This window comes from Amphiura filiformis, chromosome 14, assembly GCF_039555335.1.
Source record: "Amphiura filiformis chromosome 14, Afil_fr2py, whole genome shotgun sequence".
NCBI lineage: Eukaryota > Metazoa > Echinodermata > Ophiuroidea > Amphilepidida > Amphiuridae > Amphiura > Amphiura filiformis.
In genome coordinates, this window is record NC_092641.1 from 49430444 (window position 1) to 49502532 (window position 72089).

General features: G+C 36.1%; 5 protein-coding genes across 5 annotated transcripts in view; 3 read left to right on the forward strand and 2 right to left on the reverse strand.

The window, feature by feature from the left end:
* LOC140169066 (GTPase IMAP family member 7-like) overlaps window positions 1–437 on the reverse strand; it is a 5321-nt gene extending 4884 nt beyond the window's left edge. Inside the window, exon 1 of the mRNA XM_072192345.1 lies at window positions 341–437. Coding sequence (XP_072048446.1) covers window positions 341–371 — 31 coding nt within the window. The 5' untranslated portion in view covers window positions 372–437. The remainder of the gene's footprint in view (window positions 1–340) is intronic.
* Window positions 438–8214: 7777 nt separating this feature from the next.
* On the reverse strand, window positions 8215–13257 carry LOC140169468 (uncharacterized). Its single transcript, XM_072192729.1, has 2 exons — window positions 13201–13257; window positions 8215–9192 (listed from the first exon to the last, which is right to left on the reverse strand). Exons 1-2 carry the CDS (start codon window positions 13255–13257, stop codon window positions 8215–8217), a joined length of 1035 nt encoding a protein of 344 aa, XP_072048830.1.
* Window positions 13258–33302: 20045 nt separating this feature from the next.
* LOC140169469 (uncharacterized) lies at window positions 33303–34205 on the forward strand. Its single transcript, XM_072192730.1, has one exon. It carries the CDS (start codon window positions 33303–33305, stop codon window positions 34203–34205), a length of 903 nt encoding a protein of 300 aa, XP_072048831.1.
* A 13597-nt stretch (window positions 34206–47802) lies between these two features.
* Window positions 47803–48693, forward strand: LOC140169471 (uncharacterized). The gene has a single exon (XM_072192731.1). The coding sequence runs from the start codon at window positions 47803–47805 to the stop codon at window positions 48691–48693; it is 891 nt and encodes a 296-aa protein (XP_072048832.1).
* A 20231-nt stretch (window positions 48694–68924) lies between these two features.
* On the forward strand, window positions 68925–69842 carry LOC140169472 (uncharacterized). The gene has a single exon (XM_072192732.1). The coding sequence runs from the start codon at window positions 68925–68927 to the stop codon at window positions 69840–69842; it is 918 nt and encodes a 305-aa protein (XP_072048833.1).
* The last annotated feature ends 2247 nt before the right edge of the window (window positions 69843–72089 follow it).

The following is a 72089-nucleotide window of genomic DNA, read 5'->3' on the forward strand; positions in this document are numbered from 1 at the left end:
AGTTGGGAAAGATCTTTCATTGGCGAACTATATTACGCTGAAAAGGTAAAATGTTGACCCCAAAAATTGCTCACAGGCGAAGTTGAAGCTTTTCAAAATAAAAAATCTTACACTAGAAGACCAAATTTCACGCCTAAATTCAACACCAGGATTATTAAAAGTATATGTTATCAGGCATTATGGTTTTCTTCTGATATTTGTTTCAATTCAAGCGAAATCAAAACACATTTGGTACATTTAACTGCATTATTATTTTATGCAATCAAATTGTAATAGCTTTCCGCTGGTTACAAAATATTGTAAAGTTTTCAGTAACTAAAAGAAATAGATGAATACTCACCGCTGCGATTCCGGCTGAAATTTTCGGTCATTTTGGACTTGTGTCGATGTTCTTTAGGATACAGGTGTTTCTGCCTCGGGTTTTGTACCACAAATACGAAAACATTACCGAATAAGATAAAATAATTATATCGATTGTCTTTACCACGCCTCCCCCAAATCACGCCACACATACGTGTACAACACATACAGGCTGTATCAAAATGTTTGGTACCCTACCGTTTCCAGTGATTATGGACAAGATTATCCAATCAAACTACAACATAGGAGCTACCTTATTTATAGATAAATGTTATAAAAAAAAAAGGTCATTTAACTACATCCAGGGCATTTCAATAGGGTCCAGTGTTGTATATATTGAAGAAGCAGGCTTATCAATAAATACCAAAAACTTAGGGGTTCCAAACATTTTGATACAGCCTGTACATTGTGTTTTTATGTTCTGCTTGTGTGAAATATTGATATCGATTACAGTTGTCATCAATAAAAATACGAAAAAACATTACCAAATAAGGTAGCATAAATCTGTCGAGCCTCAGCATGATTTTAGGTGTTATATCACGCCACACACATAAAGAGCATGCATTGTGTGTTTATTGATAATACCACATTGAAGTTCTGTTTGTAAAAAAATCAATATAATAAGCAGTAGTTATTTAACAAGTAAAATAATACTCTATACATTAATTACTAAACGAAATAAGTCAAGTTATATTAACAAAGACTAAAAATTACATTCCTAAAATGAAAAGTAAAAAAGGGCAAAAGAAAAAAATAATATTGACAAGACCATTGATAGGGACGGGAATTATTTTTAATAGATTAAGGCGAGTCGCATGGGAGGAAATATTGAGAACAATGAAAGTGACACACAGGAGGAATGACAACACACTACACAATGGGATACAGAATCGCACTATTTACAGTGGCGTGCGCAAGGAGGGGGGAGGGGGGGGCAGGGGGCATGCCCCCCGCCCTCTTGTTGGTTATTCGGGGGATTCGGCGAAAAAAACGTTAAAAACGTCCAAATTCCATACGTCCATTCGGGGAACTGAACAACCTGGCCCCACCACTTTCAATGTGCTGCGCACGCCACTGACTATTTAGGTATGTTTTCTGTTTTGTAATTTAAAATATTCACGCCAATACTATGTAGCAATCCCTCTCGCGTGGGAGAGTGATGTGAACATGTGTCTAGATGGTCAAACCTGTTAATTGGTTTAATCGGAGCTAGTAGTTTAAAAATGGAAAATTGCCAGAATTGAAAAAGTAAATGTGAACACTGATTATAATCAATGAGTTTACATACTTTCCATTTAATATGCTGACCAATTGTAGTCACATCAAAAAATGTCGAGAGTGGGCTACAGTTCTTTCAGACTCACTCAGTATACACCATCTTTCAACAGCCAATGCTAACAATTTGGCCTTTTATTCTACCAATCCAATTTACTTTTATCAGAAATTTTGTTTTTGGCGATCGGTTAAGGGATCTGGAATGAGTGTTTTGAGCGTTTCCACAGTATTTTTGTGGGACATGAGAGCACATCAGACATATCAAATTGCATTCTGAATACGAAGAATGTCTTTCTGATATCAAATAATTTTCATTTTTGAAATTTACGATATGATACAAATTTTATGACAAATTATTAAAATTTGATATTTTTCAAATTTTTGATATATAACAGTCCTCGACGCATATTTTATAAATCTAATGATATATTTTTTAAAGTGTATGTAGCTGGGAGGAAAAGCCGATGATCAATTGAAAATTTTGACCTTTCATATTGAAGATATGGATTTTTTCCCAAAAATACCAAATTTTGTTGGTGTTTGGGGGAAAAAATCCCTATCTTCAATACGAAAGGTCAAAATTTTCAATTGATCGTTGGCTTTTCATCCCACCTACATACACTTTAAGTACATATTATCAGATTTATAAACTTTACTTCGATTACTGTTAAATATCAAAACTATCAATTTTAATCATTTGCCATAAAATGTGTATTACATTGCGAATTTCAAAAAATCAAAATTATTTGATGTCAGAAAGACATTCCTCGTAGTCAGAATGCAATTCGATATGTCTGATGTGCTCTAATGTCCCACAATAAATACTGCCCAAAGGTTCATACCCCACCCCTTAAGACGGATTTATTTATTTATTTATTTATTTATTTATTTTTTATTTTTATTTTTTTGCTGTTACGCGTGAAACATGCCTGAATGTTTCCGTCTACAAGCCAAGCCTAGGTATAGAAACACTACAGTAAAATGGGGCCTTAAGGTTTTCTATGGAGAAATTGGACACAGATCATGCAAATTGTACACAAAAATTGCATGTGGCGAGCTACCACTTCAATCCCTCTATCTTCGCAAAAAACTCTGGAAGCAAAGAGCGATTTTAGAAAATAAGTAGTCTTTGGAAATCCATGTAGTTTTAAAATCTGCAATTCTTTACGAACAGCATCTAGCCGTTACAGCTCACCGGTGACCTGTCAATCAATTATTTGGAAGCATAAGCATGACATCCGCGTAGGCACATTACACTTTTACATTTTGTGTAGTTGGGGCGATTTCTGGAAATTGCTTTGGTGAGCTCGAGTTGGTGGTGTGGACAATTGCCTGGCTTGAAATTTGCGTGCGAAAAGGTTTTCAAAAGAAACGCCAAATTAAAAAAATAAATAAATAAAATAATATGCAAACAAATATGTAACGTATATCCATGGAAGTGTCGATGTCAGTAACCATTATGAACGACATCAAAATTCAAAAAGGTATTGTTGACTACAATAAGTTATAGGACGCTGGTTGTATGTGTGTACATTATGCTTAATTATTCTTTTTGTACTTATTCCCCAGTGACCCCAGCGATAAATAAGGGATGTGGTTCCTCTAGTTGTTTTAACATATATAATTCAAGACTTCTCTCTAAAGCACATTTTAGCCAAATGTAGACTTCCTTATTACTAATAGTAGGCATCCATGTTTTGGTTATTACAATCTGGAAAACACATGATAAGGTTCAGACATGTGTACTACAACAGTTTTATCATTCAGATGATTAAATAGTGTGACGTAAGCTATATGACATTCGTGGATGTTTACTTGGCTCAAAATTCCTTGAACATCCATTTATTTCAAGAAGGCCGTTATTTACTTCTTGACGGTTCTTGCGCCCGGACTCTTGCGTAAGTGACAGAGGCGAAATTATGGCGTTTACTGAAATATGGAAATGTTCTGTGAGTTCACCTCAAATAATGCGTTTCTATTAATACTATACTACGACGTTCTTGTACTTTATAGCCAAAAGGGGGCTTCTCCTTGTTTGATAGTAAAACGTGAAAAACAGCAAGTGTTACTTAACATTACTGATCGCCTTGCACTTCATGATGAGGTAAGCAAACAAACCTCTCTGGAGGGGTTGGTATAGGTATAATGGTGATTTTGTTCTTGTATTCTGTGAAGATATTGCGTTAACATTTCAAAATGTGATTTTCTTTTGGGAAAGAATGCGCGCAAATTGGATTTTTGAAATTTTTTTTTTGAAAGCAAAAAGTCAATCGTTGACCTATATTTCTGTACATTACAATGTAAAATACAACTTATGTATATCTGTACTATTTTCCATAACATGTGAATTCTGAAACCTGAGAAAATATGAAACACTTCTACTGTTGTTATGTCATGAATTTATTATAACAAGAACATGGAATATAGATTATTGACATGAATCACTTGATACATTTATTCCCTTACATTTCAGAAGGCTCTATGGGCCCTAACATCTGCTCTCGTATATTGCTAAATTTTCACTCAATGGAATAAAAGGACACCATTTAAAAAAAAATATGAATCTACTTATTAGGATGCAGAAGTTTTGATCTAGGCAACCGCATTTCCCTGTGGAATGTTTGAGAAAAGAAAAATCTTCTACATTGGGAGTAGCCTCCTTTTGTTCAAATCCTCGGGCATATATTATTTCATTAATTAAACATTTCTTTTAAACAAGTCTAATTGAAATACTTAGGGGCTCTGAAATAATTATGCACCATGGGGGAGGGTAAAATTCAAGCCAAAAGGGGGACATTTTTGGCAAGCCTTACTATATGGGATGTTTCAAGAGTTATAAAGGTCTGCTCTTTTCATCAGCCAGATGATGCCCTGATCTGCTTGACTTATTACTATAGCACCCTGTTTGTTGGTATTGATAGAGGTATCAGGAAATGCCCTGATCTGCTTGAGTTGTTGCTATTGACACTTATTTCCCGTTGGTGTTGATTAAAGTACTCTCATCTCCAGATATCAATACATCATAAAGGTAGCTCATACTGCAGTTACTGTTCATTTTCATATACACAATACACAGTGCTCTCACCATTGAAGTGTGACCTCTACAAAGAGTGTATGTTAGAGGTATAGGGCATTTCCTAGTTAAACGTCACTGTGTGAAAAATAACCGGCCAATATTTGTTGTACTCTATGAAATTCTAGGAAATATAGTTTTGTAACATGTCCTAAATTTTTAGCTAATTTAGATATTTGGAAATATTCGCACTTTGGTGTTTTAGTAAGTAGGGCACGGCATGGCCTGCAAAATTCCCTGTGTAAATCGAATGCAACTTTTAGTGACTATCACTCACTTGTAGACCGCTCTATTTTTTGTACTTGCTGTCAATCAAGAATAATGTATACATTACATGTAGGATAAAAACTGAGTATGTGAGGCATCTGCAAATGTTCGCACTCCCTGATACTTCCCTGATATGTAAATGACAGATAACAGCATAAACAACTCCCATATCTGTCCATAACTTTGGTCAGTGCAGCGAGGCAGGGGATTTCAAGTGGGTGATTATAGATTGACAAGTGCCATACTTGGGGCATAAGTGCACTCCACCATTCAATGTGGAGGACAGACTAGACTTTATCGATTGATTTTGCTGGAGTAGTTTCCTGTTAACCAGGTTTAAGTACTGCTAAGGTCGAATCATGTTTGCTGTGCAGTATAACTGCACTATGTGAATTTGAATGTGCCACTTCCTTGCATAGATTTGGTACTCCGCCCCCGGATTCAAATGTATCATCCTTGACCAATCATTGACAGGGACAAATATGACAAATGTACAAGTTTGATCAAGGAATCCATCTGGATCAGGAGGCGGACGCCCAATATATGAATAGAATTGATGGCATTAAGCTGTCTTTATGATGTGTTGATATCTGGATATGAGAGTGATACTTCAATCATTACCAACAGGAAAATAGTGTCGTTAGCAACCACTCAAGTATATACAAGCTATGGTTTTGACATGTATGTAACTGATTTTTTTTTCCATTTAGACGAGAAAATTGACATTTAAGTTAAAATATGTCACTCACAATTTTTCTGCCTGTTACACATAGGCATATTGATCTTTTCCAGATAAAATGACAGTGTCATCCTTGTATATCAATAGCATGGGAGATACTAGCGTTCTGAGCGATTCTCACCAATTTTGATGCATGTAAATTAGTTTAGCCTTCCGTTGGCTCAAATATCGACAGTTGAGGTCAAAACTTACCCAGGATTGGGAAAACCGATTGTTGGTTTTTAAATGGGCAATATTTAAAAATATTGCCCATTGATATAGACCGTTGATGTTGAGCATTATCTACATCTAACATTGAGCATTATCTACAGTTTGACAGTTTGACGAATTAAACTTATACAATCATTATATTTAATGATATAAATCACTGCGAGGTATCAGGAAATCAAGTTGAGAGGAAATCTGAAATCTTTTTATGCGATATGGCCTGCAGGTGGTGTTTTAATTGAGTGGTTATTAATTAATCATCTCAATATCGCTATTATTCCGTCAAATGGATTTGTTTTCTATCAATATTTATGTCCATTTGTCAGCCTATACAGAATGCTCCAAACTGCATGGAAATTGAACTATAATAGTTGTTATAATTGTTACTAACCGTCTACTGGCGATTTGTACCGAATCACTACGCAAAAGGTAATTAGTTCCAGTTAAAGGAGGATTTCGTGATCCTAGCATCCTCTTTTTATGACATTTTTAGTAGATATCCACGAAAAAAGCTTATTTCCAAAATTTCAGTTGATTCCGATTTTGCGTTTGCGAGTTATGCATGATTATGTGTATTACACTGCTCCATAGACAATGTGTTGTAATTTCGTTCTGGTGCACCAGAACGAAATTCAAATTTGGCGATATTTTTGCTAAACGAATTAATCTGCAAGAAATATTTGGTACATAAACATTATGTAGCCAGAGGTATCCAGTGGTTCTAAAAATCTCAACTTTTTTGGGGAAAAGTGGGGGGATGAGGCTGTGGATCACGAAATGCCCCTTTAAAAGTATGTTCTTCGCGAGGTTGGCATGTTCTGATTAAAATTGAAGATGCTAGCTTATTAATCACTAAAATCGATATGGAATTTTTTCAAATCAATTCCACACAAAAAGCAGACCCTTTCCGAATTACTGCAAACAAACCAAGTTAAATGCTGATTTTGTTGTAGAAATAGCGGCGTTTTTCAATATTTTTAGATAAAAAACTAAACTTGGTATCCAAAATTGAAGCTTTAATGAAACTTCACTCCTTAATTAATACAGGGATGACGTAAAAAGGGAAAAATATCATCACGCGGGTAGAAAAGGAGAAGTTATACACCTTTAACGGGACTGGAACTGGCAGATGAGTAACGTAATTGTGTGTGGCGCCATCTATGTTTACTCTTCGTAACATACTTATGAAAGATTATAGCAGAGGGCAGAAAGCTGATGCTTAAAATAATATTGGTGAACTCGCAGAGGTGTGTCAAACGTTGACAAACATTTTAGCGATCACAACGTTTGCCAAACGTTTACGAAAATCTTTAACAAACGTTTAGCTCCTTGTCCGTTTATTTATTTATTATTATTTATTATTATAAACCGTTTGACTATAAATGTTTGGCAAACATTGTGATCGGCAATTGTTTGACAAACGTTTTATTAGAGATGTATATTAAATAAATTAAATATATGTTTGGCAAACAATTAATAAATACATTTTGTTAATGATTTGTAAAAATATTGTTTAATAGTAACTTTTTAAAACATTTATCTTACGTTTTGTCAAGAAATTCATTAAATTGATGTTTGTAAATTTTTTGATCAGAAATTTTTAAAAAATCGTATTTTTCAAAACTGTTGGCAAACATTTGTAAAACAAATAAAAGATGATTAAAATAACACGATCGACAAACATTTTGCTCATTTTGACAAAAGTTTTCCAAAAAACGTTAAATTAGTGTGTGGCTCCTTATCCGTTTATACCGTTTGACTATAAACGTTTGCACAAACGTTTGGCGAAAACAGCTGTGATATAAATATTTATGAGAATTAAATTATAGTACCAGCATGGGTCCTACTTGACCGAGATAACAGTTTTACACGCTCGAAAACTTGGGCTGGTTACTTTGTACCCTTGCCTGTAACTTTTCAGATTTTCTAGCCCGACTGGTGCAGTAACCTTTTACGGCATTTTCGAACATTGGACGGCCATCGGGGTGGTGTGGTGCTGACGGCATGTTGAAGAAGCCTACCGTGTACTACGCAAGCATAGCGTATGCAATTAGCAAAGCGTACAGTACGTGTCCCGTGCGACGCGATATGTTCTTCCAGGGTCCGCGATAACAGGGTAATGGTGGCTGGCATATCAAATGATGCAGCCCGCTCAGTGTTATTCCCCAGGTCAACTTATTCCCTGATCTAACTAAAGACTCTTCAGAACCCGACAACGTAAAACCGTTAGCAATGCATGATTATTTGATAATTTGTTAATGTCTACATAATTGGTTATTTCTCAGTCATCGAGTTATGGGCGAATTGTACGCATGTTGTACATCATCTCATAATAGGGGAGACAAATATCGGCGCATTCGAGTACATCGTCATCTAATTCATCCCTATCAGGCAGCTTCTTACACGGAAAGAATTGAGTACTTTCCAAAACCGTCTTGTAGAATCCCCATTCTCCATGCTGTAAACCACCACCGAGATATTGCATAGAGAATTTCCAGTCTTTCAGCAGATCAGTCCCAGGCTTCCAATGCAGCATATCATCCGTGTAAGGAACACCTATTGCCTTGCAATATTGTGGTAGGATTGATTCTGGGTGATTCTGTAGATCATCCGCGTCAATGATTATTGGATCAAACTTTGCCGATTGGTTGGGTTGAGATCCTGCCATTGCTGAAGTGGGCACCGCTAACTCTGGATTGTTCATAAGATACTCCAGTAGATCATGTAGTTCCTTATAGTTAAAATAGTTATTATTATACATTTTAACTGCGGTCTTTACATCACAGTCGGCGGGAATAAAAGCACTGAAATTCTTCTTCCATGACGACCACATTCGATAGGGATGACGAATAAGAAACGTGTGACAAAATCCTGGTGGAATAAGGTCGAAATTCTCACAAAGAGAGAAAGCACTCTCTTTGCAGATCAAGTACTTCTTTCCTGGATAACTGTTCTGTAATTGAGCTTTTGCCCAGCTGTAGGAATATTTCGTAGCATCATAAACGTCTGTGAATTCGGAAACGATGCCGCCCTGTGTATCTAAGCTGTGACCTTCATCAAACTCTTGGATACCCTTTGGAAATTTAGCTTCTGGACCATGTAAGAAGCTTGCAGTGAAGAGTCCGTTGGCTATCTTTACATCCGGTACTTGACTCAAGCATTTTAAAAATGCGGTACCTAAAGATCTCGGATTCGTCCAGAGGAAAATTCGTTTCAATGGTTCTTGCAAAGGATGATTCGAATCCATTGTCTCTGTGGAGTTTCTAGCACTCTGTAAATTTGAAAAACAGTAAAGAAATGTTTCATAATCATCATGGTAATATAACAAAAGATAGTAGAGATACTAATCTAACGACGTTTTGATGATATACACTATTAATTTGTAGTGACCTCTGACGTCACCGTGGACGAATTCAATTCACAATCATGAAGTATGGGGTTGAACCCCTAAATGATTTATTTTCCAAACTCAACCACCCAAAAAAATCAACCCCTCCTAAAGTCAACCCCTCCCAACGCAAAAAAAACTACCCCATAGTAATATTAAAAGTAGTATTATGATAGAAATTATCAAGGAGACTCTTAGGCACAGCATCTTTTTTCATCCTAGAGCGCTATCGGTGCCCGAAGAGGTACCGATAGCACTTTTATCATACCCTGAACATTTGTATAGTGCATTTGTTTTTGATTTAAATGAAAAACAATAACACTATGCAACTTTTAATTATTATGCTTGATACAATTTATTATATCTCCAGGGAGTGATGTAAGAGTCATCGGTACCTAACCGGGCACCGATAGCTCTATAGGACTAAATTGGATATGGTGCCTTAGCTGACATAAAAAAAGTATCGAGGGCAGAGTTTAATTACCTTTCCATCGGCATGGTTCAAGGTATCCAAACAACCCCGAAATGGGGGAACGAAAATATGGTTTAGCGGCTAAACCCTGGTTTTGCTGGCCATTCCTAGGAATGTCCCAAACCCTAGAATCGCTATTCGTTTTAAGTTGTACAGAAGCAAATCCCTAGATTGGTTGCCGAATCAATACACTTTAAGGGCCCATTCAGTGATACCAGCACATACAAGTGTAAATAATAAAAAATTGTTTAAAAATTGCTTAGAAGTGAAGGAAATGTCATTTACATTTTCATTTGATATTTTTGAAATGAAAAAATTGGCAAGAAAACAGCAGTATTGACGAAGCTGAAGCCCCATTCAAATACATGTAGCTAATTTTTTTGTTTTTCTTTGTTTTTCCTTAAATGTTAACATAGGATATGTCCACCCATAGTGGGTAGGAGAACATGAAAACTAATATGAGATACTGTATTAGGATCACATATTAAGTATCATGTGAGAGTATACTCTTGTACTCCAGAAGACAGGATCACATATTAAATATTTGACACCATAGAATATAAAAACTAGTAATTTGATAAGTTAAAATAAGATTTTTAACGGAATAAATCTAAATAATGTGATTATGCAGTTTATTCCGTTAAATATTTACCCCATAATTTCCCTCATTCTTCAGGCCCTGCCCTCTATCGGGTGCTAATTTAAAGTTTAAGCTTGATTGCTATTGTTTCTTTGTAGGCCTGCGGCGCAACCTTGAACAATATTGTCTCTTTGTAAGCCTTGAACAATATTGTCCTTGAGATAACCACCAGCAGGCTATGTTAGCACATCTATATATGACAATGACAAAGGTACCAAAATCTGAAATTTGATGATTTTAACGATGGTCCAGTTGAGCAAATTACTGAATGGGCCTTTAAGACAGGCTACGATCATTCATGGAAATGTGAGATTTAAAATACTGTAAATTTTAATGCTGAGATGGTTACGTAGACAAATGGTAGATATTGACGTGCTTACCTTATAAATTAATTGTATCCGTTTCTTACACCTTATTGATGTACTGCAGTGACTAGGTAGCAATTTTCTGCAGTCCAAAGATGACCGTGATCATTGAGTAACACGAGTTGATAGCAATAGGGAGTAAAGTTTGACCAGTGCCCTTGGTGTTTTATCAGTCTGTCAATATACCATGTATACTAGTACACTCACATGACTGCATATATTTGAACACCTCAAAAAAAGAAAATCGCCACTTGTTAGAGTGGTCATCATTTTGATCACACTTTATTCAAGCAGTACAATTAATTGCGGAGAATATTGTTAACTGCAGTTGTAATTACAGGGCCGTCGCTAGAGGTGGGGGTATGGGGTAAGACCCCCCTTCTTAATGTTGTCGGCAAAAGTGATTTTTGTCGGCAAATTACCAGAATCATAACTCAAGAACCACAAGATCTACAAAAGTATATCTGTGATATTTGAATCCTTCGACATGATCAATGCAAATTTTGCCAAAGCTCAATACCATTCGCAAGTGATTTGAACTACCAAATCGCAACAGTTTGAAATACAGGTTGTCCCAGAATGATTTATACCGGGAAAGTTGTATTTTTTAGGTATGAAGGGCATTACTATTGGTAGTATTGTTTTAAATTCTAAAATTTACATATATTTAGCTTTCTTAGGAATTTTAGATATTGGAAATTGGACGTTTCTAATATAAGTTACAGGATATTGCGTAAAAATGGTGAAATTTTGACAAAATTACCTTGTTTGAAAACCTGTACTAACCGTTCAGCACAAAATTATTTGGAAAATGTTATGCAGTATATTTGTTGTGTCCTGTTCTTACTTCTACTAAATAGTCGATATCTATCAATTATTTATGATGTTACGGAGCAATCCTTGTATGGAATAAAGGATTTGTTACGCTTGAGTGACCTTAAACTATTCTTTCTTTGGCGGCAGTTTTGAAGACAATTATTGAGGTGTGTTAGTTTCATCATTTGCAATGCCGACAGAGATGGATCGTATAGAGAAGGTTCGTCATTAGTGTCACAGCATGTATTTATGTCCACAGTACATTGACAAACCCACAGCAACATAACGGAGAAGATTAACATTTATTGCAGAGGATCCTTGAGGAAGTTATATCCTCTGTAATAATGACATTTTTGGGTAAAAATTGTGGTAAAAATCAAATAAAAAGTACGTTTTTTAACCTAAATATCTGAAGTCATATTGAAATGTTTCACTTAATCCCAAATCAAAAATTATTCAGCGTTACATCTGTGCCAAATTTGGTGTATTTCCTATAAAAGAATGTAGGATTTCTCCAATATTGCACAGTGCGGCTGGACGATGGTAATAAAGGATCCATGTGTTATGAAGCCTTTGCGCTGTAAATTACACACATGCAGTTTTGTCCATTTTCAGTAATAGCAACGTCACGCCAAAACGAATCAAGCTTTTTCCATGAAAGTCACAGAATAAGTATGACACATATGTGTCATTGTATTGCCATTATCAAAATTAGATACACTGTTGACTATATTTTTGATATTTTGTTCAAACACGGTATAAATCATTCTGGGAAACCCTGTAGTTGCTAACCTGTAATACATAGTGCAGGTATGTCCACGGCAAATTCACCGTGACCTTTCCATTCATTCATAAAAGGTTTATTAAGAAATTGTCATCACAGTATAAAAACCGAATTGCAACAATTTTACATACAAATTCAACAACATAATAATAATCATATACACGATACGAGAAAATTACAAAAATATCAAAACCGCATTGACCAGTACATAGGCCCCATACCCTCATACAGACCCAATCACACACCCCAGCACCCCTACGCACATCCCACCCACACCCCCCACGCACACCCACCACACATCCCACACACCCACCCCTACTCACCCACCTCATCACACACACAAACAAATCACACACTGAACACACCCTTAAACGCCCACACTCACCCCAACACTACCCACACGCACCCCACACACACACCCCTACACTTGAATCCAAGCCAACATAATAAATAGAATCCTGCAACTACATAAAAAAGGATATTGCACTTGATATAATAATATAAACAGCATGAAATGCGCTAGAACATAGCAATTTAAAAACACTCCTAAAATCAGGCAAGCTAATGTCATATGACAAAATTGCACAAACAGAGGACTTTATGGCACCTTTTTGTTCCACAAATCATTCATATACAAGATAGGGCTCTTTCTACAACGATCAGTTCTACACCTGGGTATGGTCAGTTTGTTGGAATTCCTCAAATTTCTTCGATGAACATTGCCTCGGGAAGGAGGGACCCAACTACTGAACTGCTCAGAGTTCATGAGTGACTTAAAGAAATTCAAACATAATTTATCTCTTCTGACACATACATTATTGATACCCCAGATCTCAAGAGCTTCGTTATAAGTTGTGTACTGCTTCCCCATGATGATCTTCCACGCTCTTCTCTGAATTCCTTTCAAATCGTGAAACCAGGGTGCCAAACGGGAGCAGTCAAATTTGTTGTTTAATGATCGACGGTTACAAAGTAGAACTTTGGGAAGTGCCCAAGATTTTGACTCGTGTACAATAGGCACTTTCCTTAAATTAGCATGGCAAACTCCACCGTCCTTGATTTGATTTACAGCAGGTATACGCTTAGTAATATGCGTTTTAATGTGTCTCTGTTTATTCTTGCCAGCGCGACAGCCACGGCGTGTAACTTTGGCTATCTTACAGTCTTTCAATATTTCCCAAACATTATGATCAACACCATTATTCAGGCATTGACTACCGATATTCAAAAGTGCCTCTCTTGAGTAGGTGTACGACATGCTTTCAGGTGCTTGATTAATGATGCATAGAATTCGAGGTCAACCGATGTAATGGTTGATAACAGTACAGTGTATTGCAAACAGCGTAACAATGTACATAGGCCAGCTATGTGCGACATCAAAATTGTTCATAAATTCAAGTAGACAGCTGTATAATTGCACTAAAATAGTTCAAACTTTGGCACGGGTACTCACGAATACAGGTTACAGTCACAAAATGTCAAAACAAGGTACTTGAACCAAAATATAGATAAAAAATAGCGGAGACGATGTGTCAGTGGAGCAGCCATGCAGGGCACCATCAATCATATCAGCCATAAACCCGCTTAAACCCGCTTAGTGAAGATTAAACCGATGTATGCAATACTAAACCATCAAAGTAATCGATTGTCAAATGCAAATTTATTACCACGTGATAATATTAATCCAATGAGCGATCGAACTACAGGCGACTAATCCAATCGATAATGACGCTATTGACATGTACGTGCGGAGCTCCACTGACCGAGTTTTGGGTATTTTTCACTGGTTTGCTGTCATTTACTCATCAAGGCGGTCCCCGTTATTATAAGGACTATGTTAATGATTTAAAAATTGACATGTAGAGAATAAACCATACTTGATTGACAGAAAATACTAAATTTGTACCTATTACGGTTTCGTGACACCCCTCTTACAAATCCGACCAAGCCAGGGCGGCCCAGTGAAGCAAAATGTGCATTGGAATAACACGGGAGTTTGGATAAAGATGTAGGATTTTTCTTTCCCATACAAATGTATGGTCCCCCGTTATTAAAGCTTGCACCGGGTTAAAAAATCAGATATTTTGTAAAGAATAAGTAATTGAAACATAGAGCAAGTACTAAAATCATAGCTTTTATACTTTTTGATATATGACGCTTACTAGTTCATCTCCTATATCTACAACACAGCGCTACCAGTAGGGGTCAATTGCCTAATGTGAGTGCCCCTGTATTGTGTGCATACATGTAGGCAACAATAACTGCATGATGAAGAGTACTAAAATGAGGGTACGGAAAAAATGGTACACCCCTAATACTTTGTTGGTATAATTCAGGCCCAAAATCAAGTTCAAGCTCAATCAGTGAATAAATAACCACTTGAAGGCACTATCACCGAAGACACGTTCCAATCCAATCATTACAGGTATGTGCAACAATTTCTTGTTTTTATGAAATTTTAGTGAATCATGAGTCACCACAAACAAAACACTTTTTTAACCTTAATGCTGCATAATAATGAGTTGGGGACAGGTAAATGGCGAGTTAGATGAAAAGCGAGTTAGAATGGCGAGTTCAATGAGTTACCCCCTGCAGAAAATAAAAAGTGAACCTTGCCGAGAATACGAAAAGTCCCGCCGGCGAGTTATACAACAAGTCCCATCGGCGAGTTACGGCAAGTCCTATCAGCGAGTTAAGATACAATCTGATTAGTCCAAAATATCAAATGTTTAGTTTGTTCTCACCATCTTGAACCGCAACTGGTGAGACAAGTCAGGTGAAATCCATTTTGTTATCATCATGATTTATTTATTAGCCTTGTTAAAGTACAGGAGGGAGTGAACCTAGTCTGTTGAAATTTACCCAAGTACAAGCCTAGCTATTGTTTCTGCCCTTTTTCAAAAAGGCTCATTATCACGGGTAAATTATGCTGGGTATTTTTGTTGTCCGATGGATTTCCACTGAAATAGCCCATTGTCGGGCTGGTGTAAAAGTGCATCCCTGGTTGACCATTGATCATTCATGTTATTTAGAATAATAATACAGACCAGATAATGCAGATTTCAAATATACAATTCCGTGATATGATAGAGACAATTAGAAAAAACACATCTAGCTCATTTGATCCCATCTCGATGTCAGTCAGTGTGTCAGATGCAGTATAAGTAGTGAAAGCACAAAGGCGTGGCGAAGCCAACAATTGACCTCTGTATTAAAGTTTAAGGGTATACGATGTATTGTTGGTCGAAGCAGCAAAAAAAACGTAGTTCACAGCATCTTGCGAATGGTAGTGAGCTTTAGCAAAAATTGCATTGCTCAATTCATAGCGAGCGTGTAGAAGAATTCAAATATTACATATATACTTTTGTAGGTCCTGTGGTTCTTAAGTTATGTTGTAAAGGGGGCTGAAACAACAACACTTTTGTAAAACGTACATAACTCATTAACAACAATAAATTAAGCAAGTTTTCAAAGTATATGATTTGTAGAATGAACTTTTGAAAAAGAACAAAGTGTTATTTTCCAATAATATATTGATTCAGATAATGAAAAAAAAAAAATTGGGGGGGAGCATATGATTATTACTCAATCAAGACTTGCACTTATAAAATCATTTGGTAATTAATTGACTGACCAGTGTATTTCATAGATAGTACAGCTGGGAACCATTTTCCTGTTAGAAGCATGAGAGTTTCAACACATGAAGCACACCGTCCAATGCTGGGACTTACTAGTATCAGGTGGTGCTACCTCCATGTAAGGAGTCACGAAATTATATATATATATATCTATCACAAAATTATATATGTAAGGAGTCACGAAATTATATATATATATATAGTACAGTATAGTATAGTATATTATAGTATATTATAGTATAGTATAGTATGGTATAGTATAGTATAGTATAGTATAGTATAGTATAGTAGTATAGTATGTTTTGTGCTGTGACAGTGTGTCAGCTGTGACAGCTCGTTTGATGCATTCCCTATATACTATGTCTATGTATGTGTTATATTATATATATGTATATGTATATATATATATATAGTATGTTTTGTGCTGTGACAGTGTGTCAGCTGTGACAGCTCGTTTGATGCATTCCCTATATACTATGTCTATGTATGTGTTATATTATATATGTATATATGTATATATATATAGTATGTTTTGTGCTGTGACAGTGTGTCAGCTGTGACAGCTCGTTTGATGCATTCCCTACATACTATGTCTATGTATGTGTTATATTATATATGTATATATATATATATATATATAGTATGTTTTGTGCTGTGACAGTGTGTCAGCTGTGACAGCTCGTTTGATGCATTCCCTATATACTATGTCTATGTATGTGTTATATTATATATGTATATATTAGTATGTATATAGCATGTTTTGTGCTGTGACAGTGTGTCAGCTGTGACAGCTCATTTGATGTATTCCTTATATACTATGTCTATGTATGTGTTATGTTATATATGTATATATTAGTAAATATATAGTATGTTTTGTGCTGTGACAGTGTGTCAGCTGTGACAGCTAGTTTGATACATTCCCTATATACTATGTTTATGTATGTGTTATGTTATATATGTATATATGTATATATGTTTTGTACTGTGACAATGTGTCAGCTGTGACAGCTCGTTTGATGCATTCCCTATATACTATGTCTATGTATGTGTTATGTTATATATGTATATATTAGTAAATATATAGTATGTTTTGTGCTGTGACAGTGTGTCAGCTGTGACAGCTAGTTTGATACATTCCCTATATACTATGTCTATGTATGTGTTATGTTATATATGTTATATATGTTATATATGTGTATTATATAGTATGTTTTTGTGCTGTGACAGTGTGTCAACTGTGACAGCTCGTTTGATGCATTCCCTATATACTATGTCTATGTATGCGTTATGTTATATATGTATATATTAGTAAATATATAGTATGTTTTGTGCTGTGACAGTGTGTCAGCTGTGACAGCTAGTTTGATGCATTCCTATATACTATGTCTATGTATGTGTTATGTTATATATGTTATATATGTGTATTATATAGTATGTTTTTGTGCTGTGACAGTGTGTCAACTGTGACAGCTCGTTTGATGCATTCCCTATATACTATGTCTATGTATGTGTTATGTTATATATGTATATATGTGTATTATATATAGTATGTTTTCGTGCTGTGACAGTGTGTCAGCTGTGACAGCTCGTTTGATGCATTTTATACTATGTCTATGTATGTGTTATGTTATATATGTATATATTAGTAAATATATAGTATGTTTTGTGCTGTGACAGTGTGTCAGCTGTGACAGCTAGTTTGATGCATTCCCTATATACTATGTCTATGTATGTGTTATGTTATATATGTATATATTAGTAAATATATAGTATGTTTTGTGCTGTGACAGTGTGTCAGCTGTGACAGCTAGTTTGATACATTCCCTATATACTATGTTTATGTATGTGTTATGTTATATATGTATATATGTATATATGTTTTGTACTGTGACAATGTGTCAGCTGTGACAGCTCGTTTGATGCATTCCCTATATACTATGTCTATGTATGTGTTATGTTATATATGTATATATTAGTAAATATATAGTATGTTTTGTGCTGTGACAGTGTGTCAGCTGTGACAGCTACTATATACTATGTCTATGTATGTGTTATGTTATATATGTTATATATGTGTATTATATAGTATGTTTTTGTGCTGTGACAGTGTGTCAACTGTGACAGCTCGTTTGATGCATTCCTATATACTATGTCTATGTATGTGTTATGTTATATATGTATATATTAGTAAATATATAGTATGTTTTGTGCTGTGACAGTGTGTCAGCTGTGACAGCTAGTTTGATGCATTCCCTATAATACTATGTCTATGTATGTGTTATGTTATATATGTTATATATGTGTATTATATAGTATGTTTTTGTGCTGTGACAGTGTGTCAACTGTGACAGCTCGTTTGATGCATTCCCTATATACTATGTCTATGTATGTGTTATGTTATATATGTATATATGTGTATTATATATAGTATGTTTTCGTGCTGTGACAGTGTGTCAGCTGTGACAGCTCGTTTGATGCATTCCCTATATACTATGTCTATGTATGTGTTATGTTATATATGTATATATTAGTAAATATATAGTATGTTTTGTGCTGTGACAGTGTGTCAGCTGTGACATCTAGTTTGATGCATTCCCTATATACTATGTCTATGTATGTGTTATGTTATATATGTTATATATGTGTATTATATAGTATGTTTTTGTGCTGTGACAGTGTGTCAACTGTGACAGCTCGTTTGATGCATTCCTATATACTATGTCTATGTATGTGTTATGTTATATATGTATATATTAGTAAATATATAGTATGTTTTGTGCTGTGACAGTGTGTCAGCTATGACAGCTAGTTTGATGCATTCCCTATATACTATGTCTATGTATGTGTTATGTTATATATGTTATATATGTGTATTATATAGTATGTTTTTGTGCTGTGACAGTGTGTCAACTGTGACAGCTCGTTTGATGCATTCCCTATATACTATGTCTATGTCTGTGTTATGTTATATATGTTATATATGTGTATTATATAGTATGTTTTTGTGCTGTGACAGTGTGTCAGCTGTGACAGCTACTTTGATGCATTCCCTATATACTATGTCTATGTATGTGTTATGTTATATATGTATATATGTGTATACATATAGTATGTTTTCGTGCTGTGACAGTGTGTCAGCTGTGACAGCTCGTTTGATGCATTCCCTATATACTATGTCTATGTATGTGTTATGTTATATATGTTATATATGTTATATATGTGTATTATATAGTATGTTTTTGTGCTGTGACAGTGTGTCAGCTGTGACAGCTCGTTTGATGCATTCCTATATACTATGTCTATGTATGTGTTATGTTATATATGTTATATATGTGTATTATATAGTATGTTTTTGTGCTGTGACAGTGTGTCAACTGTGACAGCTCGTTTGATGCATTCCCTATATACTATGTCCATGTATGTGTTATGTTATATATGTTTTATATGTTATATATGTGTATTATATAGTATGTTTTTGTGCTGTGACAGTGTGTCAGCTGTGACAGCTCGTTTGATGCATTCCTATATACTATGTCTATGTATGTGTTATGTTATATATGTTATATATGTGTATTATATAGTATGTTTTTGTGCTGTGACAGTGTGTCAACTGTGACAGCTCGTTTGATGCATTCCTATATACTATGTCCATGTATATGTTATGTTATATATGTATATATGTGTATATATATAGTATGTATTTGTGCTGTGACAGTGTGTCAGCTGTGACAGCTCGTTTGATGCATTCCCTATATACTATGTCTATGTATGTGTTATGTTATTATGTTATATATGTGTATTATATAGTATGTTTTTGTGCTGTGACAGTGTGTCAACTGTGACAGCTCGTTTGATGCATTCCCTATATACTATGTCTATGTATGTGTTATGTTATATATGTTATATATGTGTATTATGTAGTATGTTTTTGTGCTGTGACAGCGTGTCAACTGTGACAGCTCGTTTGATGCATTCCCTATATACTATGTCTATGTATATGTTATGTTATATATGTATATATGTGTATATATATAGTATGTATTTGTGCTGTGACAGTGTGTCAGCTGTGACAGCTCGTTTGATGCATTCCCTATATACTATGTCTATGTATGTGTTATATTATATATGTATATATGTGTATTATATAGTATGTTTTTGTGCTGTGACAGTGTGTCAACTGTGAGAGCTCGTTTGATGCATTCCCTATATACTATGTCTATGTATGTGTTATGTTATATATATCTATGAATATTCTCAATCCTCCAGGTAGTTGAATAAAGTTAGATTAGGTTATAAATCTTTGCAACTGGACTTACTGTTTTTGTTGACTACAGTATCACGTCATATCTCTGACGCTTCATCAGGCCTAGTGATGTGAATTGGCTCTGTGTTACAAACTTGAACGTGGACCAAATCTGTTCACTTTTGGAACTGTGTCTCAATACTACGTACTTTGTGTATGAAGGGAAGTATTACAAACAAAATCATGGATGCGCGATGGGGTCACCCGTTTCTCCAATCGTCGCGAACTTGTACATGGAACGCTTCGAACAATCTGCGCTAGCCTCGTACAGTGGTACGGTACCGTCCCATTGGTTCCGTTACGTCGATGACACCCTCGTGAAGATCAAAAAGAGCGAACTTGAACCATTTTTTGATCACATTAACTCAGTGGACACAAATATCAAGTTCACCCAAGAGGGCACGGATGACAACAAGTTGCCTTTTTGGACTGTTTGGTTAAAATTCAGGGTGACGGCACTCTTTCAACATCAGTATACCGTAAAGCCACACATACGGACCAGTATCTACTGTTTGACTCCCATCATCCGCTCATCCATAAACTCGGTGTGATTAAAACACTCTATCACCGTGCTGAAACCATCCCTTCGACGGAGGAAGCTAAATCGGTTGAACGTGAACACCTCAAGTCAGCCCTAGGTACCTGCGGATACAAGGATTGGACTTTTCAAAAAGCCTTGAAACCGCGGAAGGATCCATCTCCACCTACACAAGCTTCCACCACCTCGTCGAGCACTCGTAATTCGTCGGCTGTATTCCATAGTGGCGTATAGTGATTTTTGGTCATTTTTTGAAAATTGGCACATATGTTTTTAATGATGTTCTCTTTCATTTTTCTAAGTCTCATCAGTCATAATTAGCTAAGTAATTAGTAATTAATTAATTAAATGTGGCGTATAGTTACAAAGTGACAGTTTTTGTATTCCATAGTGGCGTATCGACCATACGCCACTTTTATACACATTTTATAATTATGAAATATCGGCAAAAATGAAAAACATCGTATGTCATAGTGGCGTACGCGTATCGGACCTATACGCCACTATGGAATGAATACGAACGACGAAAAGTAACGCCATAGGGATTACACGGCGACCGAGGTGGCGTACGGTTAACGTAAGGTTAGGGTATTGCGTTTTGTTCGTTTTCCATAGTGACGTATAGTTTTATTGTCAGTTTGCCAGCAATAGTATGTATTTATTTCTTTTGAAAAATATATAACAATAAAATCTATTTAGTTTACTACAGAAATTTCACATCATTTAGAAAATATAATGAATGTCTGATTTACACAACTCGATTTTAAATTGGCATTTCTTCAAACCCGATTTTCTCGAAAAGGTGTTTATTCGCGGCGCCCCACTATACGCCACTATGGAATACGGACGACGAATTGTGGCATCACTATTCCGTACGTCTCAGATGTCTCTGAGAAATTAAAGAGGATTTTTGGACAACATCAGATCCCTGTCTCACTAAAACCGTGCAACACACTGAGACAGAAGTTAGTCCACCCTAAAGACAAGGTTCCTCAGCGTAAACAGAGTAATATCGTGTATGCCATCAATTGCCAGGATACGGACTGTGATGACTATTATATAGGAGAGACTAAACAACCGCTCCATAAACGGATGTACCAACATCGTCGCCCCAGCTCAACAGGGTTAAACGATTCATCCGTTTATACGCACCTCAAAGCAGCTAAGCATACTTTTGAGGATAAAGACGTTATTGTGCTCGACAAAGAACATAGGTGGTTCGAAAGAGGGGTAAAGGAAGCAATATATGTTCGCAGGGAGGAACCAACTTTGAATCGCGGAGGGGGACTACGACACAACCTGTCTCACAGCTACGAACCAACGATCAGGAAAATTCCTCGGCGACTCCAGTGTGACGTCACTCCTACCACCGTGACGTCACAGGTCAATAACACAGAGCCAATTCACATCACTAGGCCTGATGAAGCGTCAGAGATATGACGTGATACTGTAGTCAACAAAAACAGTAAGTCCAGTTGCAAAGATTTATAACCTAATCTAACGTTATGTTATATATGTTATATTTGTGTATTAAATAGTATGTTTTTGTGCTGTGACAGTGTGTCAACTGTGACAGCTCGTTTGATGCATTCCCTATATAGAGGCCTTGCATGTGACGTATCATCCCGTAAATATGGCGGACTACTCAAATGCATTCAACAAAAGCATGATTGCAATCTACCGTGACAGTTCGTCTCGCTCATATAACCCTGCACTACGATCGAATAGGTTGATGACAACATTTGATTGAATGGACTGCACTCCGCCATAACTACGGTGAAGGACACCAGTTCAAATCCTTTGTTTGGAGCCAATCGATAAAAGAATGCAGGGCCTCTATACTATGTCTATGTATATGTTATGTTATATGTATATATGTGTAACATAACATATACATAGACATAGTACATAGGGAATGCATCAAACGAGCTGTCACAGTTGACACACTGTCACAGCACAAAAACATACTGTATAATAAACATATATAACATATATAACATAACACATACATAGACATAGTATATACTGGAATGCATCAAACGAGCTGTCACAGCTGACACACTGTCACAGCACAAAAACATACTATATAATACACATATATAACATATATAACATAACACATACATAGACAATGTATATAGGGAATGCATCAAACAAGCTGTCACAGCTGACACACTGTCACAGCACAAAAACAAACTATATATATATATATATGTATACAAATATATACATATATAACATAACACATACATAGACATAGTATATAGGGAATGCATCAAACGAGCTGTCACAGCTGACACACTGTCACAGCACAAAAACATACTATATATATACACATATATACATGTATAATATAATACATACATAGACATAGTATATAGGGAATGCATCAAATGAGCTGTCACAGCTGACACACTGTCACAGCACAAAAACATACTATATAAATACACATATACATATATAACATAACATAACATATACATAGACATAGTATATAGCTAATGCATCAAACGAGCTGTCACAGTTGACACACTGTCACAGCACAAAAACTTACTATATAATACACATATAGAACATATATAACATAACACATACATAGACATAGTATATAGGGAATGCATCAAACGAGCTGTCACAGCTGACACACTGTCACAGCACGAAAACATACTATATATTATACACATATATACATATATAACATAACACATACATAGACATAGTATATAGGAATGCATCAAAGTAGCTGTCACAGCTGACACACTGTCACAGCACAAAAACATACTATATAATACACATATATAACATATATAACATAACATAGACATAGACATAGTATATAGGGAATGCATCAAACGAGCTGTCACAGCTGACACACTGTCACAGCACAAAAACATACTATATAATACACATATATAACATATAACATAATATAACATAACACATACATAGACATAGTATATAGGGAATGCATCAAACGAGCTGTCACAGTTGACACACTGTCACAGCACAAAAACATACTATATAATACACATATATAACATATATAACATAACACATACATAGACATAGTATATAGGAATGCATCAAACGAGCTGTCACAGCTGACACACTGTCACAGCACAAATACATACTATATATATACAAATATATACATATATAACATAACACATACATAGACATAGTATATAGGGAATGCATCAAACGAGCTGTCACAGCTGACACACTGTCACAGCACAAAAACATACTATATATATACAAATATATACATATATAACATAACACATACATAGACATAGTATATAGGGAATGCATCAAACGAGCTGTCACAGCTGACACACTGTCACAGCACAAAAACATACTATATATATACACATATATACATGTACAATATAATACATACATAGACATAGTATATAGGGAATGCATCAAACGAGCTGTCACAGCTGACACACTGTCACAGCACGAAAACATACTATATATTATATTAAAAAATACACATAACACATACATAGACATAGTATATAGGGAATGCATCAAACGAGCTGTCACAGCTGACACACTGTCACAGCACAAAAACATACTATATATACACATATATACATATAATAACATAACAGACATAGACATAGTATATAGGGAATGCATCAAACGAGCTGTCACAGTTGACACACTGTCACAGCACAAAAACATACTATATAATACACATATATAACATAACACATACATAGACATAGTATATAGGGAATGCATCAAACGAGCTGACACACTGTCACAGCACAAAAACATACTATATATATACACATATATACATATATAACATATACATAGACATAGTATATAGGGAATGCATCAAACGAGCTGTCACAGTTGACACACTGTCACAGCACAAAAACATACTATATAATACACATATATAACATATATAATATAACACATACATAGACATAGTATATAGGGAATGCATCAAACGAGCTGTCACAGCTGACACACTGTCACAGCACAAAAACATACTATATAATACACATATATAGCATATATAACATAACAAATACATAGACATAGTATATAGCTAATGCATCAAACGAGCTGTCACAGTTGACACACTGTCACAGCACAAAAACTTACTATATAATACACATATAGAACATATATAACATAACACATACATAGACATAGTATATAGGGAATGCATCAAACGAGCTGTCACAGCTGACACTGTCACAGCACGAAAACATACTATATATTATACACATATATACATATATAACATAACACATACATAGACATAGTATATAGGGAATGCATCAAAGTAGCTGTCACAGCTGACACACTGTCACAGCACAAAAACATACTATATAATACACATATATAACATATATAACATAACATATACATAGACATAGTATATAGGGAATGCATCAAACGAGCTGTCACAGCTGACACACTGTCACAGCACAAAAAACATACTATATATATACACATATATACACATATAACATAACACATACATAGACATAGTATATAGGGAATGCATCAAACGAGCTGTCACAGCTGACACACTGTCACAGCACAAAAACATACTATATAATACACATATATAACATATATAACATAACACATACATAGAGATAGTATATAGGGAATGCATCAAACGAGCTGTCACAGTTGACACACTGTCACAGCACAAAAACATACTATATAATACACATATATAACATATATAACATAACACATACATAGACATAGTATATAGGGAATGCATCAAACGAGCTGTCACAGCTGACACACTGTCACAGCACAAATACATACTATATATATACAAATATATACATATATAACATAACACATACATAGACATAGTATATAGGGAATGCATCAAACGAGCTGTCACAGCTGACACACTGTCACAGCACAAAAACATACTATATATATACACATATATACATGTACAATATAATACATACATAGACATAGTATATAGGGAATGCATCAAACGAGCTGTCACAGCTGACACACTGTCACAGCACAAAAACATACTATATAATACACATATATAACATATATAACATAACACATACATAGACATAGTATATAGGGAATGCATCAAACGAGCTGTCACAGCTGACACACTGTCACAGCACGAAAACATACTATATATTATATTAAAAAAATACACATAACACATACATAGACATAGTATATAGGGAATGCATCAAACGAGCTGTCACAGCTGACACACTGTCACAGCACAAAAACATACTATATATACACATATATACATATAATAACATAACAGACATAGACATAGTATATAGGAATGCATCAAACGAGCTGTCACAGTTGACACACTGTCACAGCACAAAAACATACTATATAATACACATATATAACATAACACATACATAGACATAGTATATAGGGAATGCATCAAACGAGCTGTCACAGCTGACACACTGTCACAGCACAAAAACATACTATATATATACACATATATATATATATATATAACATATACATAGACATAGTATATAGGGAATGCATCAAACGAGCTGTCACAGTTGACACACTGTCACAGCACAAAAACATACTATATATATACACATATAACATAACACATACATAGACATAGTGTATAGGGAATGCATCAAACGAGCTGTCACAGCTGACACACTGTCACAGCACAAAAACATACTATATATATACACATATATACATGTATAATATAATACATACATAGACATAGTATATAAGGGATGCATCAAATAAACACACTACACTACACATAATATATCTAGCTTATATTAATATTCATGATACCTTACTTGGAGGTTGTACCCATATAAGGGTAAAAAGTTGAAAATGCTCCGATCTTGTCGAAAGACATACCAAATTACACATCTGATTACTAGGGTTAAAACAATACAATAATTTATGTTTGTGACCTATCGTTAGAGATTTATCATACAAAAACATCATCTATCCATATTAATGATTGGTCGTATTTAGCACAGACTATATATTCGTTATCAATTTGTAAGCGCTCTTTAGCAAAGTTATAGTTCATTGAATTTATAACCGTATTATAAAACAGGCGAAAATAGTACCTTTTGCACAGGATTTACAATTTAAAGAGAATTGCCCATTGCTCATTCTAATGAGGCTAGTATATGAACAATATAAGTGTGCTCTTTCATTTAAGGTGGTACTACACCCCTGGCCAATTTTGTGCCTATTTTTGCATTATTCTCAAAAATTATAGCGAATTGGTGACAAGTAATATATGTATATTATAGAGGCAAGGACTACAACTACTGCATTGAAAATATTTTTTCAGCACCGACAACAGTTGTGGAGTTACAGTCAAAAATGAGGGAAAACCAATATTTGATCAATAAATCAATAACTACTTGTCTTGAGTCACTGAAATTTCAGTGTAGTAACTGGATTCCTTGCCCCTATAATATACATAACTTTTGTTACCAGTGTTTTAATAGTTTTTGAGAAAAATGCAAAAATAGTCACACATTTATCAAGGGGTGTAGTACCCCCTTAATGACATCAAATTTGAAAATTATTGTAAGGAACACTCGAGGTTTTGACTTTTAAAACCTACATTTTGGTCAAAAATTGTCCTGGGATAGGTGGTTTTCAACAGATTTACCACATTCGCCTTGCTATAAACATTGCATTGCGTTATATTTTGACCTAATGAGAAAAAGTGTTTTGTTTTAGGGGGAAGTGTTAGCTTTCGTTCGATATAAAAAGAAATCTGATAAGATGAAAGGAACACTTGAGGTTTTGACAAAAAACAATCACAGAGGCCCATTTTCCAGCTAGAAACTCACATAGCTCTTACGATACTATGCACACAACAGTGCAGTGTATAATCAATGACCGTGTAGAGACAATTCACTGCTTGCTTGGAAGCTCTGACGAAAATGTGTGCTCGTGTGTATCGAGGTGGAAACTGAGCATAGATGGTTTATAAGAGACTCGTTTTTGTATAAACCCTTTCTATATGTGTTTCGTGCTCATTGCGATCACACGAGTAATTTGGTATATATCTGTCAACAAGATCCAAGCATTTAAATTTGTAACCAATGTATGACCTTTAGTGGTCACCAGGGGTAAAATCTAAAATGGCTCTACATCTTAAAGTAACATTGAATAGTGTACCTCATATTGTGGAATTATCATTTGTCTAACAGGAACTACACAATGTTTTAGGTTAGCAGCTGTACTAAGAATCCTAAACGCCGAAGTCCAGTGACGAGGGCAAAGGTTTTTTTTTTATTGAATAACCATCTACTATACTAAAATAACCAGCGAAGTCTGTCTGTCTGTCTGTCTGGTTGTCCGGCTATGCGTTTCGCCGCGCTTCGATGCATCGATCCGATATTTCGGATATGGATATGTATCGGGAAAAGCATGTTGACCGGGTGGTTTTGAAGGTTACCGGAGGTCAAGGTCAAAGGTCAAAATTTCAAACTTTGTCCGATCGGTCCCAAACTTGGTGGGTGGAATCCTTGATACGAGGGGAATGTATGCGCGAAATAAAATCCGAGGTCAACCGAGGTCAAAGGTCATTACGGAGGGTTCAAATTTCAAACTTTGTCCGATCGGGCTCAAACTTGGTGGGTGGAATCCTTGATACCAGGGGAATATATGCGCGAAATAAAATGCGAGATCAACCGAGGTCAAAGGTCATTACGGAGGGTTCAAATTTCAAACTTTGTCCAATCGGGCTCAAACTTGGTGGGTGGAATCCTTGATACCAGGGGAGTATATGCGCGAAATAAAATAAGAGGTCAACCGAGGTCAAAGGTCATCACGGAGGGTTCAAATTTCAAACTTTGTCCGGTCGGGCTCAAACTTGGTAGGTGGAATCCTTGATACCAGGGGAATATATGCGCGAAATAAAATGCGAGGTCAACCGAGGTCAAAGGTCATTATAGACTATGCCATAGTCGAATTTTATTAAAAATATGTTATTATTAGTCATGATGAACCCATTTCGTTGAACTCAAAATTATACTGATGTTTATTAAAATTAAAGTATTCAATAGTAAAATGGTCATAAAGAGTTAAAAATATCAGACGATTAGTGACAATAAAAGTAATTGAATGCAACATTATCTTGCATAATTATAACGGCTCGCTTTAATACTGAACAATTCTGATTTTGGAATCTACCAGTTTATTGATAGCGAACCCCGAAATTTCGACTATGAACTTTGAATTGTAAGCAGAACTTTACCCCCTGGACTTTGCTCTCTAAAAACACACTGTCAAGCATACTTGTGTTTCTAACAGACGTGGGTGACTTGACCGTAGACCATCTAGGCGCCAAGGATACCTGGGAATTATCAAGGTTTTCGTTGCTGTTTCGTAAGGTAGTGTATTTATAAGTATATTATAATTGCATTAAGCGGCCCATACACGATCAATTTGATTGATCAATGTCAAAGACACTAGATACAAAAGTAGATTTAAACCAACTATTGTGCACTGTTCACACGAACACAATAGTACTTTTATTGTCCAACCGTCAATAAAATCAAGCTACAGTAATGCGGTCCATACAGGATCAATTTTTTGATCAATATCAAAGACCCTGGATACAAGAGTGGATTCAAAATCTACCATTGTACACGCACAATGGTAGATTTAGTATCCACTCCTTTATTAAGGGGACAAATATGTCAAAATTAAAACAAACAGCCAATACCTGTATTCATTAGCTCTGGTGTTTTTACCTTATTGGTTGAAATTGGTTGAGAATTAAAGAAACGTTGATCTAAATCCTAATGAAGAAAACGAAATCAAAAGTTGCACTTTTGTGTTCTAATCAATGAATCAATAAAAGCACGACGCTATAGTTTTAACGTGCTAATCAATGGAAGCAGTGCGCTAGTTCTCTTGTTAAATTGGAATCTCGTTTTTGGATCCTCGTGTCTTTATTTCTTGAACAATTTCAACAAAATGAGGTCATAAATTCGAGCTAAAAGATGCAGCTGTTGGCTTCTGGTTCTATTTATGACATACACTACGCAAAAAAAAGTTTCTTTATGGTAAGGAAATTTACCCACTATTAAAATCTAGCGACTAATTGTGTACATTTGCTAAATAATCGCATGCGGGTGGGTGGTTGTCCTGCGCATTTTGACACCTCAATCACTACCCTACGACACTCCTGAGAAACGATATGAATGTTTAAGTAACACGAGGTCGAAAAATAAAACTTGCAAAAAGGCATATTCAAGTTTTCAGCATAAAAGAAAACAAAAAGCAACAAGCATGCAGATAACATTTTTTGTTTACTTGCTGAGCACATTTCAGGCATCATACTGCCGCTCCCAACTTCACTTTAGATTAATCTCGTTTTCTTTCAGTACTTTGTGTGTCCATTGTTGGTTTCCCTTACAGCAGCCACGTGGCGTCTCATGCTCCTAATGAGGCGTCGAATGTTACCTTGCTCAATCCCATTCCACTCGTTGATAACGATGCGACGCAATTTCACCAGAGTTGTATCTGCCATTATCTTCTTGTTGATCTTCTAGCTGATCCCAAAGGTTCTCCAAGGGATTAAGATCAAAGCTTCTGGAGGGCCACTAAAGTGTCTCAATTCCTTCTGTTTTGGTAGCATATTGAACATACAGTATCTTCCAAACTGCTGTAATTATGACCTGTTTTGAATCCCTTTTCCAAACCCATCTCTCAAAACATAAATGTCTTAGTACCCATTCACATTTGTCTTTGATCATTCATCTGCACAATAAGTAAAGGATTATCCAACATGCATCAATGAAAATGCTTTTTAATTCAAATTGAAAAGGCGGGAATAATGAAACTGTCTTGGATCAGTGAATCAGCTCTAAAACCATTGAATAGGCATCTTCTTTGCAATTTGTATAATGTCGACCTCTTGGTACTTAAACATTCATATCTTTTCTCAGGAGTCTCGTAGGGTAGTGATTGAGGTGTCAAAGTGCGCAGGACAATCATCCGCATGTGATTATTTAGCAAACGTACAAAATTAGTTGCTAGATTTTAATTGTGGGTAAATTTCCTAACAATAATGAAACGTTTTTTGCGTAGTTTATTTGTCTTTGTTTAAGATATACAGGGGGTGAACATAACTGGTACCTTAATTTTTTGGCTTACTGTAGATTAGATCGTTTCAATAATATTGAAGAGAAATATTATTTTGTATCCAGTCCTTTTTTTTGGTATTGATCAATCAAATTGATGGTGTATAGGCCGCATTAGAATTGAAAAAAAAAGTGTGATAGAAGTTATAGAATGCGCTTTAGGCCCATGAAAGTCAATTCCGAGTTTGTCGTCACTTTTTTTTCCACGTTGGTGAGGTGACTTTTTCATTATTTCATAAGATTTAATTATTGACCTAAAATACGTGTTGATTTAAAGCAAAATGGAAATAAATGCGACAAAGAAATTTTCACGAAAGGTAGGGACTAGAAAAGTTAGAAAAGAGCCTGTTTTTGCTTCCAAGTTATGAATTTATATGTTTTACAAACAAAATATATGTTTCCAATTGCTAAAACAGGTGAAAACAGTGATACTTTTGAAAATAATGAATTGTTTTGGCATTTTTAAAAATTTGACGCGGCTATTTTTGGTTTCCAAAAAGTGACGCGGGCGGGGGACGATAAACTCGGAATCGACTTTCACGAGACTTATAAGCATGTCATTCATTTATTCATTAATACATTCATTGATTCATTTTGATTTATTGATTGATTTGATGATTGACTGATTGATTGATTGATTGATTGATTGATTCATTCATTCATTCATTCATTCATTCATTCATTCATTCATTCATTCGTTCATTCATTCATTCATTCATTCATTCATCGTACCACCAAGTACCATATGCTGTAAAAAAAATTTAAATGCAAGGACCTACTTGGGTGCCGCAAAGTTTCTTAAGGGGGTACTACACCCCTCGATAAATTTGTGTATATTTTCGCATTTTTCTCAAAAACTAATAAAACAGGGATAACAAAAGTTATGTATATTATAGGGGCAAGGAATCCACTTACTACACTGGAATTTCAGTGACCCAAGACGAGCGGTTCGTTATTTATGATAAGAAATAAGGTTACTTTAACGCTACAAACAACAAACAATTAGGACATTTCAATACAGACGATCAAACTAATCATTTTCGTTCACAATAATTATTGTAAATTGCGCAGAAAAACTTGATTTTTGCGAAATGGAAATAAATGCGACAAAGAAATTTTCACGAAAGGTAGGGACTAGAAAAGTTAGAAAAGAGCCTGGTTTTGCTTCCAAGTTATGAATTTATATGTTTTACAAACAAAATATATGTTTCCAATTGCTAAGTCCGTTCAGTATAAGATGGCACATGACCTTTGGAAAGTACACAGGGTCCCCAGGGGAGAAAAAGGCCAGATGACATACAAAACTTTTGGAAAATGTGTGGTAGCTTTAGTGAATGTTGCCACAACCTTAAAATATCCTTTTGTGATATATAATTATAGTTATTTATGCGGAAAAAGAACAGGCTCATGTGCCATCTTATACTGGATAGTTATAAAACAGGTGAAAACAGTGATACTTTTGAAAATAATGAATTGATTTGATGACTGATTGATTGATTGATTGATTGATTGATTGATTGATTCATTCATTCATTCATTCATTCATTCATTCATTCATTCATTCATTCATTCGTTCGTTCATTCATTCATTCATTCATTCATTCATTCATTCATTCATTCATCGTACCACCAAGTACCATATGCTGTAAAACAAATTTTAAATGCAAGGACCTACTTGGGTGCCGCAAAGTTTCTTAACAAACTCCGTAACTGAATGTGCGTATGCACTAGTGTGATCTCAGATAGCCCAATATTCAGTAATAAAACATGGCAGATACGTGAAATTAAGCAACACTGGTAAATGTACAAGACAGATTAGCAAATGGTACATTACTTTAACGCTACAAACAACAAACAATTAGGACATTTCAATACAGACGATCAAAATAATCATTTTCGGTCACAATAATTATTGTAAATTGCGCAGAAAAACTTGATTTTTGCGGAGCAAATTAAATTGCTAGGAGGAAGGCAAATTTTCGCCGCGCGTCGCGAGATTTCGCGCAACGAAAACCGTTGGCCCTGCCCATAAGGACCCAAACATCAAACAACAACAAACAAGTATATAAATGGATTGATCTTTTTCGGCAATCAGGCAAATATAAATGCACCTTCCTGTCACGGTAAATGGCTAACTATTTCTATATTTCGTGATTTTTAGTACAATAATGACTGGGGAATTTTAATACGGGATATTGATGGAAAATGATGAATGGGATTTATTTTTAAGGAGAAAACTTTTTTCTCTTACAGTTTCAACTAAGGCTAAGACCACTTGACCACAATATGGAGTATTCAAACCATTCCGAGCTAAAGCGCATCTATTTGTGGGCCAACAATCGGTCTCTTTCAACGGTATTTCTAAAGTGCCTTAGTAACGTTCCAGATTGCCAAATCGTCAATGGTATTTTCACTTCATGTTTCTTTTTTGGCGAAGACCCAACATCGGAACAACCTTTAAGCTCTAAGGAAAAGTGTAAGAGTGAAGCCAGTACCTACGACTTCTCAGATTTTCCATATGTCTACGAAGGATCTACTTCCACTTATTCCTGGGCAAAAAGTCAACTTGAAGGCGAATATCCGGAAAAAAAGTATCTAGTTTGTAAAGATCTTCCGTTTGCTCTGAGCGGTAACCATAGTTTCCTCCCAGAAGGATTCCGCCACACTTTCCTAATTCGTCATCCGTTCCGGATGTTTCAGTCTTGGAAAAACTCTCCTATAAACAGACACTACCCAATATCGAATCTCTATGATATAATAAACACCTACTACAAGAAGCAGTTTAATTATAAAGAGCAGTATGATATTTTGACATACCTACAAGATCACGTGGAATTGGGAGATCAAAATCCTGTCATAATTGACGCAGATGACCTTCAAAACCACCCTGCATCAGTCCTCTCTCAGTATTGTGAAGCGGTTGGCCTTCCCTATACAGATGATCTTCTTCAATGGAGACCAGGTAATGATGTGGTCAAAAATTGGAAGACATCACAGCAGTTGGTTGCTGGCGGGCTTTATGGTGAAGAGGGGAAGGGATACTGGCATTCAGCCATTGAAAGTTCGCAGTTCCTGCCAGCAAGGAAACTACCAGAAAGGTCTGAACTAAGCGATGATGTTTTAGCATGTGCCGATATGAGTATGTCGTACTACGAAGAATTGTACAGAATGCGCACCATTCGTCCATGAGCGATACATAAGTATATTCTTATGTCATTTGGCGCTTATTAATATGTTTATTAAACAATTAAACAACTATTATCATTGATTCTTTCAAATTTATACAAAACATTTAACGAAGAGTGTGGTACTGTGGTTGGGGGCAATCGTCTCTGTTGCATGATGTCCCGAGTTTATGGTGATGATTTGACAAAAGTATTGGCTTTGCCAAAAAGACGTCTGAATTTAATTTAATTGGCAAAATGGCTCAGGCTTACACTCTTCCCATAGAGGATCCATGAGAGTGCATCATCCTAACTCAGATAAACTTTGGCTGAAGTCATGATATTGATTCATATATAGCTGAACAAGGGACCGTTCACAAACACTTGTTAGGGGGTCTGTTGCAAAAAGAGGGGGCCTGAAAAGTTTGGACCCTCCTAAGGGCGGCCCTGAAAAAAATAACCCCAAATTTTCCTGGGAAAATTGAGTTTATATGCTTTTCTATGGGGTTGACCCATAATTTTCATGTCAAAAAGGGGGAGGGGGGCTGAAATGTTTGAGGTCTCAAAGGGGGCCCCGAAACAAATTTCGCGATGAATTATTTTTGCATCAGGCCCCTTCCCCTAACAAGAGTTTGTGAACGGTCCCCAACGGTTCATGTACTTTACCGTTTGGTGTGTTTCTTTCATAACTTTTTCATTGAGTGAACCCGACTCGTTAACTGGTTATTCATATTGTATCGGTCAATTAAAATATGTATCTAAAGTTACTGTCTCTCATTGTCTTACGCCCTGCCATGGTGTAGCATGTCATTTCTTCATAATTTAATATAATAGTTGGCCGCTAAGACACAATGAGAGAGTATGCAATCAAGAACTGGTTGAGATTACCAGTGTACCAACTGTGAATTCGGGTAGTCCGGTGGTATAACCGATATTCGTGAGGTCCGGGGTTTAAACCCCACTGAGTCCTGATTTTCTCTGCTCTTCAATTTATTATTGGTCAGTTTGCTAGATCTTAGTAAAGTCATTTAAAGTTACATTTGTTGCAACTACGATACTGATGGATTTAAGCAATTAAACAATGAAGGATACCAATAAGAGTAACAGAGTGTAATGACTATTACTATTATCTTAACATTTTGCCTGGGCCTCGGAAAATCCACCAGGGATAGGTTTCTGATTCTGAGAGCGAAATATTAAGAATTTTCACATCACCCAAAAAACAAAAAAAACAAAAAACAAAAAAAACGCTACAAAACAACTAACCCAGCAAACACAAAACATTTTAAACGGGTTATACGCGTACGCGAGTTTTGGTTTAGGAAACATTAACTTTTAATGTCGGATTTTATAGAGGTCATAAAAATGTTTAAAAACGTTTTGTACCAACACACTGCAACAACATGACAACATTTTGTCAAAATGTTATTGTAAAATATTTGTTGCCAAATATTTCGTCAGCACATAAAGAACAGGTTGAATATGTTCCAGTCAGTTTAAAATAATGTTTTTGAATTTTATGAAAAAGTTTTCAACCCTTTTATATTCTTTATATAACACGACATTTAAAATGTTTTTGGAATAATGTCGAAAACGTTTTGTGTTTCCTGGAAATGGTGGCCATTTACTCTATTAACCCTAACACCCTAGCTGTTTTTTGGCGGGGGAGGAGGAAAGAGGAAGGAGAGAAGAAGAAGAGAAAACTTTTTTCTCGGGTGCGGTTTTGAACCAGCGGTCCCTCGGTTGCCAGACACGTGCACGAACCGACCTTGCCACGGGGGTGTAGCTTTACTGGCCAAACTGTCCGTGACCATATGACTGTTCGCATGATGACGCAATCGTATCACGTTGGATACCTGCCCGTGCATATGTTTTGTGAACTGAGGTTTTTTGATGTTTGGTACGGTTAGTGTTGAAGGGATCAGATGAAGGGCTGTACCTGTGGGACTTGATGACTTTGTCGTAACTCGCCTTTAGCTTACTTCGTGGGGGTAGGTGGACAAAAACATAATATCTGTGAGGGTAACTCGCCTTTACTTCAACTCGTCTTTTTTTTAACTCGCCTAGTTACCACTATCTGAAATGCCTTAAAAGTAGCGAGACAATACATGTAGATCTACGTCACTGAAAATACTGGAATATTTTATTTACGTCATCCCGAACACAAGATATCTTGTTCAGGCAAAGGTTGTTTGTTTTGGGCTAAATGTAGACCTGTATTTACCTTCTCTATTTTGCTAGTCTAAAATATTAACAAAGCATTTAAACTGATTATAGTATTCTGTAACCATTGATTGATTCCATGTTTTTTATAATTATATTAATATATAAATAAATACCTGGGATAAAATTTTCGTTTGTATTTGTTTGTATTTTTTCACTGTTTCATACCTGCCAACATTGTAAAAATAAAAATCTGTACAGGGTGCGCGCGACCCGGCGCGCGAAGCACGAGCTCACCCTGTGAGGTTGGTGTCTAATTAGAGTGAAGCGAGAAGTGAAACAAAACTTTGGAAAAAAGAAGTTATAGACCCTAAATTACTTGTTATTCAAGGTTGGAATTTTTTTTTTTTTTTTTTTTTGAATTGAATTGAATTTGTTTTGAATTTAAAAAAAATTCTAATTTTTTTTTTTAATTTCTAATTTTTAAAAAAAAAATTTCAAAGTTTTTGGCAACTTTAGAGAACCACGGACCTATTCTAAGTGCTAAGATCATTAACAGGTAATTTGAAAAAAAATTGAGAAAAAAAATACGAAAAAATTAGTTTGTTATCCCTAACCCTAACCGCCTAGGGGCTTTTCGGAGAGGGGAAGGGAAAGAAGGAAGGAATAAAGAGAGAAAAGAAGGAAAGAAGTTGTTTGCTCTGGGTGGGATTCGAACCCGAGACCCCTCGCATGCCAAGCACACGGTCGGCGACACCTTGCCACGGGTCTTGGGCTTCGCTGGCCAGCGAAACCGTGCCTATATATCACTTATGGCGATTGCGTCATCACACCACGTGGGATGCATGCACGAACAGCGCATATGTCAAGTAGTATTTTGTAGTATACGGTACGGTTAGGGTTAATATGTAAACCATTAACTAGTGTTTACCTCTTCATGTATCACATATTATAGATGCATTGGTTTTCCATTGCATTTATAATGTGCTAAATGAAGAGGTAAATATTGGTTAATGGTTTGCATATTAAAAATAACAAACTGTAATTTGTTCGTAATTTTTTCCAATTTTTTTAAAAATTAACTGTGAATGATCCTTATGATCCTAGCACTTCAGAATAGGTTCAGTGGTGTTCCAAAGTCGCCAAAAACTTTCAACAAAAAAATCTAAAAAAAAAAAAAAATTGTGACCTTTGACCTCAAAAATCGGAACGAATCCGATTAAATCGGAACGGTTGGCAGGCATGCTGTTTTATGGACTGTTACCCCATTTTTAAAGGTTTGACATACAAAGCACCCTCTTGGTGTCAAATCTCTCACCGCTTTTGACTGGTTTGAATCGCTGTCCGCACACCTCCTTTAATTGGGATATTCCAGTTGATATCCTTACACCCCTATGGAAGACATGATCTATGCGACCCATACACGATCAAAATATTAATCAATATATGCAGGAGTTACTCCACTCTCTTATCTATGGTCTTTGATATTGATCAATAAGATTAAACGTATATGGGCCGCATTAATATGGATATATATTTCAATTAGGTAACCCCGTTTGAAATTTACACTCCCTATGTGGGCGATTAAGGTCATGGTTCTAGGCCTATATGTATTTTATCTAGAATAGCCCATTGTCGGGCTGGTGTAAAAGGGGGACAAATGGATATAGGTGTAGTGCTGGCAGTTTCGCACTAATGGGCATTCGGTGAGAGCAAAATGTAAAAAATAAGGGGTCAATGGGTGAGAGCATGATTTTGGGCATTCGGTGAGAGCAAAATATAAAAATATGGGGTTATTGGGTTAGAACGTGACCTTTTTTTTCAATGGAATCTTTGGGTGAGAACCGAAACAGCGCCACAGAAACCTCGAAAATCGAATTTCTAGTTCTAAATGGCTTCAAATTTCTCTGTTTTTTTTTTCAAAATAAGTAACAAAATCAGTGATAAATGAAAGTTGCTGTTCAAATTGAACTTGTAAGGTCAAATGGAAAAATAGGGGGTCTTCGGGTGACAGAGCATGTGTTCGTAAAAAAAATATGGGGCCTTTGGGTGACAGAAATGCTGAAAAAGGGGGTCTTAACCCCGGGGGGGGCACTCAACTTAAATTTTGGTAGGGGTGTGCGGCGGAGCGCCGAACTTTGGGAACTAAGAACTGATTTTCGGGCAAAATAGGGGCTTGAAGAACTGAAATTAGGGCCAAATTATAGGCTGTTGAGCTAAAATTTCTAAATTATTTCCAAATTTGAGCTTAAAGAGCTACAATTGTCAAGAGTTTGAGGCTCAAAGAACTGGAGCAGATCCAAATGTGGGGCTTAAGCCTGAAAAAGGGACCCTTGAGCGCCGCACATACCCGTACCACCTTAACATGTGAGTGCCCCCGGGGTCTTAACAGCCCTACATACGCGTCACCTCCAAAGTTGGAGTGCCCCCCCGTGTAAAAGTGCATTCCTGGTTGACCTTTGATCATTAATATTATTTAGAATAATAATACAGATCAGATAATGCAGATTTCAAATATACAATTCCGTGATATGATAAAGACAATTAGAAAAAGGCCACGTCTAGCTGATCCCATCTTGATGTCAGTGTGTCAGACGCAGTACGATTAGTGAAAGCACAAAGGCGTGGCGAAGCAACAATCGACCTCTGTTTTAAAGTTTAAACTGCAATGATAGCCTGAATAATTACATTTCAAGCCAAGGATACCTGGGAATTACCAGGGTTGGTTTTTCGTTGCTGTTTCGTAAGGTAGTGTATTTATAAGTATATTATAATTTCATTAAGTGGCCCATACATGATCAATTTGATTGATCAATATCAAAAACACTAGATACAAAAATAGATATAAAATATATTATTGTGCACTTTTTACACGAACATAATAGTGATTTTATTGTCCAACCGTCAAAAAAATCAAACTAGATTAAGCGACCCATAAACGATCAAAATATTGATCAATATTCAGGACCCTAGATGCAGGAGTGGATACAAAATCTACCATTGTGCGTGTTTCAATGGTAGATTTTTTATCCACTCTTGTATCTAGGGTCTTTGATATTGGTCAATAAGATTGAACGTGTATGGGCATTAGATCGTTTCAATAATATTGAAGAGAAATATTATTTTGTATCCAGTCGTGCATCTAGGGTTTTAATATTACAAGAAAAATGATAAAAATATTACAAGAAAAATGATAAAAGTGATAGAAGTGTTGAATAAAGTGTTTTCTTGTAATATTAAAACCTGTTTTTAAAGCAAAGGAATATTCCATGTCTTTTATTTACTGTTCATTTGAATATGGTTATTGAACGTTGCGCTGTAATAAATGGCCACATGAAATTGGATAACATGATATGGATGGAAATATGTGTTTATTTAATCGTCAATTGTCAAAGTTTATTTAAAAAGTGGCAACCAACTTATGCTAGTTAAATTCATGCAGGGAGTAAAGAATAAACAGGCTCCAACTTCACTCAAACTTACGTATTCAGCATCCGAACTGTAGACTAAACTCCTAATTCATGTCAGGAATTCCAAGTCTCTAAATTAGAGTTCATAGCATTGAGTTATTGATTGATTGGATGATAAAACATGGCAGATACGCGAAATTAAGCAAAACTGGTACATAGTGTACAAGTCAGACCGATTAGCAAATGGTACATTAATCTGACGCTACAAACAACAAACAAGGTGGACATATCATTTTCGCTCACAGTTCATAGTAAATAGCACAGAAAAACTTGCTCGGAGGAAGGCAAATTTCCGCCGCGCGTCGCGATATTTCGCGCAACGAAAATCGTTGGCCCTGCCCAGAAGAACCCTCAAGTAAAATATCATACTCATGCCTAAGTATAAAAGCACATACAAGCGAATAAAAGAAACTAACATCAAACAACAACAAAAAAGTAAATGGATTGATCTTTTTCGGCAAACAGGCAAATATAAATGCACCTTTCTGTCAGGGTAAACAGTAGACTTCGGTTGTATATATAAATGCGCTTTTATAAATGCGCACGTGACCAGATGGCCAGCGCCATATTTGCATTACATCACTGTCAATCACTGAAATGGCGACCATTGAAGGAGTGGCTACAGTTGTGACCTTGTTTCGTGACTAGCACTGGCAAGGAACATTGGCTGGAGGTTCGATGCTATAAATTTGCAAGGATAAATCATGGATATCAAAGGATCATGATTATTGCACAGCACACCCCATGTACAAACATAACTAATGTTTATTTATTTTTATTTTTATTTTATTTTTATTTTTTTATTTATGCGACGAAAAACGAAAACCCTGTTCTATTTTGAACAAATTGGGAAACAAATTTTTCCTGTACAAATGAATGCCGACCCCAAATTTCGGAAATTTCAGGACAATTTTTTTTTGTATTTTCTCAAATTGAAATTTATTTACAGATTTTTGTGATTTTTTGGGTTATTTAAAATTAAAATACCAACCGACCGACTGACCCTACTTGAAAGGTCCGTTCGCCCTAAGAACAGGGTTTCTCTCTTCTCGCCTTACTTATAATTTTATAAATATTATTTGTCCCCCCCTTTCCCCAAAACCACCCCCCCCCCTTTTACACTCATAAATTAATTGTTTTTTTTGCTAACTTTCCCCTTCCGTGTAAAGTAAAACTTTATAAGCCGGTTGAATCAAACTGAACAAAATTGACGTATACAATTACAATATAACATGACAATAATGTGTATGACGAGATCTAACTTACTAGCTGAATAAACCTCAAACCATGCATAACATACGTGATTGTACGTCATATTGTCATATAACGTATGAGCGTGATGTATAACATACGAGTCTTCCTCAACATCTTCCAGCCGGGATGATTAGATCATGTACAGTCATCTACGTGTTTATACTCTAAATTGTACGTCAAAGGGTGACAAAGGGCGTACAGATTACCGATTTAGCATGGGGACACAAAAGGTGCTTAAAAACACATTTTGAATTTGTTTTTTGTCCATTTGCGAGCGAATGAGTAAGTTAGAATTGAGGAGGTCGGGCGGGGACATCTAGCATATTGGTTTGAGAGGGTCATTATACCGAAAAGGGCTAAAGTTATAGTTTCCTCAATTTACGTTATAATTAGAGTTAAAATTAGGGTCAGAGTTATGTTAATTGGCGGCGCTACGGGGGGGGGGGGATACTTATCTTGACTCCCAAATAAATAAATCCATGACCCCTTCCTTCCGAAGAAAATGACAGCCACCTACGTTCCCTACGTGCAAACATTATCAAATAACATCATCGGCAGCTACCCAGTTCTGACCTTAATGCCAGTAAGAATCACATTTCGTCATCAATATGGCCAATTGCCACGCCCATTTAGCACGGAAATAATGAAATATAACTTTTAAATCAGCTATATCTAGCTTTTCCGTCATAAATTTTTTTTTTACCGTAATGGAAAATCCAAATAAAGAGTTTATGTTTCGGGTCAAATTATTTTGCCCTTTGCAATCAATGCCACTATTTTGCAAAGCCAATTTTCCTTGTAACCTGTTATTTTCGCCTATACTTTTGCGTGTGGAATTTGTGCACATCCGGGTATCTTACATCGTTGAACACGGTATGGCGACTTGTAGATGTCACGTGCGCATTTATAAATGCGCATTTATATATATACCCGAAGTCCACTGGTAAATGGCTAACTATTTCTATATTTTGTGATTTTTAGTACATTAATGACTGAGGAATTTTTATACGGGAAATTGATTGTAAATTACGAATGAATGGGATTTATTTTTAAGGAGAAAACTTTTTTCTCTTACAGTTTCAACTGAAGCTAAGACCACTTGACCATAATATGGAGTATTCAAACCATTCCGAGCTAAAGCGCATCTATTTATGGGCCAACAATCGGTCTCTAGCAACTGTATTTCTAAAGTGCCTTAGTAACGTTCCAGATTGCCAAATCGTCAATGGTATTTTCACATCATGTTTCTTTTTTGGCGAAGACCCAACATCGGAACAACCTTTAAGCTCTAAGGAAAAGTATACGAGTCAAGCCAGTACCTACGACTTCTCAGATTTTCCATTTGTCTACGAAGGATCTACTTCCACTTATTCCTGGGCGAAAAGTCAACTTGAAGGCGAATATCCAGGAAAAAAGTATCTAGTTTGTAAAGATCTTCTGTTTGCTCTGAGCGGTAACCATAGTTTCATCCCAGAAGGGTTCCGCCACACTTTCCTAATTCGTCATCCGTACCGGATGTTTCAATCTTGGAAAAACTCTTCAATGGTCGGATACTTACCAATATCGAATCTCTACGATATAATAAACACCTACTACAAGAAGCAGTTTAATTATAAAGAGCAGTATGATATTTTGACATACCTACAAGATCACGTGGAATTGGGAGATCAAAATCCTGTCATTATTGACGCAGATGATCTTCGAAACCACCCTGCATCAGTCCTCTCTCAGTATTGTGAAGCGGTTGGCCTTCCCTATACAGATGATCTTCTGCAATGGAGACCAGGTATTGACGCGGTTAAGAACTGGAAAGCATCGCAGCAGTTGGTTGCTGGTGGGCTGTATGGTGGAGATGGGTCGGGATTCTGGCATTCGGCAATCGAAAGTTCGCAATTCCTTCCAGCAAAGAAATTACCAGAGAGGTCTGAACTTAGCGATGATGTTTTAGCATGTGCCGATATGAGTATGTCGTACTACGAAGAATTGTACAGAATGCGCACCATTCGTCCATGAGCGATACACAAGTAGATTCTTATGTCATTTGGCGCTTATTAATATCTTTATTATACAATTAAACAACTATAACTATTGATTCTTTCAAAATTATACAAAACATTTAACGAAGAGTGTGGTACAGTGGTTGGGGGTAATCGTCTCTGTTGCATGAGGTCCCGGGTTTAATCCCCGGTGGTGGTGATTTGCGGAAGTATTGGCTTTGCAAAGAAACACGTCTGAATTTAATTATCAACATGGCTCAGGCTTACACTCTTTCCATAGAGGAACAACAAGTCAGATAAACATTGGATTTTGAATCCTATCATTTGGTGTGTTTCTTTCATAGCCTTTTCATTGAGTGAATCCGACTTAAAACATTTGACTCGCAACTGACTATTCACATTGTATTGGTAAATTAAAATATGTATCTAAAGTTACTGTCCCGCGTTGTCTTGCGCCCTGCCAGGGTGAAGAGTGTCTTTTCGTCATACTTTAATCTATAGTTGGCCGCTATGACATAATGAGAGAGTATGCAAGCATGAACTGCTTAAGATTACCAATATACCAACTGTGAATTCAGGTAGTCCGGTGGTATAACCGATAATCGTGAGGTCCGGGGTACAAACCCCGCTGAGTCCTGATTTTCTCTGCTCTCTCAATTAATTATAGGTCAGTTTGCCCTAGCTTCTTAAAGTCATTAAAAGTTACATTTGTTGCAACTACAATACTGGTGGATTTAAGCAATTACCCAATGAAGGATATCAATAAGAGTAACAGAGGGTAATGACTATTATCTTAACATTTTGCCTGGGCCTCGGAAAATCCACCAGAGATAGGTTTCTGATTCTGAGAGCGAAATATTAAGAATTTTTACATCACCAAAAAAAACGCTACAATACAACTAACCCAGTTAACACAAAACGTTTTAAACGCGTTATACTTTGAGTTTTGGTTCAGGGAAAATTTTTAATAACATTAAATATCGGATTTTATAGAGGTCATAAAAACGTTTAAAAACGTTTTGTACCAACACACTACAACAACATGACAAAATGTTGTCAAAATGTTATTGTAAAATATTTGTTGCCAAATATTTCGTCAACACATAAAGAACAGGTTGAATATGTTCCAGTCAGTTTCAAATAATGTTTTTGAATTCTATGAAAACGTTTTAAACCCTTCTATATTCTTTATATAACACGACATTTAAAAGTTTTTGGGTAACCTTTTCTAACGTTTTGCGAATAATGTCAATAATAGAGATATTTGGCTTCACAACACCGTTTTCCCCAATGAAATCGAACATTCCTAAGCGAAGATATTGAGTTCGTAAGTTATGGTATTATAAAATTGGAAATTGAGATACATGATGCAGTCATGTCTACAGTAGAATTCATCTCGACCTTTGCAGGACTTAACCCCATTAAAAGCTATTAAACCAAGATAACACTCATTGAAACAGCTCAACTGATTAAATCGGATCTTCTCTGGCTGTGCACATGTGACTGTTTTCATGTGCGATGTCGCAATAAAGTTTGCGTATTATAGCTTCAGTTGGGTAACCGATTATAAAGGAAACGAAAGGAAACAATGGTATGTGTACTTTTGTTCACGAAATGAGACAATGGCGTGCTTTTTGTAAACCAGCATTCTTGAAAATGAGCAACATAATGATTGTTGACTTAACACGGTTTGGAAATAATTTCTTCATATTTTTGGTGTTATCTGTCGTTTACATATCCTTCCTAAAACACAAAAGTACGACCCTCTCCAAACACCTAAATTAGCTAAAAATTTAGGACATGTTACAAAACTATATTGTCTAGAATTTTAGAAGAGTACTTTTAATATTGGCCGGTTATTTTTCACACAGCGACGTTAACTAGGCAATGTACTATTACCTATAACATTAACTAAAACACCAAAGTACGAATATTTCCAAACATCTAAATTAGGTAAAAATTTAGGACATGTTACAAAACTATATTTTCTAGAACTTTAGAAGAGTACTTTTAATATTGGCCGGTTATTTTTCACACAGCGACGTTAACTAGTCATATCCCCATACTTTTAACGTAGGGCTATTTGTAGAGGTCACGCGTCAATGGGAAAGAGCACTGTGTATTGTGTATAGGAAAACGGACAGTAACTGCAGTATGATGGGCCTTTAAAAATATTTATTTATTATATATAACAGGAATTACCTGGAAAAATGTCTCAAAAAATACCAGATGCCAGATATATTCAGGTCTGAAAGTATCAGCCAATGTTTTTAACATTAATAACATCACAAATTCGCAACAAACCAAATCACCCCCGGGCAGATTGTTGGCTACTTCTCCTTTTACGATCCTGCCCAAAAGTGTCTACTTTTGACATGACACGTCACATATAGATGCGAAATAAAATGACAAACTTAAAAGCAAATGGGCCTATTGGTGATTGTTTGTGGGTGCAGATTCAAATTATTTTGTACAGAAAATCTGATAATCCCTTATCAGTAATAGGCATAATTATAGATAAACTCTTGGACCGTGTTTATCAGTTTCTAAACACACAGGACTTCACCTTTACGTAAGGTACCTGGTTGGACCTTAGACATTCAAGTAGGTGTCACAATGAATACAAATAATACTTTATACAGTAGATTTAGTGATAATATAGAAGCAAATCTCGAAGGATTTCGGCTGGATCGTAGCAATTCATGAGCTGGAGTGAGTAAATTTGGTACTCGGTTATCAATAGAGGTCTGAATAAGGTCTGAATAGTGCAAGGTTAGTCACTGTCAATAAGAGTAAGTGAAAACCTGAGCGCAAGAAGACCGTAAATCCACTTTGGCCCCTCAACATGTTTACACTAAAGTTACGCATAGTTTCTTAGGGTTTTATAATGTTTAATACATGCTCCAGAGTGAAAACATCATGAAAGGTTTTGAAAGATTCGTTTTGGCCCCTGAACATGTATAAAATATTACCTAACTATACAAAACTATACGCAACTTTAGTGTATACATGTTGAGGGGCCAAGTGGACTTACGGTCTTCTTGCGCTCAAATCTTCAAGTACTACCCCTAACTGCCTCCCCTAATAGCAGTCATAGGCTAATTGAATTGGGGTAGTGTCAGAAAAGTACATGTCTTTCTGATGGGGGTTATCATTTTTTGAAGGAATGATACATATATCTGGCGTTAAATTTTGCTGGGGTAATAATAAAAATATAAACGTTCTTCTGATACCAAAATTTCAGTTTTGATGACGAAAAATGCTCGATGAGGCTGGCGATATGGTCACACTCATTTAACTAGAAGAATATATTGCTCCCGAATAATAGTTCTACCACCGATTCACCAAAACATGTTTTAGAGGGTTGATCACATAATGTTCCATGCTCTCTTCTTCCTATATATGCGATGTACCTCAATTTTTGATTATTATCGCATGGGATTTACATGCACAGCATGCCTATGCACGATCCTGGAACCTAGGATTGATTGCAGATATCAGAACCGGAAATGGTCACCGTCTTTTTTCGAATAGCTCTAGCATCACGGCTTTACTTGACTTCCGAACCACTACACGACACACACAGACTACCTTTATGTACGTGCTAAGCAGTGTTTGAGGTGTGAAGATATGCTACAATTACACTAAGCCAAAAAAGAAACTTATAATTTTTCACAAGATCATAAAATCATGTCCATCAAAATGAACCAAACTTACACACAAGATTACTTCGATTTCAATACTCTACTCTAAACACATGTCAGTAACCAAGCAGTTGCCCAATTGACACAACAGCAAAATGCCCTGACATGGAACAGCTTCCTGGACCACAGGAAGCTGTTCCATATCAGTGCATTTTGCTGTTGTGTCAGTTGGATAACTGATTGGTTACTGACATGTGTTTAGAATAGAGTATTGAGGCAATCCTGTGTGTAATTTTGGTTAATTTTGATGGACAGAATTTTAAGATATGACCTTGTGTTTCCTGAATTAATAGGAACATTAGAGAGGAAGGCTTGAACTGTCGCAGATCTTGTTCTCCTGGCCAACCGACAGTGTACTTCGGTTATATCTATAAATGCGCACGTTGTCCATGGGCAACACCAGCAAGCGTGACCAAGTCCTCATGCATTGACCACTTTACAGAAAGGGATAGGAAAGGGAAAAAAAAACATTCAACGACGGAAACGTTTACAATATAATCACAAAGTTCAACAAAATACACAATTTTGCTGCACAGCAGTCTCATGTTGTTCCGCCTTTGTATTCAAATGTATAGAAAGACCACTCGCTATGTAGAAGGTCACTTCGAAACTTACTTTATATAAGCTGTTATGACAGCGCGAGGTGGTCACGTGCGCATTTATAAAAGTGCATTTATATATATTGCCGAACTGACAGAGCAACGCTCTAACCGCACGACCACCTCATCCTCAGTTGTGTTGAAAAAGGCCATTTTAATCCACTAGCAGTAGTTTGTTTTTGCAACTGGTCCTGTCATTTATGTAAGACGAAGTTGTAATATCAGTAATTAGTAATTTCAGTAATTATATAATTATTATTATTATTATTATTATTATTATTTTTTATTATTATTATTATTATTATTATTATTATTATTATTATTATTATTATTATTATTATTATTATTATTATTATTATTATTATTATTATTATTATTATTATTATTATTATTATTATTATTATTATTATTACAGCCTGTGCAATTTTTATTACCATGGATACCGTTAATCCGGAACACACCAAACTCAATCGGATTTACCTGTGGGCTAATAATCGATCCATGGGAACAGTTTTCCTCAAATGGCTAAGCCTTCTACCAAATTCTCAAGCTGTCAATGGCATGTTTACAAGTTGCTACTTCTATGGACCAGAGTCTCGTTGGATTGCAAAAGATATATCTTACGAACGGTCATCAGAAACCAACCTTCCTGACTATCCATTTGTGTATGATGCTTCCAATGTTACGTACAGGATGGCAAAAACAAATCTGGAATCTGACTACCCAGGGAAGAAGTACCTGTTCTGCAAAGACCTTCCCTATTGTCTTTTCCACAATCATAAGTTGATACCAAAAGGATTTCGTCATACGTTCTTAATTCGACACCCATATAGAATGTATCCATCATGGAAGAAGGCATTTGGGGGTTTGTTTCAAGAATCGAGCCTCAACGAAATCATAGAAAAGCATTACCATCACATGTACAATTACAAAGAACAATATGAAATCATACAATATTTGCAAAACAATCCCGAACTAGGTGACACAGATCCTGTCATTTTTGACGCCGATGATCTTCAGAATCATCCAGAGTCTATTTTACGTCAATATTGCCAAGCTGTTGGTATAGCATTCACAGAGAGCATGCTGCAATGGTCTCCCGGGGTAGAGGTTGTGAAGAGTTGGAAGATATCAAAACAGCTGCTTGGAGGTGGAATCCATGAAAGCGATTATGCATTCTACAGAACCGCAATGGAGAGTTCGAAATTCCTTCCGCCGAAAAAGCTACCAGAGCGATGTGAGCTAGATGAAGATATTCTGGAGTGCGCGGATATTGGTATGCCTTACTATGAAAAGTTGTACGCCATGCGGACTCTAAGACCATGAAAGTTTGACACACAGTACCAATAAAATATCATCATAAACATTTTTACGTGAACGCGTAACCTCATTATATTGGCAATTTTATGCGACGAAATCAACATGATCAAATGGATTGAACTGCTGTTGTTTTTGTACTAAACAGTATGCTTCGACTATATTTAGAAATACGTATTTATAAATACGCACGTGACAACCTCCGCGCTGCCATAACAGCTTGCAGACAGTCTCGAAGTGACCTTCTACATAGAGGGTTGTCGTCCTGTCAATTTGGATGCAAATGCGGTAAACAAAGCGAGACTATACAGCAAAATGTCTATTTTGTTCAACATCGATACATATTTTTTCCGTCTGCAAATCCCCCCACATGTGTAATAATTTTTCAATTCAATTTATACTTAAATTTGATGATATTTATCTAAAGAGTTCCTATCGTTTTCAATGGCATGAGGATTCAGTCACGCTTGCTCGTCTTGGTATGTCCTGCCCATGGGTTACGTGCGTACTTATAAATACGTATTGTAGATATAGTCGAAACATACTGCTAAAACTGCCACACCTTCAACAAATTGCATAACACGATGACTTGAGCACATGCATCGGCTGGTTCTCTTTAAAGGGCATATCTATTGCTATTGCAAAAACAAGCTTAACTCCATTCAAAGAAAATAATTATTACATTACAAGTTGATACTTGTTGCAATTTTTTATTCGTGTTTCTCCTGAAAAAAGACAAATTGCGTTGGTAAAATGCTGGCTTCTTACGGCCTTTTTCAGCGTTCAAGCGAAATATTGAGTTCCAATGCAACAGACTGACGACATAATTGATGCACACAGTCCTGTGGGCCATGCAAATTGGTTATGTTTCCTTTTCTATAGTACGTTTGTGTGTAAATGGTTTGTCATGGAAGCTAATTCTGATCGTACGGTGAAATTGATCTAAAATATTTTTTATCTTAGTCCAAGTATTTCTCATCAAGTTGATATATGAATTTTAATATCACATTTTACTAATATATAATGAAAAAGCGGCCTGATTTTATCCATATGTGTAAAAAACATTGAATTTGGAATACTTGTTTCATAGTTTTTTCCTGATAGAAACATCAGTATACGTTATGTGCTTTGACAGTGTTGGCAGTCTATTCTCTCAAAGCTGGCCGTGTTCATATTTTACGTCACTGTAGTTTGTAGGCCAAATCTGTCTCATTCGCTTACAGTTGGTGTTTGCGGAATATCAATTTTAAACGACTTATTTTCTCAAAAAAGGAGTCATTTTCATTGTCCTCATAATATTAGCTTGCCAATGATGTTGTCCGAGCAATATATATGACCTTTAAGTTCTGTAATAACGTACACAATGTTGTATTGTTGTTGTTGTTGTTGTTGTTTTTTGCTGTTGCGTCATAAGCGTGCCGACAAATCGCTTTATATGTGACCGTACACCACGAATCAGCGGTAAAGTCGGCTCAGTCAGTTTGGTTTTATTTTGTGTTTAGAAAGAATATATCATAAGCTTTAAAATGATATATCATTTGACTTCAAACGATATCCAGAAAATGGGTTATGGTTTGTTGAACTCTGCTCCTTCAACAAAATGGTACCCTTTTTCGGTTCTACATGTGTCTCTTTTTCCACATTGCTAGTAACAATATCAAACAGTCATAATTTTTGGTCATTTCAAATCATCCCCAAGTCAACGAGGTTCAGGAATGTCCTCTCATTGTTAATTGTTGGTTATACATACCTAGACAAAATGCAATGCTTTGTAACCCACCACATGAACAGGATTTAGCCAAAGCAAACAAAGACTAGATCTATTCTAAAAAATTGGTAGAAGACTAGTATCCTCTTCAGCAATAGGATTATTGATTGGTTTAAACGGTATTTGACTGACCCTATCAAATGAGAAACATGAGGTACCTATGAATACGCACATAAATCTCAGAATACAACTTGCCGACTTGACGGTTCATTCGTAGTGTACGGCCACATATATAATTGGCTTTTTAGCCTGATCCCATCGGGATCCAATTGTGTTTCAAACAAACCAATTGAATATTGGTGCCCAGAGCAAAGTTCTCCCTCATTGATTAATTGTCGGGCTGGATTAAAAGTACCTCACTAAGTTGACCTATGATCATCTGATAATCAATCAGTGTCCATACTTGCAATACAGATTTAATAACGACATTTGGGCATAAAATATAATAACGGTACCTTTGTTTTTTCGTTGCAGTTTTACAAGGTAATTATGAATGCATTATAGCTTAAGCAAATAGTATGAGATAAGTGACTGAAGTGTTTTCTCACATTAAGAATGATAACATGATTAAGTAAAGCAATATACCATGTCTTTAATTTACCGTTGATTTCAACGGAGTGATTGAACGTTAGGTTGTATGTCTCATGAAATAGGATAATCACAGACTACTACAGATTATTCGTAAACAGGCAATGTCCCCGTGCGTTTAGTACTGCTAAATGTGATACAACAAGTTGTAATAATACACAGAGTGACAAACTTTAATGAGCTGTGACGTCACATCCAAAGTAGTATTTGCATAGTAATTACACGGTAAGATGTAAATTGGGTGATGACGTCACAGCTCATTAAAGTTTGTCACTCTGTGTATTACAACTTGTTGCTTGTATCACCTTTTAGCAGTACTGTGCGTACAGTTTCGTCTGTCACACTTTATAGGACGTTTGCAAATAGTCTGTAGTAGTCTGTGAGGATAACATGGTATATCTAAATTGCGTACCAAAATGACCCTTAAATTTATCCTTAAAAATTCGGGAACATGGCAAATTGCCAAATACATTGTTTACCAATAATGACTATAGGAATAGGATCTTGCATATCACCATGATGATTGGATATTATTTAACTATAAATAGGTAATTTCTTTTTCTTTCAGTTTCAATAAGCTAACAACAATAACTATGGTGGATTCAAAGCAATCCGATCTAAAGCGCATCTTACTCTGGACTAACGCCAGGTCCCTCGCAACGGTATTTCTAAAGTGCCTTAGTCACATTCCAGATTGCCAAATTGTCAATGGTATGTTTACATCGTGTTTTTTTCATGGCGAAGACCCAACATCGGAACAGCCTAAAAGTTCCTGGGACAAGTTTAAGAGTCAAGCCAGTAGCTATGACTTCTCAGATTTTCCATATGTCTACGAAGGTTCTACTTCTACGTATTCCTGGGTGAAAAGTCAACTAGAAGGCGAATATCCGGGGAAGAAGTATTTAGTATGTAGAGAAGTCGCGTTTGCTTTGAGCGGTAACCATAGTCTCATCCCAGATGGGTTCCGCCACACTTTCCTAATTCGCCATCCGTACCGGATGTTTCAGTCTTGGAAAAACTCTCATATAGTCGGATACTACCCAATGTCGAATCTCTATGATATAATAAACACCTACAACAAGAAGCTCTTTAATTTTAAAGAGCAGTATGATGTTGTGACATACCTACAAGAACACGTGGAATTGGGAGATCAAAATCCTGTCATTATTGACGCAGATGATCTTCAAAACCACCCTGCATCAGTCCTCTCTCAGTATTGTGAAGCGGTTGGCCTTCCCTATACAGATGATCTTCTGCAATGGAAACCAGGTATTGATGTGGTCAAAAATTGGAAGACATCACAGCAGTTGGTTGCTGGCGGGCTTTATGGTGAAGAGGGGTCGGGATTCTGGCATTCAGCCATTGAAAGTTCGCAGTTCCTGCCAGCAAGGAAACTACCAGAAAGGTCTGAACTAGGCGATGATGTTTTAGCATGTGCCGATATAAGTATGTCGTACTACGAACAACTGTACCGGATGCGCACCATTCGTCCATGATCGATATATATAATACTTGTAGATAAAGAACGCTTTTTATATCGTTCATTTTGTGCCAATTGTTTGTTTAAAGTAATGTATGTAAAAATAGAACAATTATTGTTAGTACTCATTTCCTACGGTACGGATCCGCGTGACCCGTAAAAAGTGAACCAAGGAAAGAGCAGAACATCCTAGTTTTGTTGTTCCTCTTGAAAATCTGGTTCACGTAATACGTCCAGCACCCTGATTATACTTTCATTTTAGATTCCCATCAAGTTTTCAACCCGGGTAGCTCCGGGGTTTCAATATTCTACAATCTACATACCGTGATCGCCGTATCTAATTCTCTCGCATTTTATTTAACATTTTATTTGAAAATTAGTGAGGACCCTTGAAATGACAATGGTCCGGGCCGGGCCCTTGAAAATTGGTGAGGACCCTTGATATTTCAAAGGCATGGGTCCGGAGAACCCTTGGATTTTTTTTCTTATTTCGAGGCCTGATAGCATAGTGGTTACGGTACTCGCCTCTAGTGCATGAGGTCCCGGGTTTAATCCTCGGTGCTGACGATTAGCTGAGCATTTGGCTTGATATTTAACGTTTGAACTTAATTGGCAACATGACTCGGGCGGAATGTGAATAAATATTTGAATGTGGTAAATATGGTAAAAGAACCATGCGAGTGCACCATTGTAACTCAAATACAAATTGGCGAGAGTATTTTTAATCATATAATTGTTGTTTCATGGATTTCCCCGTTTGGCAATGTTTGGTGTGTTTCTTCCATAAAATATTCATTGTTTTCAAACGCTGTATATGCTGTACATTCTAAACGAAAAGCGGTTACAACCAGGGAATAAATATTGGGATTGGGAAGTGACTACTCTATATGAAAGTAGTAAAGCTAAGGAAGCCGCCATTACCCTGACGTCGCATAAGCCTGGAACTACCGTGTACATCACACATGATGTCACGCTTTCAAGCTCTCAACGTTGTGATTCGCGGCGTGTTTGTATTATTTAATTACTAGGCCGTTGTATATATATTGTGGGCACCACAATTAATATGATTTACTGTCATGATTAAATCGATCATGATTTCCTTATATTCTTTCGTTTATAAGTATAACCATATGTTGTACATGTACCTTAAATATTAACTGTCATGACTGTGCCCGTATGTTTGTTGAATGTTCATAAAATATTGATTAATTGATGACTTTCTAATAAATTTGACCGTGAACCTGGGCGCCGCCATTGCAAGAAAAAATTAAAAAAATGATGCTGCCACGGGACGGCTATGGGAAAATGTACCGTAGTATTCCCTGGCAGGTCCTGTAATAATTCTCTTCCCCAATATCGTTGCTTCGAATTAAAATTCATGATAATGAATTCTTTTTATGTTAAGGGGGTACTACACCCCTGTGGTAAATTTGTGACTACTTTTGTATTTTTCTCACAAAATAATAACACACTGGTAACAAAAGTTATGTATATTATTGGGGCAAGGAATCCAATTACTACACTGAAATTTCAGTGACTCAAGTCAAGCGGTTTAGTATATATGATAGGAAATGAGGTACATCCTAGCAGTACCTTATTTCTTATCATAAATAACGAACTGCTTGTTTTGGGTCACTGAAATTCCAGTGTAGTAACTGGATTCCTTGCCCCTATACTATGTATAACTTTCGTTACCACTGTGTTATTAGTTTTTGAGAAAAATGCAAATATAGACACAAATTTATCGAGGGGTGTAGTACCCCCTTAAATGACACGATTATCGTTTATATTGTTACTAGTCCAGGCCCTGTCCTACAGACCCGTATACATTTTTTTACAAGAGGAAATTTTGAAAGTTGATTCGAGTTGGGTATGCATAGGTCTTCCAAATTCTACTAGGTGGAAAATTCCAAACCTGGGCAAACTCTGTATATCGCCATTTTTCAAAATGGCCGCCAAAATGTACTTATGAACCAGGTAAAATGAAAATAACTCTGAAACTACTTGCCCTAGAGGGGTGATTGAGGTGTCTATCCCCACTAAATCAAGGCTAGCTGAGTGAATGAAGGGGGTTTCATGGATGTCTGAGGTCCAGAACACCTGGAATCCAAGATGGCCGCCCGTAGCAACCATAATCATCATATTAGCCAGATGATATGACAATAATTCGAAATCTGCCTGACCTACAAGGGTCATTGAGGTGTCTATCCCCACTAAATCAAGGCTGGCTGAGTGAATGAAGGGGGTTTCATGGATGTCTGAGGCCCAGGACACCTGAAATCCAAGATGGCCGCCCATAGCGACCATAAATCATCATATTAGCCAGGTGAAATGACAATAATTCGGAATCTGCTTGACCTACAAGGGTCATTGAGGTGTCTATCCCCACTAAATCAAGGCTGGCTGAGTGAATGAAGGGAGTTTCATGGATATCTGAGGTCCAGGTCACCTGAAATCCAAGATGGCCGCCCATAGCAACCATAAATCATCAAATTATTGAGGTCTCTATCCCTACTAAATCAAGACTGTCTAATTGAATGAAGAGGGTATCGTGGTTGTCTGATGTCTAGGACACCCACAATCTAAGATGGCCGACCATAGTAACCATATAATATTCACATTAACCAGGTGAAACGACAATATCTCGGTAACTATTCAATCTAGAAGAGCAATTAAAGTGTGTAACTTCGCTGAATCAAGTCACACTAAATCCAGATGGCAGTCATAGCAACCACTATAAACTAAATGAAATGTCATCAATTAGAACCAATGTACCTATGGAAATCAAGGGTAGTTTCCATGGTTATTTGAAGTCTTGGGCACCTAAAATACAAGATGGCTACCCATAGCAACCAATGCATATTTTGCACAGTTATAACTCTTGCAAATGATTTGACTCATGCATATTTTGCACAGTTATAACTCTTGCAAATGATTTGACTCGGGGTATAGGTACATGAAATGTTGCCCACTTAACCAATGTTACGTTATTGATTGTTAATTTTGTTTGTTAATGTTACAGGTGAGTAGAGATTGACAGACATGACAGAGGAAAAGGAAGAGAGTACATCTGAGATCGATGGACTTAATCTCCTTATTCCCAAGCCTGCTCATGCTCCTCCAGACCCTGAAAAATTTATATTTTCTTTTCTTGTTTCTTGTACCCTATCAGAGCAACATATCGCACAGTTAATATAAATAGGTTTGGTTTGGCTACTAGGCCCTGGACGGGGAACGACGGTGCTGCGCGTGACTGGCATGAGGTGGGCTTAAGGACCCTCATCTACCTGAGGTTCCTGGTGGTATGTGGACGTTTCGTGTATTTTGTATATACCTTTTATAACATGCAATCATGTTATGATACTTGAATGTATAATCAGGTCCAAGAACCTTAAGCTTTTTGTGAACATCATCATCTTTGAGTTCAGCTACCTCTCGTCACTGCTCGTACACGTTTCCTACCAGTTTCACCACTCTGAAGTGACCGTGATGTCTTGCTCTTCTTTTGACAAATGAAACATTTTCCAGGGTCTGGAGGAGCATGAGCAGGCTAGCGATTGGGAATAAGGAGATTCTAATTGATGACATTTCATTTGGTTTATAGTGGTTGCTATGGATTTGGTGTGATTTGATTTAGCGAAGTTACACACCTTAATTGCTCTTCTAGATTAAATAGTTACCGAGATATTGTCATTTCACCTCGTTAATGTGAATATTATATGGTTACTATGGGCGGCCATGTTGATCGTGGGTGTCCTAGACATCAGAAAACCACGACAGCCTCTTCATTCAATTAGACAGTCTTGATTTAGTAGCGATAGAGACCTCAATGACCCTTGTAGGTCAAGCAGATTCCGAATTATTGTCATTTCATCTGGCTAATATGATGATTATGGTAATTTCGGGCGGCCATCTTGGATTTCAGGTGTCCTAGACCTCAGACATCCATGAAACCCCCTTCATTCACTCAGCCAGCCTTGATTTAGTCGGGATAGACACCTCAATGACCCTTGTAGGTCAAGTAGATTCCGAATTATTGTCATTTCACCTGGCTAATTTGGTGATTTATGGGTGCTATGGGCGGCCATCTTGGATTTCAGGTGTCCTGGACCTCAGATATCCATGAAATCCCCTTCATTCACTCAGCCAGCCTTGATTTAGTCGGGATAGACACCTCAATGACCCTTGTAGGTCAAGTAGATTCCGAATTATTGTCATTTCACCTGGCTAATATGATAATTTATCGTTGCTATGGGCGGCCATCTTGGATTTCAGGTGTCCTGGACCTCAGACATTCATGAAACCCCCTTCATTCACTCAGCCAGCTTTGATTTGGTGAGGATAGACACCTCAATGAGTCTTGTAGGTCAGTCAGGTTTCGAATTATTGTCATATCATCTGGCTAATATGATGATTATAGTTGCTACGGGCGGCCATCTTGGATTCCAGGTGTCCTGGACCTCAGACATCCATGAAACACCCTTCATTCAATCAGACAGCATTGATTTAGTGGGGATAGACACCTCAATCACCCCTCTAGGTCAAGTAGTTTCAGAGTTATTGTCATTTTACCTGGTTCATAAGTACATTTTGGCGGCCATTTTGAAAAATGGCCATATACAGAGTTTGCCCGGGTTTGGAATTTTCCACCTAGTAGAATTTGGAAGACCTATGCATACCCTACTCGAATCAACTTTCAAACTTTCCTCTTTGAAAAATGTATACGGGTCTGTAGGACAGGGCCAGGACTATACCGTAAAATGGGGTAACTTCGGTCACTGAGCGGGGTAACTTTGGTCAGTCAAATATATTTTTTATATGGTCATAATTGTCGTACAGCAATATTGTTTTTAGTCATATTTGGTGTCAATTTGTTAAGAAATGTATTTGAAAGAAATAATGATCGCTCATGTCCAATTTCCTCGAAATTTATGAAAAAACGGGATTTTTGACCAAAAATGAGCATTTTTTTACATTTTTTTCAGAAAAAATTAAAATCAATATTTGTGAGCAAGGATGTGAACTTGATTAATTTTGCAAGGGGTCAAATGTCATAAAAACAACAACTTGCCCATATACAGCGAAGATAAATTGTTTTGATTTTTTTTCTTCATGGAATGTAATACTCTGACCAAAGTTTCCCCAAATGGTCAGGCTATTTTTAACCCCTAGGGCACCCTTACAAAATTATTAAAAATTCTTTTTCAACTTCAAGGTATCGAAGGGAACCCTAATGTCATAAAAAAAAATTATTAGAAATATAATTGGCTTTGTTTGGAAGCAGTGGTTTAAAAACTCTGAAAAGTCCCCAAAGTTACCCCATTTTACGGTACTTGTTCCGATAATAACAAAATAGTGTAAAATACCATTTTTTTTAAAGCTCGTAGACCATGTAGACTTTACTTTACTTAAATAAATGTTGGATTTATATAGCGCCTTTTCCAGATATTAGAGAATCTAATGCGCTGTAATTTCGCTTCCATAGTGAATCATAATAATTAGATGGCTTCAACTATTCGCAATTAGATTGTCCCAGCAAACACAAAACGTTTTCGACATCATTCGCAAAAGGTTATAAAAGGTTGTCAGAAAACGTTTAAATGTCGGGTTATATAAAGGGTACATTAATGGTATAAAACGTTTTCATAATATTAAATAACATTTGTTGGTAATTTACTGCACAGCAAACACAAATGTTTTACAGAAAACATTTAAATGTCGGGTTATATAAAGGGTATAAAAACGTTTTAATAACATTCCAACAACATTTTTGAAAACTTGGTACAAATCATTCTAAACAGAATGTTATTTTGGGGTTGAAAAAAGTGTTTGCCCAAAACATTTACAATAACGTTTTAAAATGTTTTCACGACCTTTATATAACCCGACATTTAAATGTTATTAAAACGTTTTGTAAAAAACATTTTAAGAACATTTCTCTGTTTGCTGGGTGCAAATATTTTAACATGTTATTTAAGTGTTGACAAAATATTTGGCCAAAAATGTTTGCAAAAATAGTTTACAATGACATTTCGAAAACATTTTAAAAATATTGTTGTAGTGTGTTTTCATACAAAACGTTTTAAAACGATTTCATGACCTTTATATAACCCGACATTTTAATGTTATTAAAACGTTTTTACCTAAACCAAAACCCAAAATATAACTTATTTAAAACGTTTTAAAAACGTTTTTGTGTTTGCTGGGGTAACATCCACCAATTATCTGTGAAGCTCCCCAAATTCCATTGGGTGAAGGAAATTTTGATAACCAAACAACTAATCACCGATTTTTGCGATACAGAAACCGGAGATCCCGGAGAAATCTACCAGTCGGGATAAACCAAGTGCACATGAGTCCTTGGGCCGAGCCGGGCTTGAACCCGGGACATCAGTGGTGTAAGGCGAGGAAACAACCGCTGCACCAACTCGCTCTCCCGCCCAGCCTCCCCCGAACAAGAAAGCTGGCTATGCCCCTACTTTTCTCTATATATACGATTGAATGCTTTATATAAGTAGGCTTTTTAGCCAGGACCCAAGTGTATCTCAAACAAACAAACTAACTAACTAAACAACGGTGTCCAGAGTAAAGTTCTCCCTTATCTGCTTATTGATTATCGGGCTGGTGTAAAAAGTGCATCCCTGCTTGACCAATGACCATCTGATACCAGTTTCTATCAGTTTCTATACAGGTAATACAGATTTCATAAAGACAATTGGGCATGCAGTTTCCATACAGGCAATACAGATATCATCAATACAGTAGTTATTGGGAATAATAATACCTATGAATTACCAAGTTTGACTTACCATTGCAGTTTCACAAGGTAATTCCTTTACGGTATATAATAATCATAAATGCATTGGAACTTAAGAAATTAGTGTGAGATATTGAGTGATTTAAGTTTTCATAAAGTGTTTTCTTATATTAGGTATGTTAACACGATTAAGTAAGGTAATGTATAATTTTAATTTGCCGTTCATTTAAAGTGGGTGGCTGAACATTACCTTGTATATATGTCTCATAAAATAGGATAACCACCCACTATTCGCAAACAGCGTGCTTTGTATGCTGTGAATTCTCGCATATTCATGAGAGGGCAAATCGTTCGATCGTGCGTGTCTAAAATTACGCCTGCCGCCAGAATTGTGTGCCATCGACGGAGTGCAAAATTCCGCGGTATGTGCGTCATGAGGGCCGAGCGTTCCGACAAGTAAAATTGGCAATATACGGCTGCAATTTGGGTTCCCAAAATGTTGGCATTAGCAAAAGTGGAGGCGAAGATGTAATATTAGTAACGCTAACAAGTATGCCTAAAAACTTAAAAGTGTGTAACTTGATTGATCAGTTTATGCGTAAACTATTTCTAAACTCTTGGCTACTTCTTCCCCTCGCTCTTTCTTCTTGGTACTATTGTGGGATACAAACAGTGACATTTTTTTATTTTTCATTTTTCTTAATATTTCAGAGTGTCAGAGATCTAAAGAAACGATGGAAACACACGATGTCACTCAAGAACCTTTGAAACGAATTTTAATATGGGCTAATCCAAGGTCTTTAGGTTCCGTACTCTTGAAATGCTTAAGTCAAGTACCTGATGTAAAGATAGCCAACGGACTCTTCGCATCATGCTTCTTTCATGGTCCAGAAGCTATATTTCCTAAAGGTGTCCAGGAGTTTAATGAAGGTCACAGCTTAGATACACAGGGCGGAATCACTTCCGAATTCACAGATCTTCATGACGGCTCCAAGTTTACGTACATCTGGGCAAAAGCGCAATTGCAGACCGGTTATCCAGGGAAGAAGTATTTGATCTGCAAAGATTCTCCGTTTTCCATATGTGAGAATTTTAGCCTTATTCCACCAGGATTTTGTCACACTTTTCTCATTCGCCATCCGTATCGAATGTGGTCGTCATGGAAAAATACTTTCAGTTCTTTTTATCCAGAACCAAATCTGAAGATCGCCATTAATGATTACTTCAATGGCTACTACAACTTTAAAGAACAATATGATCTTATGGATCATCTGATGTCAGTGTCCAGTCCAGAAAATGCAGGGTCCGGGCAGAATGATTCGGCAAAGTTCAACCCAATCATTTTGGACGCGGATGACTTGCAGAATCACCCTGAATCAATCCTACCACAATATTGCAAGGCAATAGGAGTTCCTTACACGGATGATATGCTGCATTGGAAGCCTGGCGTTGGTCTTTTGAAAGACTGGACATTTTCAAGACAAATGCTTGGTGGCGGCTTACAGCATGGCGATTGGGGATACTACACGACACTTTTGGAAAGTACTGAATTCTTACCGTGTAAGAAGTTGCCTGAAAGGGATGAGTTGGATGACGATGTACTCGAATGTGCTGAGTTGAGTCTACCTTATTATGAGATGATGTACAACATGCGTACAATTAGACCATAACCATGCAACCACAAAACGGTCGGGTTATTCGCTAAATGCGCTGCGCTTAAACGCGAATAAAATATTTTCATACGCGCTGCCGCTATTTCCCTAAACATAATAAATACACACAAAAACAATATTCACATGGGGGATGACGCCTCCGGACTTAGTGTTGTGTTAATCAGGGCCTATTCTTAAGCCTACGTATCAGATCAAGAGAAAAGATTAACTTACCCAACAAAAAGCATTCTTAAAAAACAAAACCTAACCTCTTTCTGTTGAGATCTTGAAAATTTACAGGTCTGTCCTGGCTAAAAGGCAAGCATGAAGTGATCACTTTCATCCTTATGAATAACCAATCAATCAATGCGATATTCTTATACAATCGCTGAACAACCTCTTTGTCCAACAGTTGTTAGCTTCGTATGAAAAAACATTTATTTAAAGTGTATAAAACGTTTAAATAGAATTTAGAACTTTTGAGAACTTATTGCAAAACATTCCAACATAATCTTATAAAGTGTTGACAAAATATTTAGCGAAAATGTTTGCCAAAAACATTTTGGTAGTAACATTTTACTGTTGTAGTGCCTTTTCATATAAAACGATTTAAAAATTCTTTCGTGACCCTTATATAACCCGACATTTAAATGTTATTAAAACGTGTAACTAAAACCAAAACACGTTTATAACATTTCTGTGTTATAAATGCACAACCTCTATACGTGAAGCGCTTCAGGTGATCCTGAAAGCGAGAGTAGCGATCAAGCTTTTGTATTGTTTTTTTTTTATGTCGACACAATTCGACGTCACTGAATTCTTAGCAGTGAAAGGTTTATACTTAACCCCATGAGAACTACGTACCGATTGGCCAAAAAGAAGTTTTCATTATCAATTGGACCAATCAGCAACATTGCTAGAATAATTTCACCACACAAAGAAATTGGAGTGAATCATTTGCTTAGCTCCATTCTGATTGGTGATTAAAGTGAGATATCATATACGACGTAATTGACCAATCAGAGGCAATGTTAGATCGGCAGGTAGTGCTCAAGGGGTTAAATTCTATTTGACAATATACCGTGATTGCAACAATATGAACTTGTACCTGTACTTATGAAATATGATACTTACCCACATATTCATTCATATTCATATTTATTCCCATAAAAATTTTAAAAAATTTCATCAAAAAAATATACAAACACGAAGGAGGCCAAAGCCTGGAAGTAAGCCTTTCCCTAGAATCAAAACATAGCAACTTTACATAACATAACCAAAATACAAGACAAGGGCATGGGAAGTGTTCTCGGAAAAGAATTATGTTTAGAGATAAGTTTCATTTTGAATTGGTTGCGGAAATGTGTAACAGATTTTGTAAGGTTTTTATCTAAAGAAGTCCAAAGAATGGGACCTCTTGTACGTATACGTAGAAAGATTTTCTTATTTTTGGGTAGATTTAGGTCATTTACATATCTTGTCTTGTGGTCATGTATGTCAGAACGTTTAGTAAAATAATTATCAAATGAACAGAGCAGCTCATTTATGGATTGCCTGTGCATGAATGTACCTAATTCCAGCATTCCAGTGTATACATATCTTCAACTTATAATTAGCAAACAATGGCGCTGTGCATGTGATCTATATAGTGACATTTTGGCACCGTTCTCATAGCCACACTTGCCACGTCACCACTAACTCAACTCAACTCAACTCAACTCAACTCAACTCAAGAATGGATTTTAAATGTATTCCAGCTCCCTTCTTGGTTGAGCACTTTACTGTGGATGATTTACCATACTTAGATTTATTTCAAACAAATAGTACTGACTATAACTGATGTTTACATTTGTATTCATTTGGTCAATGACTATCAATGAATATTATCGTGTTAAATTTTCTCATTTAAAACATTGTGACAGGTTGTTGACACGTTAATTAGTATTTTTCATTCATTTGGATGAGTAAGTTTCGTAGAAATGAGAACATTTTCAATTCTCTTAGTTTTGGCCAATTCTCACCGTTTTAAATTAATGTTTTAAATCCTTACACGGATGATATGCTACATTGGAATCCTGGTATTGATCTTCTGAAAGACTGGAAATTTTCAAGACAATTACTTGGTGGCGGCTTGCAGCATGGCGATTGGGGATACTACACGACACTTTTGGAAAGTACTGAATTCTTAACGTGTAAGAAGATGCCTGATAGGGATGAATTAGATGACGATGTACTTGAATGTGCTGAGATGAGTCTACCTTATTATGAGATGATGTACAACATGCGTACAATTAGACCATAACCATGAAAACACAAAACGTTTTAGAGATGTTTAAAAGTCAAGTTATATATAGGGTATAAAACGTTTGAATAACATTTAAAAACATTTTCGAAAACTTATTGCAAAACATTTTAACATAATGTTAATAGGTGTTGACAAAATATGTTGCCAAAATGTTTGTCAAAATATTTTGGCAGTAACATTTTACTGTTGTAGTGTCTTTTCATTTAAAAATACTTTCGTGACCCTTATACAGTTATATAACCCGACATTTAAATGTTATTAAAACGTGAAACCAAATTTTATAACATTTTTGTGTTTGAGAAGTTATTGACTCTAAGATGTGAAATATTAAATATTTTTATGTACACCTTTAGTAATAATAATATATTTAAACTTGTCTTGCCCCACCTTTAATATCGTTATAAAAAATACAACATAGTCATGATAGTGCCGAGCAACAATTAATGAACACTCCTTAATATGCTTAATATGTGAAGCACGTAAGGTGATCTTTAAAGCGTGAGTATTGAACTTTTGTATTTTTTTTTTATGTCGACAGAGGTCGACATTACTGTTTTCTTAGCAGTGAAAGGTTTATATTTTAATTCTATTTGGCACCATACCGTGATTGCAAAAATATGAGCTTGTACCTGTACTTATGAAATATGATACCTATCCATATATTCATTCATATTCATATTTATTTCTATAACAAAAATCAAAAACATTACATCAAAAAAATAATATACAAACACGATACATATGGAGGCCAAAAAAGCCTGGAAGTAAGCCTTTCCCTAAAAAATCAACTTTATATAACATAACCAAAAGACAAGACAAGGGAAGGGGGAAGTGTTTTCGGATAAGATCAATTATGTTTAGAGATAGGTTTCATTTTGAATTGGGCTATTCCATTTAAAATCCACACTACCCCTGTGGAAGATTTTGCTAAAGTCTTCTACAGAGGGAGTGTGAGTTTTGAATAGAATAGACAAGTGGGTGACTTCCATTTGAAATACTCACTCCAGTTGTGGAAGATATATGTAAAGCCATAATACAGGGGAGTATGAATTTCAAAATGATTAGCCCTGACTAATTACATTTGAAAAATATACTCCCCCTGTAGAAGATATTTCCAAAATCTTCCACATGGGTCATGTGAATTTCAACTACGAATTGACTACGTAATAATTACACACGCAAGGGTATAGGCCAACTGCACGTATCCACGGTCCTTTCGCAAGCCGTATCCATGGTAACTTGCTAAACAAAATGTACTTGGCCTAAGTTATATACCCAGGGAATCCCTTCCGATAGCAAAAATACATGGTTTAGGGTTAAGGTAATTTTGGCTGTATAGTATTTACACCTAATTAATTGTGATAAATTATTAACTTGATACAATTTTATCAGTAATATGAGATATGGTTTAAATTTGTGAGTGAATAATAATAGGCGTTAACGTTTCCAGTAAGCCTGGTAGATATATGTTTACTAGATCTTTTTCAATGATCAGCTTGTGTTTAGAATAGCTATAGATAACTTTTCTACGTTGCCATGGTTGCAGTCTATTGTTTTGTTTTTGTTTTATAATTCGAGGGTTCAGAACCAGAATTATGACCAGCTCACACAAAATGAGCATAAAGTCGGCTCCTTGCTTTGGTCTTCAAAAATCAATAATTCGAGGGTTGACAAACAGAAGGCCTTAAGGGCTGGGGTATGAACGTTTGTACAGTATTTATTTTGGGACATTAGAGCACATCAGACATATCGAATTGCATTCTGAATACGAAGAATGTCATTCTGATATCAAATAATTTTGATTTTTTGAAATTCGCAATTTAATACACATTTTATGGCAAATCATTAAAAATGGATATTTTTGATATTTAACCGTACTTGAAGTAAACTTTATAAATCTGATGATTTATACTTAAAGTGTATTTAGGTGGGATGAAAAGCCGACGATCAATTGAAAATTTTGACCTTTGGTATTGAAGATATGGATTTTTTCCCAAAACACCAAAAAAAATTAGGTCTTTTGGGAAAAAAATCCATATCTTCAATATGAAAGGTCAACATTTTCAATTGACCGTCGGCTTTTCCTCCCTGCTACATACACTTTAAGAATTTATCATTAGCTTTATATAATTACTTCGAGGACTGTATTATATCAAAAATTTGAAAAATATCAAATTTTTATAATTTGTCATAAAATTTGTATTATATTGTGATTTTCAAAAATGAAAATTATTTGATATCAGAAAGACATGCTTCGTATTCAGAATGCAATTCGATAGGTCTGGGGTGCTCTCAGGTTAAATACCACTAATAGGCCTGGGCGATACATTGTTTGTTTTCATGGCATTCAAAAAGACTGCATTAAAATCGCTGAAATTGATCAAGTTATATAGCCAAAAAAGTACTTTTCAGAGTTTGATGCTTCAAAATGGTACATTTTCTCTCATTATATGACATTTTTGATGTAATAGTACCAAAATTCATACGCACGGCTTCGGTTTTTAGTAAATAGTCGCCTTATCATATTGTAACTTTCAGCTTCGAGGACGCACTGTCATTTTAAGGTGTTTACGGTTCAGTGCGTTAAAACAAGAAAAGTCTCAGGTCAACCTATGTTGAATTTTTGATCATTTGGCATCTAAATCATATAGTTTCACCTGATATTGGTGGCATTGAACTGTGAGAGTTCTGAATATGAGAAAATTCCACCCGAAATTAGGCATTTTCCCATTGAAACACGTGTAATACATAATTAGTGGTATTTAACCCTCAGGTCCCACAAAAAATACTGTCGAAACGCAATAAACGCTCATTTTATATCCCTTAACCCTTTTTGAGAAAAATGAGTAAAAATAATATTTTGCATTGAGATTTGACCAAGTATTATTGTGTTATAGATGCAATAGGAAGTTGAATTGAGTTAAGGCTTATGATTTTAAGAATCTGTGGGTACTATTACAGATTATTTTGGTACCAAAATCTCAAAATGGCCAAATGTGAGTTAAGGCCTTTTGTTTGTCAACCCTCAATATTTCCTCCACAATAACTTTGTTTTCTATTGCATTTTGTCATGCTTAATGGACTGTATCTTCTTTTGTTCCCTGGGGACTTTATGCTCATTTTGTGGGCGTACGTGTTTGCCGGCAAACGAGGACACAAACACGATTTTTCACCCTAAAGTGCGGACTTACTTCCAACCGAGGACAGTCCTCAGGAAGTGATGTCATGTGAAAGGTTAATGTCAGTGGCGTAGCTACCTGGCAAAAATTGCCTATTTGGGCCCGCCCCCTAGTGCAAGGAAAAAAGAGGAAAAAGGAGGGAGAGAGAGAAAAAAAAGAGAGATATATACATCAGCCGTCCAGAACATTGCAAGAACTATAGGTTACCATCAAGAAGAAGAATGCTGGCTAAGTTTAAAGAATAATTATATTTGAGTATGTTGTATGTGCATTTGTTGTCATATATTGTACCAATCATATCTTACTTTCAATTAAAGACTTAGATTTTGTTAGCTTAATCAAACATTATATTTGTGTTGTGCATTCGTGTGAATCTGGGCAAGAGGTGATTTTGGCCTTGAGTCAGTGCGGCTCGTAACAGCATATGCTAAACCGCGGACTATATACGTGTAAAAACTACAGTCAGCAGTTGCATACTGCAGTTACTGTCCGTTTTCCTATACACATTACACAGTGCTCTCACCATTGACGCGCGACCTTTACAAATAGTGCATGCACAAAACTTGAAACGTATTGTCGACGGACTAAACAAACATCACCTAACACGAAACGCATTTGGCGGATAATAGCAGGACATATTAAGAACATAAAACGAACATTGACGAACACTAACGGATTTGCTAAAATACCACCCGTTTCTTATACGGAAGACCGATCCGGTGTAGTGTGACACTAAGACGGTCTGGGTCAACGTACATCACCAAATGCGAAATCACCAGTTCGGAAGAATATTTGGGGTTAAGGCCTCACAGGAACGTATTTGCAACGAACACGGGCCGAGTGCAACGAACAAAGAACGAACATGAACGAAAGGAGAGCGAACAAACTCCGGCAATATACAGCACCATACGAACACACATCGGATAAATACCGAACATGTGTATTCGGTACACTCCGTTTCAAGTTTTGTGCATGCACAAAACTTGCCGACGGACTTAACGAACATCACCTAACACGAAACGCATTTGGCGGATGATAGCAGGACATAAAAAGAACATAAAACGATCATTGACGAACAACAACGGATTTACTAAAATACCATCCGTTTCTTGTACTGAAGACCTATTCGGTGTAGTGTGACAGGCGCATCAACCTCGAATAATTGTTATGTGAAGAACTTATTTAATTGCGCTGATCACCGCGGACATACTTTTGGAAAATAATTTTAAAGAGATATTGGGCTGCAGAATGGAACTGTTACTTAAATGGATTTAACTGAAAGTGTATTTAGTATTATTTTGTAATTACAGCATCACTTGCAAAATTTTACACAAATTCAAAACTACAAATACACAAATCTATTCAAAAAAGCTCTTAAAAGTTATTTGTTCCCTTAAGGGATCTGGAATGAGCGTTTTGAGCGTTTCGACAGTATTTTTTGCGGGACATGAGAGCACATCAGACATATCGAATTGCATTCTGAATACGAAGAATGTCTTTCTGATATCAAATAATTTTCATTTTTGAAATTCACGATATAATACAAATTTTATGACAAATTATTAAAATTTGATATTTTTCACATTTTGATATATAACAGTCCTCGAAGTAAATTTTATAAATCTAATGGCATATTCTTAAAGTGTATGTAGGTGGGAGGAAAAGCCGACGATCAATTGAAAATTTTGACCTTTCATATTGAAGATATGGATTTTTTTTCCCAAAAGACCTAATTTTTTTTGGTGTTTTGGGAAAAAAATCCATATCGTCAATACGAAAGGTCAAAATTTTCAATTGTCGTCGACTTTTCCTCCCAGCTACATACACTTTAAGAATATGTCATTAGATTTATAAAATTTACTTCGAGGACTGTTAAATATCAAAATATCAATTTGTAATCATTTGCCATAAAATGTGTATTACATTGCGAATTTCAAAAAATCAAAATTATTTGATATCAGAAGGACATTCTTCGTATTCAAAATGCAATTCGATATGTCTGATTTGCTCTAATGTCCCACAATAAATACAGTCCAAACGTTCATACCCCACCCCTTAACATGTTCTTATTGGTATTGTACATTGTATTTTAAGATAAGATACACTTTTAATGTAGATAGATGTAGATGTACCTTCAAATGTAGATGTGCCTTTAAATGTAGATGTGCCCAATATATTTTTAAGTGATAGTATTTAAAGGTCTTTATTTGTCAGCGTTCTGAGCCTTTTGGAAATGGCGCAAACTGTTTATACAATTAGTATATCTGTTACATAGAGTTATGAAAAGTACGTAATACTACGATTAATATGTGAAATGTCTCCGCTAAAGACTCCTAAATTCGACCTACTACTGCATACTACAGGTACCTTTAACTTATAACAACCAAACTTTCTTTGTAATTTATGTCCAAAAATTCCCTCATTATTGAGTCAGTCCAATTACTATTATCGTTGTATCTATTTCTGACATTTCTTTTCTTCAATTTTTTACAATTACATTCCAGAGAGACGATGGACTCGAGCCATACTTTGCAAGAACATAACGAACCATTGAAACGAATTTTCATCTGGACCACCCCAAGATCTTTAGGTTCAGCATTTTTGAAATGCTTGAGCCAGGTACCTGATGTAAAGATAGCCAACGGACTCTTCACTGCAAGCTTCTACCATGGTCCAGAATCAAAATTTCCAAAAGGTATCCAAGAGCATGAGGAAGGTCACAGTTTAGATACACAGGGCGGAATCACTTCCAAATTTACGGATCTTTATGATGCTTCTAAAGTCTCATACAGCTGGGCAAAAAAACAATATCAGAACTGTTATCCAGGGAAGAAATACTTGATCTGTAAAGAAAGTGCTTTCTCTGTTTGTGAGAATTTCGATCTTATTCCACCAGGATTTTGTCACACGTTTCTTATTCGTCATCCCTATCGAATGTGGTCGTCATGGAAAAAGAATTTCAGTTCTTTTGTTCCCGACTGTGACGTAAAGACCGCAAGATATCTCCTACAATATCTTATGAACAATCCAGGGTTAGTAGTATCCAGTCCAGAAACGGCAGGATTTTCACCCAATCAATCGGCAAAATGTGATCTAATAATTCTTGACGCCGATGATCTTCAGAATTACCCAGAATCGATCCTACCACAATATTGCAAGGCGATAGGAGTTCCATACGCGGATAATTTGCTACATTGGAAGCCTGGAATTGATTACATGATAGACTGGAAATTCTCTATGCAATACCTCGGTGGTGGTTTAAAGCATGGAAAGCGGGGATACTACAAGACGGTTATGGATAGTACTCAATTATTTCCGTGCAAAAAGCTGCCTGAAAGGGATGAATTAGAAGAAGATGTACTCGAATGCGCAGACATATGTCTTCCCTATTATGAGATGATGTTCAACATGCGTACAATTCGACCTTGAGTCAACGACTAAGACGTAAAGAGTAACAATAACGTGGACAAATTAACAACGATACAGGCTGAGTCAAAAAGAAGGGGATGTAACTAGAAATCTGCAAACAATGCAAATATCATTGGAAAGAGCACATTCTTCACTTCTACTATAAAAAAAATGTCGCAATTGCTCAGAGCAAACGCAAGTTATGCTCATTTGAATACAACCACCCATTTTTGTAGCTGTACACGGTTTCACTTCCCAAATACTCAAAAATATTTAATAGAATAATTGCGATGAGCATCTCAAAATTTTTGGAAAATTCAAACACGCTTTCGGAAGTCCAAGGCGGGTTCCGTTCTCTACATAGGTGCGAAGATCACGTGTTCACACTAAGAAGCATTACCGCATACCGGTTAGCAGAAGGAAAGAAAACGTTTATGGCATTTTTAGATTTTCGTAAAGCATTTGACACGGTTTGGAGGGAGGGTTTGCTGTTGGCAGCTTGGAATTCAGGGTTGAGAGGGCGTATGTGGAGATTGGTCGATGCTCTTTATGATAATGTTCAGGCTCAGGTCAAATTTGGTAGCATCGAAACTGATTTCTTTGAAGTTTCTGAAGGAGTAAAGCAAGGTTGTGTATTATCACCTGTATTATTCTGTATTTTCATTCATGAATTCACTAAATTGCTTAAAAAACACAATGTTGGTGTGAGGATTCATAACGTATGTGTTGGTAGCCTTTTTTGGGCAGATGATGTTGTCTTACTTGCAAACGATGAAAACGAACTTAACAGAATGTTAAACAAAGCAGCAGAATTTGCTAATGACTGGAAACTGAGCTTTAATCACGATAAATCTAATATTTTAATTGCAGGTCAGCGTATCGATAATAGTAAGTTATGGAAGTTAGGCGATAAATGTATTTCAGAAGTTGATTCATATAAGTATTTAGGCGTAAACATATCTCGTACCATCTCAGATCACCATCACATTCAGGAAGTAATTAAAAAAGGTAATAGACTAATTGCGTACATTAAGTCTGTAATCAATAATTTTGATAACTTTAATCGTGTCTATTATGGTGATATTTTATGGAGAACAATAGCCCTACCATCAATTAACTATGCTAGCGCAGTGTGGATTCCTAGTAGTCAGGCAGACATTGATAAAATTGAAAATCTACAGCTTCAAATGGCGCGCCATATTCTAAAAGCACCACGGAATACACCGCGAGCAGCGCTTTGCGGTGATTTGGGATGGGTTCCAATTTCCACTATGCAGAATTCGTTTAGGGCAAAATACTTTGCACGTGTTATTGAAATGGAGCATCATCGTTGGCCTAAATTGCTTCTAAACACGATGATTAGTTTAGACATTGAGCCCTCTAAATTGCGATACAAATTTTTAAATTGTGTTCAGAATATTTTAAGCAAATGCGACTTAAATGACGTCATTGATCGCGCAAAAGTGGGAATAGCTTCTAGTAATCCACAATGGGCTAAATCAATTAAAGGTACTATCTATAACATCTTTAATAATGAATGGAAAGATGATGTTAAATCTAAATCTTCTCTCATCGATTATTTGACAATCAAGAACGCTCCATGTATGGAAACTTATCTCTTAGATGAAATTGATTTTCATGGTGCTTGTCTCAAATTCAAGATTCGCTCAAATACACTTCCTTTAGAACGTAAAATTAGCAGATGGACTCCAGATAACGACGGTATATGTAAGCTTTGTAACAATGGTGTTGAAGATGTAAAGCATTTTCTTTTTACTTGTTATGCACTTAACAATATTAGAGTTGATGAATACTGTAAACTAGAGAATGAATTGATTAATTTAAATGGCCTTGATATATGGGAATTGTTTATTTCTGGCAATCTAGATGTAAAATTTAATCTTGCTCTTGGAAGTACAGCGACCACTTTCTGTAATATAACTAATGCTGATGATATATATGAAATTTTGATAAATTCTGTAAATCTTTCATGAAGAGAGCGTGGAAAGCAAGATCAGAATTGAAGACTACTGACAACTAATAATTGTATGTGCTAAATTCTGCGTTGCTTGTTTAATATAATCTATATTGTATATAATATTTTTATTGCCGTAAACCCACTTCAAGTCAACTTGGGTTCAGGTAGTTGTGTGTTTTCCTCATTCATTTGTCATTCAATATGTATTTCTTTTGCTGTATAACAAGTTTTACTTTTGACTTGTGCTTTTTTAAGTCACCTTTGTATAATATTTGTGTAATTTGCTTTGT

Coding starts and splice junctions, on each gene's coding strand:
- LOC140169468 (XM_072192729.1), bottom strand. CDS start 13,257: ATGGGGAAGCAGTACACAACTTATAACGAAGCTCTTGAGATCTGGGGT. Junction 9,193..13,200: donor AGATCTGGGGTATCAATAAT/GTATGTGTCAGA, acceptor TCAAATTTACAG/AGTGCTAGAAACTCCACAGA.
- LOC140169469 (XM_072192730.1), top strand. CDS start 33,303: ATGGAGTATTCAAACCATTCCGAGCTAAAGCGCATCTATTTGTGGGCC.
- LOC140169471 (XM_072192731.1), top strand. CDS start 47,803: ATGGATACCGTTAATCCGGAACACACCAAACTCAATCGGATTTACCTG.
- LOC140169472 (XM_072192732.1), top strand. CDS start 68,925: ATGGACTCGAGCCATACTTTGCAAGAACATAACGAACCATTGAAACGA.